The sequence below is a fragment of the Lepidothrix coronata genome, unplaced genomic scaffold, assembly GCF_001604755.1.
Source record: "Lepidothrix coronata isolate B3197 unplaced genomic scaffold, Lepidothrix_coronata-1.0 Scaffold11, whole genome shotgun sequence".
NCBI lineage: Eukaryota > Metazoa > Chordata > Aves > Passeriformes > Pipridae > Lepidothrix > Lepidothrix coronata.
The window spans coordinates 2,366,970-2,435,204 of record NW_016690191.1 but is presented as its reverse complement, the minus strand read 5'-3'; the positions used below and the strand labels follow the sequence as shown (position 1 = coordinate 2,435,204).

At 40.8% G+C, this 68,235-nt stretch overlaps 1 long non-coding RNA gene across 1 annotated transcript; it reads right to left on the bottom strand.

Annotated features, from left to right (window-relative positions):
• Nucleotides 1-21,399: 21,399 nt before the first annotated feature.
• LOC108492533 lies at nt 21,400-24,701 on the bottom strand. Its single transcript, XR_001873131.1, has 3 exons — nt 24,570-24,701; nt 23,333-23,538; nt 21,400-21,632 (listed from the first exon to the last, which is right to left on the bottom strand). It is a non-coding gene; the product is annotated as an uncharacterized LOC108492533 (long non-coding RNA).
• Nucleotides 24,702-68,235: the final 43,534 nt, after the last annotated feature.

Sequence of the window (68,235 nt, the reverse complement as noted above, 5' to 3'; positions counted from 1 at the left end):
TATAGGGCAACTCTATTATTTTTTGTTCTGGTTTTTAGGGGGATTGTCTCTTTTTTTTTTTTTTTTTTTTTAAATAGAGGTGAAAATAATTAATTACTTTCTTACACCAGACTATCTGTTGTATTGTTCAACACATTTTGTGAAAAACCTTCTTTGAATCAGGTAGTTCTTAATGATTGCTGGGCAAATAAATAGAAAAAACAACAGCCCTGGAAAGCAATTTATGGAAAGAAAGCATGAAGAGGAGGTGAAACCTAAAAAAAGTTACATCTGAAATGAGTTTTGAAGGAACATATGCTCTCATGCAGCAGATTTTTCAACCTCATAGGAAATATGGTGCTGAAATGAGAATAGGTTGATGAAAGGATGGATTTGTTTTCAATGCAATTTCCTGTACATTTACATGTGAGTATTTCCCCCCTTTCCCCTGTGAAAGGCTTTGACTTAATGCTTGTAGAGGTGTGGGAGCCAGGACACCTACATTCCCTTCCCGTTTTGGAAAGGATTCACATTTATACTGATGACTCCGTTTATCTTCCCGTGCCTCTGATGTTTGTGATAGGTACAATAATGACCATCTTTGCCTTAACAAGCCTGTGCTATGGCTCATCAGATGAGGATATTGTGATAAAATCCCTGAATTAATGCAAAGAGTGGTTATTATTTTGCAAGATGGATAGCCCACAAAATGCCACTTTGCTATTTCTAGTGACTGGCACTTGTTTAGCAACACAGAGCACAATTTAGAGGAGGCTTTCCAATTCCTACTGGATGGGATCAATTTGACAGAAGCATCAGTATCAGGAGATCCTCTGCTAGGAAAAGAACTATCGCTCTCCACTGTCTTTGCCATTTACAGGAAGGATTGGTGCCAGCAATTTGACTTTCATCAGCAATAAAACAGAGAAGGAAAAAAAAAATTAAAAAAAGAGTCGCAAATGATTCTATAATGTCCTTGAAATTAAATTAAAAATAGCCATCACTGCCAAAACTCAGAAAAGGACTCACAGCTTTTTTACAGTGCCTACTACAATGTGGATTTATGATTGCCGGAATACTGCTTACTGTATAACAAGTGTAGTATTAAGTGCCATATTGGACTACCATATGGCTACTAACCTCAGAGGTTGGTAGCAACTATCAGTGTAGAAATTAGTGTGCAGAATGAGCCTGAGGATAAAACCAGTTATCACTCAAGCATGCTATATAATTGGCTGTAGCAAGAAACTAAAAAATGTCTCGGAAACCAGATGGATTTGAAATGTTCCATTATTCATAAACACTTCTTTTTTTTTTTTTTTCTGCAGCAATACTTGTTCCTTTCCCAAATATTCTGTTGTTAAAAAGAATAATTACCATGCAGAAGCAAAAAGTAAGGAGGATAAAAGTCCTTGCTGCTGGGAGGAGGTGGCGTGTGCCTGTGTTTTGGCCTGGGCAGCCCCCCCGTGCCCACAGTGCCCGGGCTGGGGGCAGATGCTTTGTGCCAATTTCTGCAGGGACTTTGCTGCTCTCCTCCTGTGGAGAGAGACACTGGTGAGGGTGGTGTGGGTATGTGTGGTGATGTTATTAGCAGCCTTCCACAGCTGTGGAAACTCATCCTTTACGCAGTGTTTCCCTCCTTTTTGATCACACAAATGACAACCATTGTAATCTCCCTGACAGGAACTGCCTCCCCAGAGGACACCACGTCCCCCCACGCTCACACACTCCCTTCCTCTCCCTCCATTTCATCCCACTCCTCCCACCCCTTGCCTTTTCCCACTCCTTCCCCAGCTGGACCCACAGCTGAAGCAGGAAAAGAAAAGAAAAGAAAAGAAAGAAAATAATAATGAAAAAGACGCCTTTTTTGGTGTGTGTGTGGGCATGATCTCTGCATGTAATATCAAGGGGGAACAGAAAACAGAACTTCAATATGCAGGAGATGGACACAGCAAAATCCACCTAAACTCAGATCACGGCTGGAGAATTTCTATGTGGGGTGAAGAGCAATCCCTCCTGCTCTTGCCCCACAACCAGCCTCTTGCAAATAACTTTCCCTCTCCAGAATAAGAAAAGAGACAGTCAAGCTCTTATTTGTACGAAATAGAGGACACAGGGAACCTCCTCTTCCCATCATCCAGTTAGCATTCTTTGGATTTAATTCTAATAATCCAGCTATGCTTGGAAGGCCAGTTCCAGCTCAAGAAGTAAGCCAACACATAGCTTCATCTAACAAAGCAGGCTCAGTGTAGTAGAAAAAAAATCTCTTGGTTTGGCCTTTCTCTGAGCTGTATGCTAAGATCAAAGACTGAAAATAGGGATACTTTTAGGATTTGATTTATGGTACACATAGATTTGTGGTAAGGAGGAAAATAAAAATTTTTGAAGAATCTGAAATGCATTTCCATTGGAACCTCAGTAAAACTTTAAAGTTGAATGTTTTCCATGTTTGGGTTTTGGTTGTTTGTCTGGTTTTTTTGTTACTTTTGTATGGGAAAATACACTCTGGTTCAAGTGAAAACTATTGAGGAAGTGAAAATATTTTATTACCTTTTCAGATTTGAAAATTGTAAAATCAAAGTTATGACATAAAATGTAAGAAAAAAGCAAAATCATTGATAATAGAAAGAAATCACTAAATTGCAAATATTTCATTCTGAAGAGAGAGAGCATTACAACACTGTTAGACTTCTAATCCAAATCAGAGCCATTTCCTCTTCCAAAAGTATTCAATTCCAATAAAACTACAATTAGCCAAATATCTTTTTCCATCTATTCAGGAAAGAAGGAGGGAAAACCTCACCATGTAGTGGTTTGTATTTCTTGGTCAAAGGACCAATGGAGCACTGATTTAACTGCTGAGTACAAGGCAGTTATAAAGGATTGACTCAATTTACTATGTTGACCCACTATAGGTTGTGTTATTGTATCAATACTGATATACACTTTGGGCTGATAATGTATTGAATGCTTCCCATGAAAAAAATTGTAAGGATAAATGTGTGACTGTGTATAGTAGATTATCTGCAAGGACTGCTCAGACTTGGGAAGGATGGAAACCTGCTCTAGGAAGGTGATGATAGAAGTTAGGGTAGCTGAGATACCTGCAGGCTGTGCATACATCCTATCTTCAGGTATGTATATTGACCAAGAACAGTGAATGGAAAAAGTTTTTTCATAAAACTCGTCTCTGGAGGTGCAATACCTCCATCAGAGGCAAAATTATTCTCAGAATCAAAGCATGTCTATCCCCTTTGGCTCTATACTGGTTTTATTCCTTAGTAAATAATTTATTTTTTCTTCTTCCCTGAACAACAGTTTGGTAAAACTCACCCAAAATGAACAGAATTGCCTTATGTATTCCACTTGTCCATTGCCAAAGGCCTATTGCCTTTTTCTGCTTAAACTTGTTATGATTTAGACTCATTTTTACTTATAAGATCCAGGATAAAATGTTGAGAGATGAAGATCAAAATACTGAGGGATTTGGAAGATGAATGAATGGATGATAAACAGATACAAAGCTCAGGGATTCCATGGGGCTGTGGAAGTTTGCTGCATGTGTATCTGTGTAGATCTCTTGTCTGTTCACTGTCATTAAATATGTTTGGCCCAATAACACATTAAAAAACAACTACGAAACAACTTACAGTGGTAGGCCCTGTACAACCAAAGCAATATCTATCCATCTATTAAATCTGTAGATAGTGTTTTAGACTTAAGTTATGGTGTTGCACATACAGGACATTTATTTTATGCATTGGCAGCAATACTGCTCTAGCGTAAAACACTTATTTTATGGTGTACTGGTTTTGGTGGAAAGTTGCATGAATCTACTAATTCCAGGTCAGAAAGAGTTTAAAAGCTTCCATGATCAGTCTGTGTCTGACCTGAAATGTGCTTTTGTCAAGACAAGCTATCTAGAAAATTTAAAAGAGAAAGAAATGTGTCAAGGAAGCATCAAAAATTGGTGTGCAAAAAGGCACGTTGGAATGAAACACCTCTTACAGACACAGTCCTTCTAGTTTCAGACATCTCATACAATGGTTTTCAAGCGTAAAGCTGCCTCTGGCCCTGATATGGAAGGAACAGTCTTACGTTCAAAGTTTCCACTGAGAAAAGTAATTTCATATTAAACTATTTGTATTTGTTTCATCATTCACTTCTTTTAATATTTTTGTTTCCTGAAACCACTGGGGGAGTCTATTAGGAGAAATTTCCAAGAGAAGCAGCAGAGCTGAGGGCAGCAGACTCTGGTCAATCCATTGTTTATAGGATTTTAACTATCCCATCCATGTAAAAAGCTGATGTGTTAATTGACTTAACGAAATAGGACAGTAATTTTCCTGTTTACTTCTGAATGCTGGGAACTTTAATCTGAAATTTATTCTAATTAAAGAACGTGAATAAAGAAAGAGGAAAATATCAATAGGCAGGGACCTTCATCTCTGGATGTGGAGTGCCAATAACTGTAACAAATGTCTGGCATCCCAAAGTATGAGCGTGTTCAAGGGAGAACGAGTCAAGCCAACCTCTGTGGTGCGTGAAGGTGAAGGAGATGCCCAGGAGGTGAGGGCGAACAGATGGGAGCGAGAGTGCTTAGAGTTTGGGCAATAACTCTATTGTTTAGATCTACTTCTTCCCTGGCTCTCCTGGAGCCCTCTCTCACACGGTAGCACCGGCTGGCCTGTCACCTGAAATGTCATGGCTGCTGGCAAAGCCTGCCCGCTCTTCCGTGGATGTGCAACGGGGGACAAAAGCACACAAAAAGTGCTGGAAGGTGAAGAGCTCTCCAAGTCCACACAGTGTGTGCAGAGACCGTGACCTTCCACACCGTCATGGAGCAAGGAGCGGTGGTCTGTGAGCTCCTTCCTGAGGTATGTCCACTCTTCCTTCCTTCATGTCCACTCTTCCAAAATACGTAAGCTAAGAAGTTCAAATTCCTTGTTTATGCCTTCGTGAAGTGAGAAGGTTAGAAAGGTCAGCCTGAGATTTTTGGCACTAGAAAAATGTGTTGATATTAATTTGTTTTCAAGATAAGCACTGGTGGTGGTTTTTGGTTTTTTCCCTCTCAACAGACACTATAGAGCCATGGGATAAAATATCTCATCATTTTGAAAATCATGCATCAAAACAAGGATATTGAAATGTTTGCTATAAGACATCACAGATATAAGTGTCTCAAAATTAGTCTTACATTCTTGATCTCAAGGAAGAGACAAATTAAGTCCATTTGCTCTGTGGAGATCAAAGAATCATTGGATTAAAACACAGATCCCAAGGGCACATCTCAAGCCTGCCTCATGGCATGATGATTTTCAGGTGTACATGAGTCCTGGTGGATATTTGTGCAATCTGCATTTAAAAACCTGATGTCTGATCCCTTATACTGGTCCATATGCACAAACATTATTCCCTTCTCCCCTCATCCGGGAGTTCACAATCTGTCATGATAGAAGGTTTCTTTTACCTTTGGATGCATGGCCAGACTGTCTCTTCAATATAATATTCATCAGCTTATAGATTGCTGTGGAAAAAAAAAGGAAAAAAAAGTTGGTTTTTTGGCTTAAGGGGGGGAAAAAATTTAGGGGAAAAGGAAGGAAGGAAAAAAAAAGAAAGAATGGCATTCGGAAAAAAAGGACAACCCTGTCAAAACATGACAGCTGATCCACTGCCTGTTTTATGCTATTCATAGAAAATGCCAAATTCTGCAAATAGTAACCACATGTACATCGGCTTCGCAGACTCAATGTTCTGCTGCAAAATGAGACGTTCTGTATTTTAGTGTGTCATCAAAGGCAGTGAAAATATCACTCCAGCCTCCTAGGCTTAACCCTCTGGTCTCTCAACTGTTAAAAGTTTAATTCGATGGCGGTGGGAGAGAACAGCAACACATCCAGCTTTGTGAGCGGTGTTAACGGAGCTGCCTAATGTATGCCAGTTGCACATAAAGTCAATTAACAAATCTGTTACCGCGCCATTTTTATTCATAGCCATGAGACCATTAAAGCGACAAGACTGCATCTGACGTTTATGATCTTGTTCGCATTGCCAGAGGAAGGAGGGGTGGGGGTGGAAACAACTTTGTGGCTCTGTAGCATGAGAGAAATAGCACCATTCACAGACATAAGGGCTCTTGAGCAAATGCCGGAGCTTCTGAAGTCTTTTTCTCATCTCAGTCCCGTCCCTCGTCTGTGTCCCCCTCCTTTTTCCTGGTCCCTCCTCCCCCTACCCCATCGCTTGTGCCTTTTCAGGTTTCATTTCAATGCAGAAAGATTGGCTTTTTAGTTCAAAACTATAACGTAATTGTCCTTTTTTGTGGCTGGCTGATATTCCCTTTCACTAACATTTAAAAGAGTACTTATACTGAATTGAATATGGGATGGGAACAGCTCCTGGCGCTTTTGTGTGCAATGGGGATGGCTTTGAGAGGCGAGGCTTGAGCTTCGGTTGGCTGTGTCCTTCTCCGTGAATGCTTCCAAGATCTTCTGAGTGACCACTAGCTCTGAATAGAGTGTCCTGTCTAGTCTTCTCCTCCTCAATAAACAACCTCTGCAACAGCTATGGTAAATTGCTTTCAGCCTGGAGGACCCAAATCTTGGGAATTATACCATTTCTGCCTTGGATTTTCCAAAATTTTCCAAACTGCTGGCCTGTGTGCTCTTCTTACATTTTTTTCTGAATGCCAGGAGTGTGAAGATGAGGAACTGTCAGTAGAGCACTCTGACACATCAGTGTCCACACTTAGCTCAACTGTTAGAACACCTCCAATGTAATCTATATTCCCTGCTAACAAAACTAATTTCTACATATGTCTCCTGTGCTTCAGTTTGGTCCTTTTTAAACTGTGGTAAAAGAAAGAAGATGTAGAGATGCTGGGGACAAATTATTTGGTGAAAAATACTTAAGTCATGAAGTGTCCTTCCTTTAACTCAGCCTCACACTGCTAAGAATACAACTGATTGGAATAAGAAAGTTAATGGCCATTTTAGTGGTTTTGCAGGTAGGTAAATAGTTAAGTAAGGAGACCAACAGGTTTTATGGCTGAGTGAACTGATTATGATACAGAACTGATAAACTCTGAAATTATTTCTAGTGTGCAGACAGGAAGGTTGGAGGCCAGCTGTCTTGAGAATCTCAGATCACAATATTTGTCTGCTGCAGAGTGCCAAAATTCAGTGGCTGACATCCTGGCTCCATTAAAGTTGCTGGGTAAAACTCCAACAGATGTTTTACCATTAACTTTAGTTGGATCCGTTTCACCAAATAACTGCAGGGGCTGTGTGAGATGGCAGGATTCTCTCCAAGATTAGAGCAGTGGGAGACATCCTTGAGAATGTTTCACAGCGCTGGACCTCCGGAGGAATTTATCTCTTGGGGATGCTTGTTTGGGAAGAGGCAGGAAAGAGTGTTATTGGGGAGGAATATTGCATTTTAGTTTCTGCAAAATGACAAGGAATAAAAAAAACGTGAGGAAAAATCAGTTTCGTGCTCAGCTAAGACAAGGGAGCTGGAATGGCCAAGGTAGCAAGGCTCATACATTACAAGAAATAACTCTCATGCACCAGCAACACCTTCCAGTTAGATCAGAGCTGTGTTTGGCTTGAACATCACTTTTTCTTTTTTTTTCAAAGAGCAACAGAAATTCCTCTAAGTCCACAGGCAAAGCAGTAGAGGCAGCAGAAGCATTTATAACAGTTCAATATTAATTTCTTTAGGCATCTGTATTACAATAGATGTGAAGATACTTGTGCTAAAGACAGAAAGGCTGCCACTCATCTCACCCACAGAGCTTTCACTTGACCCTTTTGAATCACTGCATCAATAGTGCTCCCATTTAACAAGAGTTGAGCAAAGAAACATAAAGTATTCACTCCTGTGCTCATATATTTCTATTTTTTTTTTATTGTCTGAAGAAAAATGTAGTAAAAAAAAAGCTGAACTATCACCATAGTCTCACTGCTCCAATGCTTACTCTGGAGTGGTATCTTACTCCATAGGAGTCCCACTGAAGCCATTGGCCACTGATATGGCTAAAAACTGCTTGCATGAAGTATTATCTTACTTTGTGAGGGTGGTAAAGTGGATCCTAAGTGTCAGATCTAGCGCTTTTTTCATTGATGGAAGCTTTTCCACTCAATGATGTGTGTCAAGATGTTTTCCCAAAGGCTAAACCCATTATCCTGCAGTGTTAATGGAAGAACCCAGCCTTCAGCTGTCCACTCCTACCAAGTAGTCACTGGGCTGCTTTTCTTACCCAGAGACAGATAAGGTTGACCTTACCCATAAGACTTTAGAAACTTAAACAAAGTTCTTATGTTGTGGGTACCTAAATCCCTCTGAAAAGTACTTCTAAGGACCTAGGCCTTAACATTTGTCAAGCTTCGTACGAATGACCAATGAAAGGCAATAACAAAATTTCAGGGAAAGCCAAGAGAGGTAAGAAAGGAGCTGCAATTAAACTTGTTTAACCATTAGCAGTGGAAATAGCTGCAGAGAAAATGCTAAGGGCATTATCCCCATCTTATAGGAGCTGTGCATCCCTCTGCATGACCCACTGCTGCAGCGTCATGTCATGGGGGGAATGGGTGCTCTGGAAATCAGCCTCAAGCATCTGAGAGAGAATAAATCATAGCCCAGCGAGAGCAGGGAGCCTATGCCAACATTCCTGCACAGAGAAATGGGCAGCAGGCGAGATCCTGCAGCTGGTGTACACTGAGTACAGAACACCAAGGCCTTGAACTTTTTCCCCCTCCCGGGTCTCTTCCTGCACTCCCCCTCCCTTCTTGCCATCTTTCCCTTGAGCGCCCGGGAGAGGAAGCAAAATTTATACCGCTGTGCCCTTAAAATGCTGACTTTCCATGTTTACAGGGATTGTTTACACAGAAAATTAATCAGTTACGGTTTTAAATTTTAATTAAAGAATGCTTTCCACTGTTATTGCAAAACAGACAAAAGCCCATAAAATGTATATTTGACTGCCGTGCTGTGTTGTCTTTGGATCGGCGAGGCAGCCTTGAGATCAATCATGCGTGGTATTTTTTGAACTTTTTTTCCTAAACACAACACTCTTCACACAAGTTGTACTATTTTTTTGTTTGGTTTTTTTTTTTTTAAGAAATGCCCTTCAAAATAAAAGCCAGACTGAACAACAGTATGGAATTCTCCTTCATGCCTTTCTTTTTAAGACGAAAAATGAAATCCTTACTCTCAAGCTGACCGTGGGATATTTTGACCATTAAAAAACCACAAACAGAATCACAGCTCCCATAGTAAAGGCCTCAGACTTGCTTACTTCAAAGTCAATAGCAAAACTCCCAGAAACTTTGATTCAAGTGTTTATTACATGCTGTTTGTTCCCACAGCTGCAGTTCATGGTTTGAAAATAAAGGGGGGGCATTTCTTTCTGCAGATCTTATGACCATTAGTAGAGGTTCAGGATCACTCTGGAGTTAGCCATTCAACCCCTCTTTCCTAAAGTGTTTATCCATGATGTATAGATGTCTCCTGAAGGCCTATGGAAGAGCATGACTCTAAGAAATTGAATCTAGCCCCAAAATTTTATAGTCATGATAAAAAGCCAAATTAGCACTTTCTGTTCTCTTGAACAGATATAAATTCAGGTGAATAGATCAGCCATGCAAGTGCCTCTGACTTAAGCAAAATGGACTCTTGTTTCTCTAGCAATATTTTATTGGTAGAAGGTAAAGAAAATTTTTTTCTGACCTTTCTTCCCATTTATCCAAATATCCATGAAAATCTAAGAAAACCCTAGCAAAATGAAGTTTAACTGCATCACCGTAAATGCTTGATAATCCAATTCTCAAGAGAGTCAAATAGGCAGATGGGTATCACCAAGCTTTAAAAGCCACTGTGCTACCCACTAGTCATGGTGGGGACAAATTTGTTTCACACAAGAGACTCCCTGTTACACAGACCTTTCCTGCCCACTATGGCACAACGAGGAGAGACTTTCCTAACTCCATGTGGAAGATGACGTACATATTAGCATGGTATCTAATTTATTTCCAAAGATAAGAACACCCACAGGTCGAGCAGTGACATGAGCATCTGGACCACCAAATGTCAAGCAAAAGCTGCAGGTTGACTGTTGCACACTGACAGCAAGCACAGAAGAAAAAGGAATGAAAAAGCCCTCAATAGACAATCCAAGGGAAACAAGAAAGCATGTTAAAAATGATCAGTTAAGGTAAATGGTCAGTGAGAAACCTCTCTTTACACTGATGTCTCTGGCAGAAATTACTTTGGGTTTCTAGATTCCATGCAGTTCTGATGAAATGAGGGAAATAAGAAATTTTGCCTAAATGTTTTATCTGTTGCAACAACATAGATGACAAATCATCAAGAAGTTTGACTGTGTTCTAGCACTGACAAGCAGGCAAACATCTATGAATATTTTATCTGACCTATATCCAAATTATTTTAGCAGCTTTGGTCCATGAAGCTCCTCTGGAAACATTGCCAGAAAGATAACAAGTCATGGTATGAAGGTCACAGCAAGAACAGAACTTTGAAGGAAGGTGTTTGGACAAGAATAGAAACATCTGTTAGTAGAGATGCCCTAGAACGGTCACTGCAATGTATGGGGTATCAGCTTTCAGGTTGCAGCCTCTGAATGACAGATTCATGGAAGTTAAAAGCAAAAAGACCATTGCAGTTCTCTCTTCTGCTAACCTGCATACCAGAGGTCATAAAATTTCCTTGAATTCTTTTTTTGCTTCAAATCTCACTGCTGAGGCTAACCTAGGGTTAACATGAAAGGGAATGGGAGAGATTATTTTAATCTGAAAACTTCATTTAGTAATAGGCAATGAAAGCTATAACTGGAGTAAAAGTGATTATTCCACTTTAAAATTTAACTTCATTGCAAAAGTCTATAGACATATATACTTTCATACCATATACGTGTGTGTGTATATATATACACACATATATGTATCGTGTTTCTGGTCTAAATTTGTCTATCTTCACTCTCCAGCCAAAGTAGCAGTATTCAGTACTTGACAAAGTACTTACACCCACTCACTTTTGACTGAGATCAAGTCAATGCTTTATCTTGTCTCCAGCAGCTCCTTCAGAGGCTCTGTCTCAAAAATATTTTTCAATCTTTTCTTTATTCATGGGCTGTTCTCTAAACCACCATCACCCCCCCCCCCCATTTTTTCAGCACCTTCAGGGTGTATTTATGCTACTGGTTTTGTTCAGATCAGGATGACATTTTCGAAGGAAATCTCATGATTGTCCTTACTTAGGCTGCTTTAGTTTATACTGTCAGCTGTCTCAGGTGGAATTCTCTTTTGGATGAAACTAAGTGAGAAATAGCACTCTGATCCCAATGAGCCTCAAATACTAAGGGGACACTGGATGATCTGCATTCTTTTTGCACGGTACAGATCCTGCACAGATCCTCTCTGACTGCTGTAAACTAGTTTTTAATGTAGACACAACCTCAGCCATGGATGCCAAAATCTGGATGTGATATTTCAGGAGTGGCAGCAAAAGTGCCAAAGAGAGAGCTATTATAAACACACTTCTACTCTCTACTCCTTAATCTAGAGGTACACGAGTCTTTACAATCATAACCAATGAAGGAGGCAAGGCCACATGGGAAGAAAATATGTATATAAACAGCTCCCTGCTACTGCAAATTATATGGAGTACTGAGTCTGTATGAACAGAGACCTTCTGTTAGGCAGTTTCAAGTGGGAAGAGAGTTCCCAAAATGGGAAAATACTGTATCATCCCCAATGATTATTTTTTCTTTTCAAAATCTTGTGCTATTAGGCAGACCCTGGTTTGTTGAAAAGGTAAAATATTTGCTCTTCAGTTGTGTTTTTATAAGCTTCTGCTACCAAAAAGTTGCCAATGAATTATATGACTTCATGTGTAACGAAGTCACCTTTGGGATTCCAGGAGACCTAGGTTAACTTTCCTTGGAAATGTTTATTACTGGGCACTTACAGATATGTCTGATCCTCAATTAATATATGAAATATTGTCTGTTTCTTTTCTTAAATGTCTTCTAAGGCATTTCATGGACACATAAAATCTTTGGCTATTATTTTGAGGAGTACCCGTGATAGCAATTGAACTCACTCACTAAGTGCATTTTTGTGCTAATTAAATATTCCAAACTTCTATCAAGATTATTGTCACCTATTTAATGGTTCATTGAGTTTATGGGCCATGCAAGTCTCTCTTTTATATTTTCACCAGGATAGTTATAGCAACTATTCTAGTAATGACAAATTAGGGAACATGCAGAGGAGATGAAAGAACCTCAGTGCAGTAGGCCTAGTTTTTTCCTAACTTATGCCAATTTTATGATGTTGTAATGGCATTGACATTGATGGAATTATTCTTCATTTTCCCTCATGTCAGTGAGTAATAACTAGACCTGCTTAGTTGATATTGAAATATGGTAAACATGGTGCTCCATATATTTGACCATTTTGACCTTTTGACCCCTCTCCAAGAGCCTGTAGTAAAGGTGCCATCTTTGGACAGGTATTTGAATCAAGGATGGGAAGATTGGAATAACATTGTCCTTCATTTTATCAATAAGAGTTTTATCCTTTGGATTATTTAGCTGTTGGTCAGTGGGACAAGGCATCCTGCCAAGTTGCAGACAGAGAAGAGAGTAAGTGTAATTCTGTAGGCACAACCATGTAGTGGAATACTTAGGATGAGATGTAAATGTGTCATTACTGGAGAAAAACAGGGAATGGCTGATTCAAAAGATTTTTAGAGAAGTCTTGCCTTCACTAGGCATCTTTGAACCAAACTGAAAATAAAGTACAACTAAAGGACTTCCTATAAATTAATTGGTTTTGATTCTATACCCACAGGGCTCTGTTCAGATATCAGGAAAGTGTAATGGTGAAATGTTCTATAATAAATCCCTTCTTTTTGCTCTTTCTAGTTTTAACTTCCTGAGAGCAAATGCACTATTACTGCTAATAGCAATGCAGTTTGATATAATGAATAATAAGTAAAACATTGTGCTGATATTGTACCTCTCACCTCCAGGTGCAGGATACAGAATTTTCAGAAGAGCCTACATGATTTAGGGTCAGAAATCTAATTGAGTGACAAGCCCCTGCCTCACTTAGGGGCTAATGAATGTTGTATTGTGACTGTTTTTCTTAAAAAGTAACATCAAACTACTTTCTATTCATAATAAATTAACACATTTTAGAGACTTCTTAATATTTGCCTCCACAAAGCCATGATTTTTATCTGAACAGACCTGCAAGCACCTGTTGTAGCCAGTTTTAAAAATGAGGTCTTATAGCTTCCAGTTAATACCTCATAGAAATAGCAATGTGATTTCAGTGGCACTGATCTGATTTCTTCTGGTGCAAGACATTCACGTTTTCTCCAAATATCCCATGCATAATTCATATGGGGGCTCATATTTGATTATTTATAGACCTTTCTACGACACCCCCTCAGTGAATATTTGCACATCTCCAAGATAGCAGGGTGAAACTTTCTCCTGAAGAAAATTTCCAGCTAAAGTCTTAACACCACTTTGCTTTCCCTTAGGTCTCCAAACAGCTCTAAGTAGAACATACGTGTCATACACATTTCATGTTAGTACTCTGCACAGGAGAGTATTTCCACCCTTAGCTCCCTCATTCCTGAAGCAGAAGAGCCATTCCCCAAGCCAGGTGTGTGGAGAAGAAGGGTCGGCTTCTCACAAGGTGTGGGGAGAGTTTGTAAAAGTCAAGAAGGGAATCCAGGTCTTCCAATTCTCCAGCTCTTCACGGCAGGAGATTTCTTTCACCCATGATCAGAAATATAAAACCCTTCTGCCTAGTTAAGTGGATTCTCCACAGCAGGAGCATAGAAAGGAAGACTGAAAAGACACTCAGAGGATGTGTAACCCTGTTTCGGCCAGGGCTAATTATGCCTATATCCTTCACAAACATGTTTATGCAGATGTTTCTAAAAAGCTTGGAAACTGCACAACAATTTGATCTAGTGTTTGAAATATATTAATGATAATAAACTTCTTCCAACCTACATCTTCTATACAAAAATTCAAGCCTGTTATTTCTTTTTCTACTTGCAGCAAAAACAGAGAAATCTTTTATTGTTTGGCTCCCTCCAACAATTCTTATATATTAGAAGACCGTATTCAGGACATACTTAAGTCACTTCTTCTCCAGATTAAACCATCCCAGTCCCTTAAATCCATTCCTGCTCTAAGATCCACCCAAAGGTGACCATCTACTCAAAGAAGAGAGCTGTTCCCTATGAGGTAGGATAACGAACATAGGCTTATGGATAGTTGAGTGCTCCTTGGAGCTTTCTTTCCTAGACACTGCTTTCACGTTTCCCTCATCTTATGATCACAGAAGGGAGCAGCAGAAGTCTGTCTGTCTTGCAGCTTCATACAGGATCCATATGTCTGGTGCTCAGCATGCAGTTCTCTGTCTCTCCATTGAACGTCGGCTCTCCCTGCCCTAAAAGTCTCTTGCTTTCCTGTGTTCCTGTGAGCCTTTTCCCTCCTGTGAGATTTCGACGAAAGAGTTTAGAAGACAATACACATGATAAATGTATATGTGTGGGTTTTTTTAAAGAGAAAGTCATAGTTACTGATAGAAATGCTCTCAAAAGCCACAATGGAGAGAGTGATGGTGTGAGCCTGAGTTTTGTTCTCGTTCACAGGGATTTTATTCGCATATTTTACTGTCAGTTTCTTGACATTTTTGTCAGATTGGATCCGGAGGCCATAGTTGCCGCCAGCAGGTCCTACCACATTTTTATTCTCCATTGTATTTGCAGGGAATAAATAAAAACAGAACAAGAGTGAAAGCAAGAGAGAGACATGGCGAGAAGGAGTCAGAGGTTACTGGAAGAACTGCTTTATGCATTTTTTTTCCCTGCTAAAGAACATCCACCCAACAAAAAGCAGTCAAACGACCACAGAGCATTTTGCACTGAGAAATTTCTTGCCTCAGTTGCGCAATGCAGACTTCAGGCAACGTGGTTAATATGTTTGCATAACAAATCTCTCATTCCCTCTCACTCTTTGTCTGTCTTTTCCCTTCTTCTTGTGTTTTTTTTTACTTTTTTTCTTTTCTTTTTCCTTTTTTTTCCCTTTTCTTTTCTTTCCTGTGTGTTTCCAGGCTGCTGTGAGAATTTTCCTCTCAATACATCTATTGTTTCCCAGTCACATCACCGCTGGCTGTAATCAACTCTGATTTCTTTCTTTCTTTTTATTTCTTGCTGTAACCATGAGATTTATACATGCAACAAATAAACATAATCTACCATAAGGTTATAAACAAGTTGACTATAGAAGTGTTTATTCCTCAAGGCTTTAGATGTTGTGAACAAGAAGGAAGAACAAAGACCTTATTTTCACTTATGAACTTATAAATTAAAGTTTGATTCCCTGTACTTGGTTTCTGTTTCATTAAATCTCTGAATCACAGTGTCTAGAATTGACACTGTTTGTGCCTTTCTTGCATACGAGTCATAAGAAGACTGAATAGTAATGCCTCAGGTGTGTCCAAGGTTTAATGCAGTCTCAGATAAGTGAAAATTTCAGTCTGTTTGGATAGCCCAGCATCCAGGCTGATTTGATGCTCCTCTTTGCTGAGGTTTAGATGGATAGATAGATTTAAGCCAATGTCTTCACCATCACCTTTTGTAAGGCTAATACAAACTTGTCTCCAGCCTGCTCAGTCTTCTGTGCCATCTTTTTACCCCTGTGCACTACCTCTGGCATGGAGGGAAAATATAAATTTAAAAAAGAACCAGTCATAGGGGTAAGATAATCTTCTATCTCTGGGTTCTTCCAGGATTCAATATAGAGCCCATTGGTTATGAGAATGAATATCCCACCTTCTGCTGACTTTGGATAAGATTCCACGGTCTCAGCCTCCTGATTCAGACTTCCCCATAGCTGTGTCAGCTATTGCAGTGGTTCCTGACATCCACTCAGCCACTAACAATTGCATCAACACCATCTATTTCTTTTCACATATGCAACTTAGAAGCAGCCACAATGGTGTTCAGTCTCTTATGAAGTAGATCAGATCTAAAAATGGTGGCAGGGAGGTTGAAAGGCTCTTTAGTCATCAAGCTACTCAAGCAGGTGTTTTCTGAAGTAGAAAGAAAAGCCAAGTATTAAAAGTCAGTTGCAGAGTAAGTGCTGCATCTTACTTCAGACAAAGGGAGTTTTGTAGAGTCCCATCATCTACACAAGTGAATTGGGAATTGGATATTAAAGACGAAAAACAAAGAGATATCTGTCCTGTAGCTTGGGGCACCGATCAAAACACAGCGTGGGAGGGCAGCTGAGAGGTTAACCCTTCCTGTAGCCTTCAAACTGCACTAAAAATGGCCTTTGTACGACAGAGAATAAGCTTTACAAACCCCAAACTCATGGGTCATTGTGGTAGGAAAAGATGCCCATTGAAATGGGAAATGGACCATGTTTTTGTTTCTTGCATATAAAATTGTTTTCTGAGACTTTCAAATGACCTTCACATGGATACTGAACTTTCCATCATTTACCAACATTCAAATGTACAAATGGTTGCCCAAAGGGACTGCCACACATGGCAAAATAGTTTTCATCTATTAATTCTCTTCTCACTGAAACATTGAAAAAGGAACCAGAAAATGTGGGTGAACATCAAACATGTTTGAAATATTGTGAAGGTCTGAAAAACATATTATAAATTTTGGCTTAAATATCACTCTCTCTTGCCATTTTTACTGCTAGTTCCCACTGATGTCTAAGTGAACCCTTCCTTATTCCATTGGAAATTTTTAACAAGGACAGCTAGTGACAGGACAAGGGAGAATGACTTTAAACTGAAATGGGGTAGATTTAGATTAGATATAAGAAAGAAATGATTTATTGTGAGAGTGGCGAGGCACTGGCACAGGCTGCCCAGAGAAACCATGGATGCCCCATCCCTGGAAGTGTTCAACGCTGGGTTGGACAGGTCTTGGAACAACCTGGTGTAGTGGAAGGTGTCCCTGCCCATGGCAGGGGGTTGAAACAAGATGGTCTTTAAGGTCTCTTCCAACCCAAACCATTCTATGATTCTATGATTTAGCCCTTCAATATGTTGACATGAAAATAGAAACCAAGTCCTTAATTTGATGGAATTCAGATATCTCACTTAGCCTAATAACCAGTTACAGCTTCCTAATAGAACAGTAGAACAGACCCTACAAAACAGCTTCAGGATAGAATTGGGAGAGGACCCTGTACAGTTGCTCTGGCTAAATTTAACTCCAATTCCTGGGTCCGGAGTCCGTTCAGGTTTCATCTGAATGCCACACAGTATCAGACCTTGGAGCTGGATGGCTGAGGTGGAGGAAAAATGACATGTCAATGGGCTAAGATGGGCTGAAAAGTCAAGTTAAATCTTTCAGAACCAGGACAGGTCAATTTTCTTTTTTTATTTTTCATTTGTGATTCTTTCCATGCATATTTTTCTTCAGTTATTTATTGCTGTCTTTCCTACATAGGCCACAGAAGGCTGTCTTCAAGGTAACTTCTAGGTCCTACTTTTTAGCAATGCCCTTGGCTTGAAATCTGGTCTTCTATGAAGGCATCACTGGCTTGCAAGTACTAGAAAATAAGAAAATGAGCTCAATATTTCCTTTACCCGTTATTAAACACAGGTCCAAATCTCCAAACTAGGCACTGAGAGACCAATTACACCATGGTAGTGCTCCCAGTGCCCGCACTTTGCCTCAAGGTCCTTGAGAACATAAGTGTAGAGGTAAGTCCAGGTATGCAGGGCTCTGACAGCCCACTGGAAGCACCTGCCCATTGTCACCAATGCACCACCTGTGCACCTTGGCACGCCTGTGTGTTTGGAGTCACAAAACCCTCAGGGCTCTCCGTCAGTGTACGGTCAGCTGGCAGCTTTGGTGCAGATGGGGACAAGAGGCCACATTGTGCAGCTGGGCAATCTCTCCAGTATTTCACGTCAGTGCTGAACAATGTAATAAAAGTTTGCAGATGAAAATACTAAGCTGGCTGGAAGGCAATAATTCATGTTGGGTTTTATGACACTGGCCATTTAAGAGCTGTAGGAGTGTTCGACGCAGTAACACAGCCAGTTTTCTAGTCAGGGTCTAGCTCCAGCTCTACAAGAGCATTGTTTTCCACACACAAGAAGATTTTTGCCCAAGCCTGATAACTTGCCATTGCTGTCTTGGAGGCCTGTGTCTATCTCTGAAAGTTAATGATGGGCAAAGGAAGATGCCTGGAGGAGTGATGTAGCTCCATTATAATTGTGTGTGATTTCTGCCTACTGCAAAAACTTGTAGGAGGAAAAGTACACACATACATATGCATAAAGTATCCAGCGTATGAAAGGGTGAATTCATAAGGAGTTGTATCTGGGATAGAGTAAGATCTATTCTCCACTCAGTTAATAATAACAAGACTCAGAAGTCACAAGTGGGGAGGTCATAAAGGGGTTTATAAAAACATTTCATATACAAGTAAAATGAGGCACAACCCATTATGTAATATTATTTATATACAGTTGTTTTAATTTCTCTACCATATCTTTTGATTTAAATGGTTCCCCTCTAAGGTGGAAGCTGTTTACACATGTAGTTCTTTGGGAAACACGACTGCCTAGCTTTGCTGCTTTGTGATGGGATGGGCATTTTATGCTTAACATGTGTTCTAGTTCTGCAGAAAAAAATAGTCACATAGAATCTCTCTGATGTGTTTTTCTCCAGCAGGGTTTGGTGAATCAGTGTGGAGCTCACCTTGGAACCATGAAACCATTTTGCTGAATACACTGGTAGGGCCATAGGTATTATGGGCTGCTGAGTAACACTGTTCTTATGTTTCTGCCTGCTCTGACACTGGGGACCATGTCATTGAAAAGAGTCCAGGTCTGTTACAGGGTAAAAATTCAACCCAAACATGTCCACACTCTGTTGATGAAGGCCTAGTAAAAATGACCTTGAAGGAAGTGGATATTACATGTGAAAGAGTTTTGTGACTGCTTGGACAAGGGTATAAAATTTGACTGGCGTATTTGAGGCCACCCTCCAAAAAGCTTGCTTGGGATTTAGAAACCAGTTCATTACCTATTGATAAAAGCTCAAAAGCAATCTCTGTATGACTTTTTGCTCCAAACACACATGCATTTATATAATTGCAACATGTAAGGCACTGTATTCAGAGACAGGAATCACGTGGGGATAAGCATGTAAGGGATATGTAGGCGCACAGGCACACATGTGTTAAAATGTAGGAGTATGGTTTCTTGTTGGGATTGCAAGAATTCTGTAGTGAAATACAAGCAAAACTAATAATTGAAATAATAAAGGGAAAAAAGGCTCTTCCCCACAAAAATCAGACACATGCCAGTGGTACTTTCCCAACCTAACTGAGAGGAAAAGCCCTCTTGGCTAATTCATTGCAAAGCTAATGAAAACCAGACAAGGGATCGAAACCAAAAAAGCTTTATGTTACAGGGAAAACAAAGCTTTCCAATGGAAATTATTCATTAAAAAGAACTGGTTCACTGAAATTAACAAAAAAATATGTGAGAGAAACACCATACAGAATGTGTTTTTGGTGATAACAATCTTACATTTATATATAGCACATTTCAGCCAGATGGACTCCAAAGTGCCTCACAAGCTCTGGTACTTGTACAAACGAAATGTAAAGAATCACTTTTATTCCCCTCCATTGAAATGTATCTTTACTGGATGTATCACTTCAGTTGCATAAAAATACATTGTGTCACACAATAGTTTATTATATATGTAGGCGGACAAGTTGACAGAACTTAACTATCCAGATTTTTCCTCAGCCAGGGCTGGCCAAAAGGGTTAACACCTCTGGGGAAAAAAAATACAGCATATTATTAATGCCTAAAGTAGCCAGAGTGCATTTTCTTAAGATGTTTGCTCCCTAAGCAAACATGGAGAGATTGTCTCATTAACTGCCCAGTGGGAAGAACACCTTTTCCAGTCATCAATCACAACGCAGCACTTCAGGTTTTCATTAGAAATCTTCAAAATCACATTGTGTATAACACACAGGCCCGGATGTGTGTACCCACTGAAGGCATCCTGGCTGTAGCTGCTGTATGTTTAGGGAAAGCCACTCTGCTCTTGTCAAACTCCTTTGACAGCCCTGACACCTGAAGCACGGGGCGGTGCGGGCAGAAGCTTTCACATGGTGACCGGGAGCTCCATCTTGCAGATTTGCTTCCCCTCCCGTTCCTTTATGAAAATGGATTGTCAGAGCAGCTGGTGAGACAGAAGTGTCTGCCTGTATCTCAGTGTGGCTGGTACTGTGATCCACCACCAGTACATGCTGAACCAGGCTCCAAATGGGGAGGGGGAAGGGGGCAGTTTCATTTGCTGCCAAATCCCTTAAGCAGTTGCTTGTTTTGTCTCTCTGTCTGAGCAGATTTTTCTTTGCTTTTCTTCTTACTCCACCTGCAACATTTCCCCCCACTCTGTTTTCTCATAAAGGGGAGGGAGACAGGCAGACACTTATAGAGTGGTTTTATTTTTATTTATTTATTATTTTGGGTGCAGAAGATGCCTGCCAAGAGGAAGCCTGCAGCTACTGAGCTGCGCAGGAGGGCGGAGAGGTTGGCTGCTCTCGGAGGTTCTTGGCGCTCGGAGGCTGATTGGAAACACCATGCGTGACAGTGCACAAAAAAGACACTCGACAGATCACCCAAATTTCACAGTCCCACAGTCCCACCTCGGCACCTCCAGAAGAGCTCAGGGCATGTCCTGCCGAGGAGCTTCTTGCTCATTAGCCTGCTGTATTATTAGCAGATGTTTCCCAGCCTGTATACATATGTGCTGACCTGTATGTATGATCTGCCCCAAGAGAAGGTCAGGCAGTACTTGACCACAGCAGCCATTGAGCCTTTTCCCACTAATGGAGCATCCCTAAACAAGAAGTGCCAGGATTGCCTTCAACTCCCCAACCCAAAGATGTGCAAGGGAACAGCCTAAGACAAGTTCCCCCCATGCTCTGCAAGCTCAATATTAACAAGAGCCATGAGGATAATTATCCTTCATTTGCATTCACAAAACAGGACTGGGGCATCACTGTGTGAATCCAAACACAGCCATGTGAGCACGTGTGGCCAGGAGCAAGCACTCCATGACTTCTGCTGACAAGGTTTATGGCACAAACAGCCCCTTCCTCAGTGTGCTGTTAGGGGCTAATAGGCTGGCCCTATGTCAAATGGTAAAGTTAATAACTATGGTAATAAAAGACTAATGTAGGAGAGCAGTGAAAACACATGAAGGATTTTTCTCTCATTGACATGTAAACAAATTCATTGTTGTTAGTGTTTTCAGTGAAAAGAATGGCTTTCTATTGGGAAACAAACCCAGAAAGATTGAAAACTGCCAAAGCAGAGGAGTTTTCAGCCAGATCTATTATTTTTATATACTCACACACCTGTAGGCATGCACAGAACACAATACATTTTAAAAGAGAATTCCACATGGAGAAGTTATTATTAAATCATTTCCCAGTCAATCATCTTCGCTCCAAACTTAGAGATGCAGTTTATCTGATGTTCTGACTAGCAGATGAAAGCTTTGGGTCTTCCAGTGTTTCCAATGCATCATCCCTAGCACTCCTGAAAGAAATCAATAGTGGTAAAAAAAAAGACGTGAAAAATAGAGAATTTTCGTGGTATGGAGAGAATTAATAAATTCACTTTGTGAGATAAATGGGATGAAAAGGATAATACAGTGTTTCCAATCCATGAGGGTCTTGTACCAATTTAAATCATACAAGGTAGGATGCACTGGCACAAAGAGTGCTGATTTTAACACGTTAATGGACTTTTGTAGGGGTTTTGCTCTTTTGCTGAGATCTACAGCTGGAAGGTAGATCTGGTTGGTCTGGTCTGAGTTTGCAGAAGGGTACGTGTGGCCATGAAGGTACATTTAGCTTTGTACACTCTAAATGTGTGTTGTATGGATGACCATTTTAATTTGAGGGAAGATCTCATAAGGCAGTTGGGAGATAAACTGGCTTTATGTCTTGGATCTCCATGACTCGAGCATCTTTCTGGTTAAGTATCTTTTGTTGATTGTGTTGATGAGAAAATGTGACTATAAATCTACAGCACCAGATTCAACCTGTTTAAAATTAACTTTTGAAATGGGCTTTTACCTGAGCAACCAGGTATCTGTTTTCTTTTGATATCTCTACACTGGAGGGTAACTGCTCAATTACATATTAGCTGTCTCCACAGAACCCTGCCTAAGCTCCCAAGTATGTTTTCTGGTATCCATGGCCTGCATGAATTTTATACATCTCCTTCTCTGGGACTTTATAAGTCAGCCATAAAAGTTTGTGATGGGGTGGAGCATAGTGATGTCCACAATCTCAGTCTGGAAAAATGCTTTATATAAAGTGTCATTAAAATGGATTTGGCAATTTTTTATTTTTATTTTTTCAGCAGCAAACAAAAAAGAAAAGGGGGAAGGAAAAGAGGAAGCATTCAGCACTGGCTACATTTTTTTTTTACTTCTCTGATCAGTAAGGGAAAAGGGAAAGCTTTGATTTCTTTAAGTGTGCATAACTCTAGAAGTTGGGGGGGCTTAGCCCCTTTGGATAGAGCTGAACTGTTCGTGTATTCATATTATTAATGGCTTTTGGTAATGATTTTACTGCACAAATTGTTATGAGACTGTTACAATGCAAATGGGATACCAGTGAGATTTTCTATCTGAAGACCCCAACCACAGACCACAGATATAGCTGGAAATTCTCCTGTTTAATAGATTTTGGATCACTCTCTATGCTCATAACAATGCAGACTACTTATTACTTAGTGGCATTCATTTTGTACCAGGACTAGAGTAGATACTGATGTTGAAAAAGCCTTTTTTTCCCCCCTGTAACACTGTCTCCTCAAGAATTGCTGCCGAATGTCCTTGAAGACATAATAGCTTCATAAACCCAGGTATGATTTTTCACAGGTAGTTCACAGGGCTGTCAGTTCCTGTGCTTTTTAATTCATAGTTTGAGGAGTCTGCCTAAAAGCCCATGCACTGGGATGCATGTGATGACAGGAACCCCCCATAAAAGTCTCCAGACATTTCAGGCGAGGACAAAGGCTTGCAGGGATGACCTGGGGACATGCTGAAGGCTGGGGAAAAAAAGAGAAAGAAAAAGCAGCAGGCAAATAAAAAGAATATATTGCATATATTGTTGGGTTTTGCTGGAGAAAGGAGTACCTATGAGTAAGCCATACTCCAAACCATGGAGAATTCAGGGCAGCCAAATGCTTAGACTACATGCACTTTAGGCCAGGCTTAGAACAACCTTGCCATCCTGCAAAGGACATCTGGGAGTTTCCTCAGCATCACTTGCTCTCTGTGTGTAATAGTCCAGCACTGCAGTCACTGCACTGGGTGAAGGTATTAACACCGAATTTCCTCTTGAGGCACATCTGAGGCAGTGCTTGAAAGTCTCCAGAGCCTGACCCGCTGCAGAAACTTGGAGCAGTTCACCCATCCCAGAGTCAATCCCTGTAAAATCCCTGAGATTTAGCAACAGCTTTGAGAAAGGAGAAGAAGGAAGCAAATAGCTCTGCAGGTCACAAACTCTCTCAGCTCATTTTCAACCAGATACAATAAACTTGCTCACACAAATGAAAGGTCTAGTTTGTATATGCTCCCATCTGTGGTTATCCCTGCATGCTGCAGGTTTGCAGAGGTACAGGATGCGTTGGCAGCAAGTTTCACCACACAGGGCAGTCACTCCAGCGCTTGTGCCTGAAGAGAGCTTGAAAGAGTTAAAGGCAATAATGTGCTCAGGAATGGCTTGTTTGCAGCATGGGCTGATATTTTTTTTTTGTCAGCTTTGTGACCTGCAGGCACACACCTGGTCTCAGGGTCAAGTTACAACCAGGATCCCTGGCCCAGGGTCAGGACCTGGCTGATGATAAGAAAGGGAGGCCCTCCTTTGGCAAAAACCATCACTTAAAGAAACAAGAGAATATTAAGGAATATTAGATGTCACTCTGTCTTCCTTTAGGGTTCATTTCCCTTCCTTTAATTATCACAAAAGGTAAACACTAAATATTCCAGGGAGTCATGGTCAGGGGAAAATCCATGAACTGCACATTCATTATGGCCTTGTTGTGAATGCACTGGGAAAAAAAAACCAAAAGTTAGTGGGCTGCCCTTATTAAACTTCACTTAGCTACTGTTAATTATGGACCTAGATTGAGACTGAACAGCTCTAGATTGAACATTTCAGCTCTCCCCTACTGCAGCATCATTTAAAAACTGTAAGAAAATGTCAGTGAGAAGAGACCATCTGTTTTCTGAGTGGAAGCCCACAGAAGGAAGAAAGAAAAGAAAAAAGAAGAAACAATGCATGCATAAACCTTCAGCTAATGCTTATCTTTTGGGTAGCTGGTTTGTAGGGAGTTGGAGTGGATTTAGGGATGTTTATGCAAATCATAAATGATAGCTATGGACTATATATATTTTTAGCAATATTGTTTTACTTATTTCACAGACAGGTAAACGAAAGCACACAACAATTTAAATACCTAATTTGCAGTCATCAAATAACCAGATATTGAATCCTGATGCTCTTTCTCATGTTCTAACCACTAAACAAAACTGCCAGAGATGTCCCAGAGTGCTTAATAAATTGTGCCCAGGGGGTTATTTTCCTACGACTGAAATGCAGCTGGACTGAAAGGCTGCTGTCACTCTGCACAGACTTAGCTCTGTAAAATGGGGTGTTGCCAAAGGAACTCATAGGGGAAATTTTCGGTACAGTTGGCAAGGTGTGATTACAGGCTCTGGATTAGTGCCAGGATCTAATGCAGACCTAACACCCTCTTTCCTGGAAAAACTGTGGGCTCTTTAATAGCCCTTAGTTTTATGTTTCACCTGCACGTAAATGAGTGGCACCAATGGGAGATGGAGGCAGCTACAGTGCTGCGAGCACCATTAAATCTTCCTCAGAGCTGAAGCATTTCATAGTGATCAGTATTAGCCATTGACCTGATTTGTCAGCCTATCAAAAGGGAGTCACGTTCCTGGAATTACCCTTCTTCTCTCCTCATTCCCCGAAAATAGTTCATGGCAAGGGTTAGTCTGTAACACAGTGGTGCTCGAGTACCCTGGTGCAAATGGAGAAACTCCCACTGGGCATTGCACTTTGTCTTTATATTTAATTTGTGTGGGATTTTACTTTTTCACCTTTTTTGGTTTTTTTTGGTCATTGGGTCTGTCTTGGGTATCTGGGTTCAGAAAGTTCACCTTCTTAGAAGGCATGAGATGTGACACTATCTAGTTAAAACTGCCCACTTTGGAAAGACAATGTGACTTTAAATCTCTCTTGGCCCTTTGTAATAAATGTTATAGTTTAAGCAAGCAATGTCTTTCCATTAAAACTATAAACTTGACTAGAATAATTAAGACTGATTTAAAGTAAAATTAAGTTTGACATGTGGCAGGTGAAGTGGTGCTATTAATTTCAACTGCATATTTGGCGACAATAGATGAGGGAAAATGGGGGACATGGGTAAAAAGGGCAGAGCTGTAAGTCCTTCCAGGCTCTTGGTCAAGTTGAGGATGGAGAATGAAGCATATTTCAACTCTTTGTGGGTTGTCATTTGCCTTGGAAGTAGGAGACGAGAGCTTGTGTTTGTTCTTGACTATTATCTGCAATGGATCCAAGGGAAAAGGGAGAAAAGGGGAAATGAATATTTAGAAAGATGGCCCTCCTTTGGGCTTTTCTTTTTTACCCTTTATTTATAGCTTTTGTATATTTTTTCTTATTAATTTTATAATTTCTAAGCTGCTCACCATTGGAATTCCTGTGGAAGGAACTTATCTGCCTCTCATCATTTGAGGGGAGGCATTTTTCAGACTGTGATTTTAGATGCAGGTAAAGATGACAGAACTTCTTCAAAACTGTTTAGGGTAATGAAATTGCATCCTAAGGACCACTCTAGGATCCAATCCATTCTCAGGCTGATTTCTCATTTCATATAAAATCCAGCTGAAACCTAAACCTGAGTAAGACCAGCTTGATCTAGTGCCCAGATCTAGTAGAGACTGGTTTGGGTGTGAACCTACGTTGCATCCTCCACTGAGATTATCAAAAAGGTCTCGTTATTATAGTCATCAACCATCTCATTTCCTGCCAAAGATTATTGGCGTGAACTCTCTCCAGAGTCCATCAATGCCCTTGATCCTGAGAAATTACTGTTGAGAAATAGAAATAATTATGTTCTCCTCCTCCAACCCAGATATGGTATCCACATCTTGACAGCTTTTCCTGTCCAACGTCAGCCAAGGGAGTGAAACACTAGTACCCAGGGAAGGATTTCCTTTTTTGAAATCAATAAATTCTAATTGCCAATCATGCAAATAAATATGCCTTGCTGGAGCAATGTTATAGTCCACCAGGACCGAACCACATTAACTCATTGAGGAAACCTGATTGCAGATTGAAGTGAATGAAAATGTCTTTTAGGGGACCCTGCCACCCTGGTTCTGATGATTGGATTCTAATTACAAACATATTACTTTTACCGCGCTTATTAATGACAAACATATCAACCTTTCCACCGGAAAGTGAAGTAAAAATCCAATTTGAATAAAGAATTGCAAATGCCTCGTGTAAAAGACTGCACACAAAACAAACCAGATGTTTCAAGCTGCACTGAGAGAGCTTTACAGAGCAGCTGGGAGAATTTTTTTTTTCCATCAGCCATTGGTAAAAGATATACATTGCCAGCACGCAAACTGCTTCCATTTTTAATACTCATATAATTGGTTTACTCCTGTAACCAATGCAATATTAAGTCAAAAGGGGTGGGGGGAGGGTGAAAGAAAACAATGATACTGGTCAAAGTTTACAAAGGTTATGGGGTTTGTGGATGGAGAGGAGAGTGGAGGAGGATAGAGGTTATTTTTCCCCATAAAACTTTCTTATTTACTGCAAGGTTGTGAAATTTGGAAAAAAATACTAATAAAATTTATTGCCAGGGGTTGTAAGAAGATCATACCTTGGTTCTATTTTCAGCTCCAAACAGATTATAGGACAATGGAGCATAAATGGAAATTAAAACAGATTTAGAACAGACGTTAGGAAGCACTTTTTCACATCGAGGATAATAAATGTGTGGAATGGCCTATCAGGCAAGGTTGTAAAGGCAAAGACACTGGGATCATTCACGCAACAACTTGGGAAATAGCACACTAAAAGGGAATGAGTCTGGATGGTGAGACAGCCTCTGTTTAGATTTCTGGGATGCTTCAAGTCTGTGTGTTCCCTTCCTTTCCTTTCATTTTCAAATGGTAATTTAATCTATGATTTGTTGATGTTTCAGGCAGGTTTGTCAATCACTTTTCCTGTGAGGTGGAAGACAACTCTTTATTCCCATGTCACCTGCCTTGATTTCTTTGGGCAGGGAGTGTAGGAGAAGAGAACTTGCTCTGGGAAGCCAGTCCTGCCTCTTGCAAGATCCTGAACACAAAGTGAAGACATCTTTTCCCCTTTCACAGTGGATAGATCTACCAACACCTCACATTCTTGGAGGAGCACATTCCCACCAGATCTACCCTTCTCCATGAGGGTGACTCTCATGGCAATCCCAGTAGAGTAGCTCATCTCTGCTCATGCTGTGTATTCTTAGTTTAATTTCAAGATACTCCAGAAATCCCTTCATCTAATGGAGAACTTCTGAGAAAGATATCTAATCCCCAAGCACTTACATTGTTTCCAGCACAGCCTTTCTAACATGCACAGGTCTATCCTGTACTCATCTATACCTAAACCACATAATCTTAGGCTATAAGGACAGAGTGGCTTGCATGACTGCCTCATTTCAAAGTGTATCCCTGCTATACCTCACTATTCATGAGGTCACAGACCAATAAATGATTGGTCTGTGACTCAATATCTCTCATGTGGATGTGTGGGAAGGAGAAGAGAGATACTGAGTCACAGACCAATCATTTAGTGTGCAGCTTCCTGCTTTTTACTCCTTGTGCCACCTGCACATGTACCTGGGACAGATGGTACAGTAGCCAACACCAAATTTCACAGTGTTCACCTGCCTAGGTGACACCAAGCAAACCCTACTGCACTCAAAGACAAGAGGAGCTCTGTTCCACCAAGACGTCTTGAGTCTTCCTAAAGCTGAGCCTCTCTCTCTGCCTTTCTCAGGGAGACCCAAGATTTGACCAAGAATCAACAAAGTTCAAAACTTTGGGGGATTCATCTAAGACAATGATGGTGAAGTCTTTTGAGGACTGTGTATGTGCAGAGAGGTGAATTCTGGAGCTTAAAATTTGACCAATATCTACCAAAATTACTTCATAATCTTGCCGTTTTCCAGACATAAGTGGACACATCACCTGTGGACACATGTTCTGCAATGCTCTCAATCTGGGCAATAGATGGAACTCCTAATATAAAATTACAGCTCATAAACACAAACCGCCTGGGCCACCCTTCCTGCACAAACAGACTGAGACTTTGGGGCACTTGCCTTGACTGAAGATGTGGGAACCCAAAGCAAGGAACCTCTGAAAACTCCTGAAAGTTCACCAGACCTCACCAGGAAGAAGTCAGACAACAGATGTAGGTTTTAGTTTTAAAAGCCTCATTTTGAATGCCATGGTAAGTTAGTGTAGATGCAATCTCTGTGTGAATACCAGTGTTCTCCAGAAGCATCACAACAGATTATTGCAGTTTCCTTGGGCCAGATTATTAACCATATTTAAGATATTTCTGCAGGGATGAATCCAGACAGTGTGGCCTCAGAGGGCAGCACAAGGAACTCACCAAATATAAAGTGATGAACTGGTGAGTTGTAGTCTGGGACACTCATGTCCTTTATTGTGTGTATGTACTCTAATAGTATATTCTAGCCAAGGATTTCAACGTGCTTTAAAACATAAATTATCTTGACAAAGCTTCTCTGAAGGAGATAAAACTTGCACGAGAAGAAGGTCAGAGCCAGAGAGACTGAGGGATTTGCTCAGGGTCACAGCACTGGTGAGTCAGTCAGTTGTGGAGCAATTATAGGAATCTTCCTCTGCAGCCTGTGCACTAAACATCCTCATCACAAATAAGGTAGGAAAAAAATGCATTACTTCCCCACTGCATGCACTGCAATGTAATCATATGTGTGATATTATTTTATTTGTTTAGGACAGGGTATAGCATGAATCTGACTGAAGAAGTCATACTTCTGCAGAAGAACTTGAAAAAATACATATTGGCAGCCTCTCTACTCAAATAAGCAAGGATTCCACTAGAAATACAGAAAGGAATGAGCTTTCAGTAATGAAGGTAATCAAAGTGGAAAGTGTCTCTACCCATGGCAGGGAGGGTTGTAATTAGATGATCTCTAAGTTCCCTTCCAACTCAAATCAAACTATGATTCTATGATTCTATGAAAGGCCTATAAGAAAAAAATAGGGAGAAAATGCTCTAATGACAACTCAACTGCCCCAGAAGTATGACACCACCAAACTTTATTCAAAGGCACAGAGTGTGTTTATAAGAGATCTATGACAACATTGGAATCAGAAACAATTGTATTGATCACACCAGAACCAGAGAAATCGTATTGTTGTATTGATGACAGGTTTAAGAGAAATAGGCTGACTTACCTAACACCTGTATCTTGCTGGGAAAAGCTCTCTCTGATAAATCAAATCTTAGTATACACATCTTTTGCCAGCTTGATCGATAGAGTATTTACATGCATCACTAAAGCTCAAGGATTTTAGTCTCAAAATCATAATTTGTTTTACATGCAGGACTGGGATTCCAGAAAGTGGCAAATCACAGTATCCTGTGTCACTATTGTATTGCAAGAGGTTGCTCAAAGGGTAATCCCAGTAAGCACTTTCCTCATAAGTTTCTTATCTCAGGTAACAAGCAGAACTGTAACCAGCCAACATTCACCCAGCTCCAACTGCCAGCCTGCAACAGCCACAGGACTCGAGGGGCTCACTACCACATGAGAGCTGCCCATGCCACGCTCTTTTTGATCTGAGGTGTCAGGAACAGCATTCAAACCACCCAACTACTGAACAGAGACTGTGCCTGATCAAAATGCACAGTCAGTTGCCAGGGATGATGATGTCCCTTGTGTTGAAGGGACATTTGGCCTGAGTGAGCAAAACAAAGTGGGATGCTCAGAGCTGGTTACAAACCTGACTCCTCATGCCATGGTGGCAACAGGGCAAAACATCCTTTTCTTTTTTTTTCCCCCAAGAAATCAGGCCTAAAATAATCCCACATGTGTTTCTTGTTTTCAACCCCTACCCCGTAAAGCCAGATTTATTTTTTTTTTTCAATAAAGCCATCCCCTGGGTTTAATAGTAGCTATTCTAGAATCTGAAGTTAGATTAATCACATCCCACTAGCAGCATTTTAGCTGAATGCAAGGGAGGCCTTTTTGCAGAGCATCTCCTGTGCTGAGCCCAACTCCCCCTGTATCATTAGAGTCGGGGCCAGTGCCCCGTGTTTACGGCAGAGGAATGCCGATGAGGGGCTGGAAGTCCTCATTGTCAGCCTGCCACTGACTCTCTGTGTGACTTTGGAATTAAACACAATTTCCCCATGGCTCGCTGTGTCCCTTTTTGTCAAAGCTGAGCCACACTGACAGAGGGTGATGTGTGGGGGAGGTTTACACTACCACTGCAATTTCATGTGCCATCCGTATCCTGTGGACAAATAAATACATTCACTTCTAAGGACAGTCAGTCCGTGCCATCCATCATCACTATAGACACATAGAGGGGAAAAATGATTGTGAAATATGCCCAGAATTTGAGCTGGTTTTGATACCAGTGGATGAGATGCCATTTCTTGGTGCAAAAGAGCTGAATGAAAGGCTCAAAACTGTGTATAATAATTATAAGAGTAAAAAACAGGGTTTCTCTTTCAAGACCATTTACACAATTTACTGTGTTATCATTTCTAATTCATATTAATCAGAGGGTTCATGAACTTGTAACGGAGAGCCATTTGTAGCACAAATAACTTTATCTGGCCTCTAAAAATACACATATTAAATATGAAACAATAGGGTTAAATATAAGCAATATGTTTAGGTAATTAACCTGCTGTTTCCACAGATTAATTTAGTCTATACAGGTGGTAAAAGAGCACCCATCACTGTGGCATGAGAACACCATTCAGAATTTAGGAGGCCAAAGAAGAAAATGAAGCTCTATAAATCGTGTTTCTTTCCCTGCCTGGTAGGTAGTTATTAAAAAGGAATAACCTCTGGATAATTGCACTGCAATAGCATGGTAACTACAGCATATTTACAGTCAATCTCTAATAACAGATAACCCACATAGTTTTTCTCCCAGTGATTTGCCAAGTGGAAACAAACTCAATTTGAATCCTGCTTTTGCAGCTCGGTGCAGTCTCTTTGCCCCGTTATTACTCTGCTGCTAACAGCGGCCTCGGACTGTCAATATCTTCCCTGCCACGGTTTACACTGGTAGTTGTTATTATATCAGACCATGAAAATTGATGGTGATAACACTCTCTCTAGGAAGGCTCTATACATGTCAGTTATTCAAAATATGTCTCGTTAAATAAATATTTACAAGACTTTTGTTATTTAGCTTATAAACTGTTTGGACTGAGGCAGCTTTTGAGCGGTTGAAGAGCGTTCCAAAGAGTTACTGCAGATTAATCCATGTAAACCACACCAGTGTGCTAAAAATTGCTATAGTGGTTCCTAACTGCCAAGTCTATATCCTTCCAGTCTAAAGAAATACAGGACATATTTTCCTTTGTAATAAAATCTCTCGATAAAAGCAATAAAAAAATACTAGTCCAGAACATGTGATTATCCTGGAGGGGGGGTGAAGGGGAATCATACCCATGGGATGACTGGGAAGTTGGCTCATTCTTGCAGCTGGGAGAGTGGATAAGGGTTCGGATTATCTGAGCTACAGAAATAGGGAAACCTTAAAACAGAAAGAGGGAAGAGGAAAGCTATTCAGTTAATAGTTTAGTAATAATAGCTATTCTGTTAATAGCATAGCAATAATTCCAGAATAATCAGTCGTCCCCAAAGCAGGCTTAATTTTGTCCTGGACAAAGCCAAAGGACACTAACAACAAAGCAAAAGTAGGCAGGAAAAAAAGGAGCCTGTCCTGTGTCTTAGCTTCAGATGTCTCTGCCTTTTCAGGACCCCCAGATCAGTGCTGTACAAGGATTTCGAAATAGGCAAACTAATGAGGCTACATCAGGCAATAATAATGAGGCTCTGGGAGGGCAGACGCTTTTCACTCCTAAAGATTTCTGCTCAGCAAGCCAAGTTTCCTGGCGTAAAACCCAGAGAGCAGAGATGTTTTCCATGCTTGCAGGGTCAGGCTTGTGAGTGCCTGTGTGTGAGTGTCTCTGGGTTTCACACTGTGCCTCTAGCAGAGTCATCCAAGAAGCGGCAACGCTTTCCGCTGCACTGGATGGCTTTGGGATGCTGGTTTTCCACGAGAGGGAGCAACTCACCAGCACAAAAACCCCCTTTTCCCAGACCAACCACCAAATTCACTTGGAGCTCTCAATTTACACAGCTGACAGGAACCTTGATTTTTATCAGTTCTACTAGATTTGAGAATCATATACCCATTACTGATTTTTCATGCCTAAAGTCACACTGGCTACGTGTGTATTTATGCATATCAGGGGAGAGTTAAAATGGACATCACTCATTTAGAGAAGTGATCCTTTCAATAAAAAGGAAACATTCATGTTTCCAGATTTGCAACAGCTGCTGGGCTAATTATTAGGATGCAAAAATGATGGATTTACCAAAGCAATCAACTGAAGGCTTATTCTCCTGGTGCTGAGTGAGGGGGCCTCAGCCTGTTGGGGAATTGAAGCCAAGAGAGAGGTAATTCTAGATTTGCCTGAAGTGTGCTACCCGTGGAAGGTACTGGCTGCTATTCAAGCTTCCTTTCCCTGCAGCCACCCCTTTTCATCCCTAACAGGAGACGGGAAGCAAAAACAGCTGTCAAAAAGAGTTCAATGTTATTGATAAGCCCTTTGTGTCAACTGAAGCCCCTCCACTGGCAAGTCCAAACAAAACAGCTTAAAATCTGCGTATCAGTGGAAAAACATGTTGGGCTGCATGTGGAATACAGCAACAAGAAAAAAGTGTGAGTGTAACAGTCAGAGTCAATTTTTACAAATGACTGTGCAATCCATGGGGGAAATCCCTGGAGGGACTCAAAGTTGTAGTCCTGATCCCTTCCCCTCCCCACGCCCCCTCCTCCCTCTTCCAGCAGCCACTGCAGCTCCTCTCCCGTTTAAAACTCAGCTCTGCCAGAGCTGGCTTTTCCAGCATCTCCCCTGTTTTTTTCTGTCCTTGCATGAGGAAAGATATTTTACTGACTTCTTTCTGACTGTTGCACTTTGAACATGCACATTGAACTGCAGGAGAAAGAGAAACAGTTCCTTCCCCACTGCCCATTTCCTGTTTACAGCGCACTGGGCATAGCTGGAGTAAGGTTTGGTCCCAAGTGTTGATTTTTGTGAAGAGTTTCATTCCCCTTCCTGGCCTGATGGGCTCAGGTTTGGGAGTCACAGATAAGCCCTGTGCTGGATTCCAGAAACCTGGCTTGCCTTTGCACCTCTGCTGTTTACTTTTTATCAGAGAGATGATTACCTTGTTCCTCCTGTGGCTTTCTGTTGTCTTGTCTCCAGGGTAGGAAAGGGCTGAAGTGACACAGAGCCAAGCAAAAGCTGATTTCTTGTATAGGGAGAAATGGACCAGTTAATAGCACCACTGAGCTTGGGACTTTATGCATAGGACATATCCAGCACAAATGCATTTGGTACAGGCTTCTACGAATCCAGTCTTTCTCCCTAAAATGACTGGAAGCTGCACTGAGTTGGAAAAGGTAACTTTCTCCTGCAAGCAATATGCATTTTTATATAATCTCACCCTGACCCAACCTGTAGTCAATGCAAATGTCAAAATACATAAGAAAGTGTATTAGAACATTTGCTTAAAGAAGAATACCTCTGTTGTCTCCCAAGAAACACTGGAACTGGGAAACTCTTGGTCCTGTTTTGCATATGATATTCTCTCAAACTGTTGCTTTTGGGGAAGAAGAGTTGTGATGTTTAAGCCAACACCCAAACTATGTGTTAATTTGAAATTTATTTTACATCCTTTGGACTTAATAGCTACCTTTCACCATTCCTAATTCCAGGCTGGAAAGTCCTAACAGGCATCTGGGGACAACCCCAGCCCTGTGTGCATGTCTGTGCATTAGGGGTCACAAGCCATGTCCAATACATTAGGACCGTGACTGTTACAGCCCAGCTATGTAGGTGTGACTCTAGTTCAAACTACAACAACAGCAGTTCTGGAAGTCTGGAGTTTAATCACTGGTGTGTCAGCCAGGATGGCAGATGTCACCTTGCCAGCAGTGGAAATCATGTGTCCCTTTATTCTGTCGCTTATTTTTGTCCTTCTTTCAGCATTGCAGTATATGGCAGCACAGTACATTTGCAGCGCAAATTCTGGTCTGTGGTGAGCAGACTAATGCAATCCAAATGCATTTGACACCTTTTATCCTGCACAGTGTCAAGTCCCAATGAGATTTGTCACATGCAAAGCAATTTATGAATCTTCCTTTTTAATTTATATATCAAGAACCATTCATAAGAGTTATGCTACTCTATGAGCTTAACTGGGTTCCCCCAGCATGAATCAGGATCTGAAATAAGTGATGGAAATGTCTGGTTTTTGGCTTGTGTGGAGAAGAAATGGCTCAACCAGGAATTTTTTTTAATAGTAGCAATTCCCGTTCAAAACCAGAGACCCCCAAAGAAGGGCCAGAAGAAGAGAACATGCATGTTGAAATTTACAAATAGAAGTGCTGGGCCCTTTAATGTAGAAAATTTAATTTGAGAGGTTGGACACTTGGTCAGTGATCTGTGACAGGAGCTCTACCAAGGCTCTTCTAAGACCTAAAGAACCTAAGTACTGTAGGAGTAGTCCATAAGCTGGAGTAGCTGAAACTACTCTTGTTGCCTGGTTCACCGTCGTTCACACCGAGGACTGCTACAAGAACCGTCATAGGAAACTATGCTTGGCTCTCACGTCATAGAAGTCATCCTGGTTGTTTCAGGGAGAAAAGAGTGGAAAGCTGAGGGGACCACGTCTGAAAAATTATTCAGTGTCAAAAAACCACCAATACATTCTGTAAGTATAAGGAGTCAACTGCTGAAATATTTGCAACAACCACAGCTCCGGTTTCCTCATGAGGGTGATGTACACCCCACTGTCAGCAACAAAGCAACTTCCAGGGCAAGCACTGTAATCTTCCAGACCTCATCACTTGCTCTTGGAGATCAGCAAGCACAGTTTGCCCATTTCACAGACAATGCTAGCACGTGACTTGTTCACAGCCACAGAGGACGTCAATACTAAGATGAGACTCCAGCTTATGGACTACTCCTACAGTACTTAAGTCCTTTAGGTCTTAGAAGAGCCTCGGTGAAGCTCCTGTCATAGTTCCTTGATCAAGTGTCCAACCTCTCAAATTAAATTTTCTACATTAAAGGGCCCAGCACTTCTATTCATCATAGGTGAAGCTGATTCTGTTGAGTCTTCAAAAGTAGCCACAGCATCTGCTCCAACAAGAAGAAAAAATTGACTCTTCTTTATCTTATGAAATGCGAAGGTCATCTGGAAAAACCCTGAATTTACCCTCAGGAAGGAGCAACCATCACAAATCTGGCCAGACACTGTGAGATGCTGATAGAAGAAAAGGATTTATTTTTCTTTGTCTCACTCCACAGTTCTTACCTACTCCAAGCCCCATGAGTGCCCTGCTCCCAGCCCAAGTCTACAGCCAATATAAACTAATACTAAAATGGCTGCAGAGATTAGGTTGATGATCCATCTCAGGAAAAGGCACAGCCTTAAGAAATGCCTGAAACAAACTAGTGACATGATAACCTATTTTCACATGTGGGCTTGCCCCATTTTTGTAGTGTTTCCAACAATCACTGTCAAACACAAGATACTGGACACATGATCTTACTTATAGAGCTCTTCTTAGACTATTAGGAATTTTATAGAAAAGGAGTGGCCTTATTTTTTGCTCTAAACTAATTTTTTAAATTTTTGAAAATTCATCTAGGAAAAAACCAAAAGCAATAGGAGATATTCTGGGCTATTTGTAGTGCCAAGTAAAAAAAAAAACCCTTCCTTTTTTTTTTTTCCCCCTTTCTCACTTTCTCTCCAGTGAAAAGTAGAATATGCTTTAGCTCTATATTGTGCACTGGGTGTAAGTGCTATATCAGAGCTTTCTGGATTTGAAAATAAATGTGCTGAAATCAATAATGATAATAATAACTCAAATGCAGTGTTACTCAATAATGTTATCTAGCTCAGAGAGAATAAGGCCATTCATTCCCTGGTAAGCGTAAAGGAATAGCTGGTTGTATGCATATACTTATGGGTACCTGACACATTATCCCAGAAATGTAATAAGAACAAACTCATTCAGGAGTTATATTCTAAGTTAAGTTTGCACATTTGTAATGTGTGATGTTTATGCACACATGTCTACTCTGGAAAAGCTGATCCATATTGCCCAGTTTAGGAAAAAAATAAAAGCAAAATATGACCTTGAGTATAAGGAAATTGCTAATTTTTAATGTTTGGGGATGTTCCTACTTAAAGAAGAGTAAAAAAAAGACTAACAGAATGTGCTAACAGCTGACATTACCTAAAGGTTGAAATTATTAAACTGACAAAGGAATGGGTAGTTATCGCAAAGGTCAGAATAATGTATTTAGCGTAATTAATCTCCCCATGTCTTGATAGAGCCAGGGCAGGGGCCCTAAATCAATGTTATGTTTGAGGTGTGATGTAACGCAAGGTACAAAACGTTAAGGATGGAATGTCAGCCTTAACTTTAAACATCCTTTTATTTGTTGGACTGTATAACACAACACAAACTTTACTTAAACATTGTATTTGGTGTGTTACATAAAACCGTGGTGTGTAAAAGAAGGTAACCGAGTAACATTCAATCAGCCACACAAACAAAGACGACTTTCTTGCAGTCTTTGAAAGGGCTTTTGGACATGGCTTTGTTAAATACCAGTAGCAAGGATCAAGATTGGTCTACCTGTATTAATTAATTCCCCGCGCCCAGACCTCTCCGCTGCCAGCCTGATTACATTTCGGATAAGCAACTGCTGTCCTCAGTTGTGGTTCAAAAACCTTACGGATTTCTCAGCCTTCAGAAGCTGCTTGTAGCAATAATGTTTAATAGAGTTCCCTTTTCACACAATCTAGGAAGAAGGAAAGGACAGGTCCCAGCAGCCCTTTTCGCAGCCTCATTTGCATGTTGGGTTAGGCTACTTAATAGTCTCATTAGCACCATCTGTTGGGAACCTGCAAATAATGCACTTCACCAGGTAACTGGAGATGTGAGAAATCACGAGGATAGTCCAGTAACATGTTTATTTCCAGGCCAGTAATTGTCCAGACAGCACTGGTTTGACTGTACAGTGGCCTTCCAGCTCCACGACCAGTTACAGTTCAAAGCGCTTTACTGGTTCTGCTCTCAAGAAGGTACCCGAACCTGCCACAGGACTTTGATTCACCAAATCCACGGCAAGACAGAAAACTGCCCCATGCCTTAGAGGAGCTGCCCAGCACCTCATGACATGGTTTTTGGAAGAATAATCTTGGACTGGGAATGCGTTAAAAGAAACCTCATGATGTGGAGCAGCTTCCCAAACATGGTGGCTCCTCACAGCACATGTGTGGGTGTCTTCTGGAGCCATTACCTCACACACACAGCACCAGTGCTGGCACATGGTTTAGCAGACTGGAAGGGTAAAAGAGCTGGGGATCTTTCAGTGAGTAAAACTAAGCATCTCTTACAATAACGGCAAATATATAATCTGGGAGACCTCTGAAAAGGCGGACTTTGCCAAATTATTGTTGGATTCCAAGTAAAAATGCAACTGCTTGGTTTGTTTTTACAGTTGGCCAACCTCAGGACTGAGATTTAAATGCCAAAGGCAAGGCTGGCTCCTCAGCCTGATGTAAACTGGACTTTACCCACCGACAGCTGAGGCAGTGGAGAGTGCCCCCCACCAGAGCACACATTGTGCTAGTGAAGCTCACCAGGGTGGTTTTGCTCTTCACTCTTCCAATTCCAGCTCTCTTTGAGCCCTATACCCTACCCAATTCCATATTCTACAGTATTAAGTTACATAGAAGAATTGCTGAAAATATTTCACATTCATTCTTTCAATACAGGTGGTTATAATATTAAATGGAAATTAATACAAATTAATATGAAGCAGATGATTTCCTTCCTTTCATTCTGGATTCTTTCCCTCTTCTCCCACCTCATGCCTCCTATATTTCTATTATTTTTAGATATTGTGCTTGTAGGTAAATTTGGAACCCAAAACCTACCCCTGGAGTATTTATTTTTCTGGATCAGTTTCATTTTCCACTAAATAATATACCAGCTCCATTTCTGCTTGCACAACCAGCCTGAGCTAAGGTGTGTCAGGAGTGGGAGCCTGAACTTCTGCTTCCAGTGCTGGATTTAAAACACACATATTATTGCCTAATAAAAAAATGTGTGGGTTGGTTTTTTTTTTTTTTTTTTTTTTTTTTTTTTTTTTTTTTTTTTTTAAATGTTTAGTGGTTTCTAAATTAATCTGAGCATGATGTTCAGTTCCAGGGCCCATTGTTGACTTCTTTCCCAGCCTCTCTTTTTCTGGAATTCTCCTTTTTAGGCGAGAACAGCTGTGCTCTTATATCTCTGCAATGTGGCCGTGTTACAAAGGTGAATACTTGTGCATTTGTTCCATCACTTTCTGTTTAATTCAAAGCTAATTGCTGATACATTTTTTTGTAGGGCTTCTGGGGCTTAGAAATTATGGGATGAGGTTAGCACAGTAGTTCTGTTTTGTTCATAAAAGAATGTAGAATGGATTTGTTTAAAAAGTTATCTGAATTACAGAAGGTTCAGTACAGGCTATTTAAGGCCTCCATCCTTTAATAGGATTCATTTGCATTATGGCAAGGACTAAACAGTTCTAATCTAGACTGATGCCCCTCTCTTCATATCCCTGTGCAAAGAGATAAAAAGATATTCCCTGTCATGCAGCTTTTTCGGTCTAAATATATGACAGAAGTAGAAGAAACTGAGACACAGAGGGGTGAAATGCCTGGTGCAGCAAGTTAATGGAAGTTGTGCTGCTTGCTGGTTTGTGATGTTGTCCGTGGATTAGCTTGGATCAGAGGAGAAGGTTATGTGCTCAGTGGTACCTTTGTGATGCTTCTTGGGAGGAGGAAACAAGAAGGCACTGTAATCCTTCATATGCCCTGCAAGTGATGTTGCCCCTCTTGGAGAAAGCTGTCTTGGTTGTCCAAAAGGAGGAAGCAAATCCAAAGGTTCCCAGTGTTGTGGCCAAAGTTCCACGGCCCACAGTTGTTATTTCTTTGAATTCAAAGAAATGTGAAGCAAAATAGATTTCCATGAGGACTATATGTGTGTGTGAATTACAGGTCCTTTCACTGAGTGGAAAACCTGAAAACGAAGGGCAAATTCCATTTTTGGTCAAAATAAGGGGAAAATGTTATTCAGAAAATCTGAATCAGTGATCAAAAGCATTTTCAGAAGGGAATGGTGAAAGGAGTATAGATGGAAAAGGACTTAAATAAACTTTCTCAACTTTTTTTCTCCATCTCTCTCCCTATACATACATATGCCTGACTTTTTCCCATAAGCATGGGAAAATGGACACATACTCAAATATTTTATCTCTAGATATACAAAACTACTTTAACTTTTTTAATTCTCCCTTTCCCAATTTTTTCTCAGCCAAAATCATTCAAGAAATATGCCCTGAACTTGCTTTTAGCTTCAGTGTCTCTGGAACTTAATTATCCACTGAAAACTCCTTGCCCCACTTGACGTCCCTTGGCAAATTCCAAGCCAACTTCCACAGAGGAGGAAGGATTCTGAAATAAATTTTTGTTCTCTTCATGGAACGAAACATATTTTTTTTTTTTTACATTTAATGTGCCTTACCACTTAATAACATATTTATAAGAGCTCCCCTACCTGTCTCTTTCTGGAACTATAAAACACGCGTACCCACCTGCATTCTGCCATACTGATATTTACAAGCTTATATAGGGATTGCAATATTTTCCCTACAAGTTTGTTCTGTATTTTTCATTTCCAGCTGCTAATGGCTCATAGAAAGTAGAAGATCTGGAGGTAAAGGTGTGACTTAATCACCTACCATAAAACGCTGAAAGTCCCCACTGTACTTTAATGCAAAGGAAATTCACTTTTCCCCAGGCACTTTCGTTTATTGTATCTGCATATGCTCTAGAGCTCTGGTGACTCTGTTTAGGTGACAAAATAGAGTTAGTGACACTGTTAGAAACTGTTGGAATCAGATGCTGCATGTTACCCATCAACGTAATACACCCTTGAATGTCTTCGAACAATACGTTTTCTGCCCGTTTCTTTTTCCTTGATTTTTGGAAGTGTCCACTTAAACTAATTATTTAGTATTAAATGAGCAAAAAGAAAGTGCTTGACTGAATAAAAAGATAGTGGAGAGTGAGGAACAGGCAGATCTTTCCCCAGAAATGAAAGTCGATAGGATGGATTTCTCTGCTGAAAATTTGTAAAATTTTACTCAACTCTGAAAGGGATAACTCATTAGCAGAATACAGCACAGGGATTTATCTATTCCATCAATATGGGACAGACCAGCAGTTTTGTTTCATATTTCTAGCATAATTAAGTTGATGAACTTCAGCAGAGAAGTTTCATTGGATTTTTTGTCAAAATTTAAAAAAAAATTTCAAAAATTTCTCATGATGAGTTTTCAGAGAAAGCTCTTAAGCAAACCAGATTTGTCCTACATGATGTAGCAGCCATTCCTTTCCCTGTGAGTTTTATTAGTCAGGAAGCCAGGACAGGCTCTGCCACATCCCAGGTCTGATCGCTGCTCTTGTCCTGGTGAGTCCATCCATGAGAGACTCCAACAATCTCCATTTCACTCTGACATGGAATATGAACTCCTTTTTTAATCACAAATGTAATTGCCTGAAAGGAAGATTGTATTCATTACTGCTCTGTTTGGGAAATATTACCCTGAATAAAATGAGTAGAAGTTAGTGCAGTATAATGAAAGAAAGCCTGCCTGAACTCTGTAATTTAAGGATATAAAATTTTCAGGAGAACCATTGCTAGACATTTAGGCAAAACATTTAAGCACTTCAACTTAAGCATATTCTTCATATTCCTAGAAAGAATATGTTCCTTGAACATCAGAGAAATCTCATTAAAAGAAATTTCTCATTAAGGAAAAAAAATCCTCCTAATTCCCATGATGCGTTTAAGCATCTATATGTGTTTTAAAGGGGGATGTATATATATATATATTTAAGTATAAGAACAAATACCGGTTGATAAAACAGTGACTTCAAGATAGAATGAACCTGTTCTGCTGCATATTAAAAAGAAAAAAGAGGGCTGCTCTCATTTCTGCAGGTGTGTATCTTGGGGAGCTCAGATGGCTTCCAGGAGAGCAGAGATTCCAATTCTCTCTGTATTTTATGTGTTCTAGTTTCACTGGTCCTTCATAATTCGTATTAGAGCAGGTCATTATCACCCCCTTCTAATGCTTCAACGTTTTCATGTGTTTCACATGATTTATGGTGTCAAGGTTTTTTTTCCTTTCTTATGTCCCAAAAGTTTCTAGTTTAGTAGGTGGTATTTTTGTGCCCTTTTTAGATGATCCCATTTCCACTTTAATTTCCAATAAATTTTCCAGTTCTCTTGATCATATTTTCAACCTTTTTTTCCTCATGTTAGGGGATAGGATGTAGTAGACCTCACAGATTTTTTTTCTTTGGGCATGTATAATACAGTATTTATATATTATTTAGTCCATCTGACTCTTCAACAGAATTCCTTCTAAAGGCAGTCATAGATCTTTTTCTAGGTCATGGCGACATGCAACCATCAATGATGGTTCAGAATTTTTTTCAGATCCTTGCTATTCTATAGAAGCTATAGTAATGCTGTTTCCTCTCATCACACTTTTTACTATATTTTTTTCCTTTTAATACTGAACCTTCTTAAAATTGGATTGGATCTGTTCTAAGTTTTTCTTTAGATATGCTTTTGTACATTAAAATCAATGTATTGCACCTTTTTTCATGCACTTAAAAAGTCCAGTTCTTGCTGATAGCCTCAGGTCTATAAAAATGGAATGTCCTTTCTGATAAGGTTAATTAACAGCTCTGCTTGAGTGGCTTAATTGAGTATAAATTTCCTATTATTCTTACACAGCTCCAAAGGATTCAATTTCTTATTCTTTTTTTCTGGGGGGGAAGCGTTGTCTTACATTTTTGTCTTTTTTTTTTTTTTCGTTTTTCTTTTTCATTTTGTCCTTCCCAATTTGTTTGAAATCTAACTTAAGGAATAGGGCAACAGCTCAAACTCCTTCTAGCATGGGTCTACAGAATGGTTGCCCATTGATACCATACAGGATAAATCTACATTTTAGGTGTGAACTCTGAAATACCAAGCACTGTTGTGCTTGATTAAAAAATATATAATTTGGTTCATTGGTACCATATTTGGACCAACACTAGACCTACATATTTTATTCCTACTGTGACCATCATGGTCATAATGAGATTTATGTGAAGAGAGCCAAGATGGGTCCACATCTAGTAGGTTCAAATATCAGTTCAACTCCTTCATATTCTCAGAAACTCAGTTTTGGTTCTGATGGTATTGCTCAAATGACTGGTTGATGGCATAAGAGTGGAATTCCATTCCTTTTTTTTTTTTACCATCATCTATAGGCATCTTCTTTCTGGTTATTTACAGCTCTTCTGGGGTTTGCCTTGCAAAACGTGGCTTCTTGTCTCATGTGATATAATCTGAGGTGGAACTGTGTTAATATTTTGTGTTCAAAGACAGGTAACTAAAGGGCTCACTCAGGCTTGCTTTACATCCAAATGCAAACCTGTCACAAGCTGAGCCAGAACTGATCTTGTGGATTACCACCACCACTTCAGATGGACATGATCTGAGACAGAAGGATGGCTGCTTCTGAAAACAAACTTCACCATCCGCTGTTCAAGAGACAGAAATGTAATCACCCATGCAGTCTTGGAACAACCCTCAAAATACCTCTTCACGTAGCCAAGGATTTTAAACCCATGTACTTGCTTGTAGCTATCTCAACTTCCAGTGATGCCTTTGAGCTTAGATGGCCTTAGCAGGGTTACAAGGAAGCAAATAGCAGCTCAGAGAATTAACTTTCAGGTTAACAGTTTTAATTCTGAGCCATCTTTTTGCTTTATCCTTTCCTCACAATGTGTGGAACCAAGCTCTAGTCTAAAGCAGGATCAGACACAGTCACTCCCCTAAAGCTGTTTTCTCCGTGCATGTACCAGACTAAAGAAAAATGCACCCAACTGGTACAGAAGCAGCATTTTTCTTCGGGGTTTCTTGGTGCAAGTATCAGGTACAAGAATGAAGCTGAAACAGTTTTCACATGTCACCCGACTCAGAGATGAAAGCGCATCCTTATCAATATGCACAGTTTGGGTGTATTTTATTTTTCATGATGTGGCAGTGTAAACAAAAAGCCCACAAACATGCAGCAGTAATGTCAATTGGAACATTTGTATTCACTGATTTTCATAACTGACTTGCTTTCAGGAGGCATTTGTATTAATATATGTTTGATGTTTAGCAAATCTTCCTCTCTGTTCTTCTGATGAAATATTAAATCTGGGTTCTTTTGAAGACATTTTATCTGCAGTCTACTGTCTGGCATTCTTTGCAAGCATTTGCAGCCCAAAGCAGAATATATAGACAATATCAGTTCTAGTGTTGCTCCAGGAAAAAGGGCAGCAAAACTCCCTTCTACTCCATGAGAGCAGGACCTGGGTCTTACAGGGAAATGTATTCAGCATATACACTCTTCTGCTTCTCTCAGCTCTTTGCAAAAGATGTGAGTTAGGTTCTGCAAATTCACAGAGGCATTTAACTCATGAGGGAATAGTTCCACTGCAAAACATTGGAATTATTGGCCTGGGTAGCAGGTATAACCCAAATAATTTTATTAAAATTTTCAGCTGATCCTGAAGATACATCAGTTTACAGGAGGAACAGATCTGATATAGTTTTGTTTAATTCAACTTCATACTGTGGAAAGAACCAATATATAAAGTTGAAAGGAGTTCTGTCACTGCCACAGACTAAGGGAGCTTTGAGAAAAGAAAAAAAAAAACAAAATGCTGAAAAAAATTTGAGTTGGTCCAGAAAATAAGCCCAGAAGACCTGGCATCAACCCTGACTGGAGTAAAATCCACGGAGCACAATGGCCTAAAATCAGCCCAGAAACAATAATCGTGACCTAAGCCAGCAGTAGATTTCATCGGGCATGACATTCTAGCAAAGGGGTAAGTGGATTTAGATCATGTCTCTGACCCAAACTTTCCAAATTAGTAACCATGGGGATTTAGTTTATTTCCTTGCTGTTTTGCATTGCTGAGAATTTGCACTTCATTTTCTGAACAAATCTATAGTTTAACCAGAGCCCCATCTTTAGCTTATTATAGAAAGAGGGTTGTGTTCTCAAAAGAGAAAATTAAGTTGAAAAGACAGACCAGAAAGGCTGCTCTGCACACATGAACATTTTTCACTCCTGAACAGCAGCTCTCAGTCCTGGTGGCCTGGCTTCAGTTAAGTCAAATATTAAACTACACTTGTTAGTTTAATAACTGGAGATTTGTCTCCTTAGCATCTTTCTCTCCTTTTTTATTTTTTTTAATTGTTGTTACTCTGCTTTGCCTGAAAGCTGCAGCATCTCACTGTTTATTATTCCCACTTCAGTCAAACCCTGTCCAAAATTAACACGTTGCATTCTGCAGCTGCTTTCCAGATCCAGTTATGCCAAAATGCAAGGAAATGTAAAATAAACACATGGAAGCTCTTTCAATTAGCACAGAATTTGATCCTGCAAAAGAAATTAAGCAGATAGGCAGTTTTACCCTGATAAGTAAGTCCAACTGAACATTTATGAAGTTAATCATCTATTTAAAGTGAGTGCAGGATCAGGTCCGAGGCAAAAATGAAAAAGCTGCAGTAACAAGTGTATTTATGTTCTGTATTCCTTCTGGACTTTTATTAAGATCAAAGAGCTCTCTGAAAAGCAGAAAAGCAAATAGGTTGCAGATGAACGAACAAAAAAGTTTCTAAGCAATTACTGATTTAAAGCATCATTTTTCTTTAAAACTGCAAGTTCATGGCTGGCACAAACAAATAACAGCATAAAACTCAACTCTCCCTCCTAATTCCTCAAAATTCGTAATAAAAATGAATCAGTAATTGAAAGTCAATGGGAGTTAGGCACCTTTTGTGCCTCTGAAAATCTCCCCCAAAGCCTTTTCATCTATGCCTTGCTGTTCTCTGCCTGGGTTTTATGAGGGTTTATTAAGAAGTAGCCATTTGAGACTCTGAACACAAAGCAAAAAAAAAAAAAAAAAAAAAAAAAAAGCAAAGAAAAGGCAAAAGTCAATAAAACCAGAAAACTAGTTGGTCTGATCAGTGTCAAGTTACCTTGTTTTCAACTTGAATTAACTGTAGCCATCAATAAAACTATAGAAATGGGGAAGTTGCTGTTATAAATTAATGATTATTTGCAGTGAGCTTTAACGGGGCTGTGTGTGCCACATTTTATTGTGATGGTTTATTCTTATTTGGTACAACAGTAATTGGGTCTTAAACATGATAAAGCATCCTAAAGGCTGCATTGGTAGCAGAGCTGTCTGCAGCAGGTTTTTAACTCTACTTAAAGAAGGTTAATCAAAGCTAATGAATCTGTTTTATCCATTGCCACAAGTATATCAAAAAAATGTACCACCAGGTGAAGGAGCTAAAATATGAATTGTTCGACTGTGAACATACATTTTCAGCATGGTAATTCTGCCAGCCCCTTGTTATATATTGGATATCTTAATAGTTTGCTGCACTTCTACATTTGCCACTGGCAGAGGAGGGAAGAGGGCTGACACTTGCAGAGAGACAGCGAGAGCTCTCTTGCAGCCTTCACTGTTAGAACTGCAGTGAAACTGTTGATTTCCCATGCTCAGAGCAGCCTGTTGGTTTATATGACAGTTATAAGGAGGCCTAAAAGAAGCCCAGCTCATTTGACCACACTCTCGTTACAAAGCCCATGGTCCCCAGCCATATACAGCAAGTGATGGAAGGTGCCTCTGCTACCACTGCAGTGTGAAAACCCTGTTCGCTTTCTCCTCTCACTCCCTTTCCTCCTTTCCCTCTCCCCAGGCATGTCTTAGCATTTCTTGTAGTTTTCCAAATCTGGGGAAGGAGTCAAGAAGAAAAGGGCCAGGACAGCAGATTTGTGTATCAGTATGTTTGCATGCACGGAGAAAGGAAAGATTTTTGTACTAGCCACAGTACAAGACTAGAGAAAATTAATTAGAGCAAGATTGCTACCATCCCACCCTTTAAAGATATCCTTCCCCTCTTAGTAGTCCCATCGATTTCATGCATAAGCTAAGGCAGCAAAGTCTGGCCCTTAGTGATGCTGAGTCATTGCACTGAGGGGAGGAATTTTCCCCGTGCCCTCCAGGCCACCTTTGCCAGGGTGCAAATATTGCTGCCTGAATTTTGAAGCCAGCAGCAAAAGACAAGCAGCCCAGTCCCAGCCAACCCCTTGTTTTTCCTGAGATTCCTTCACAGTAGTAGACCGGGAAAGAAGCACCCAGCACAGACACACAGAGCCTGGTCTGGTACCGAGGCACCAAGTGGTGGAAGCAGGAGGCGTTCGCCCTGCCTCTGGATTCCTGTAATCTCTACAACTGACACAGCACATTGCAATCCTTGCTTTTTTGCTTTTCCTTCTTTTTTCTTTTTCCTTTGAATGAATTTTCACCTCAGAATGGGACAAATGGTCGAAGTCACTCAGCCAGGTCAGGCGCACTGGGTGTTGAGCTGATGGAGCCTAATTAAAAGGAAAAAAAAATAATAAAAAAAAACAAAACAAAACTAAACTAAGAAAAAGGCAGATTCCTCCATTGTCATCTGTCTCTGACCAGTATCTTCCCAGTTTCAAGATCTGAGGGTGAGGGAGAAGTTGAGAAAGGGCGGCTGATATAAAGGAAGGGGCAGCCCGCTGGAAACATTGAGGGAGGAGAGGCCCGAGGACTAATTGCAGCCTTGATGAGGTAGAGGTCCAGCATAGGTTTCAGCATAACACCCCTCTGAACAACCCCCCTCACTCTGACAAGCTACAGCACCTCATCTCCCCATGTTTGATTTAAAGGGAGAAAAAAAAAAAGAGGGAGGAAAAAAACCCAAACAAACCCCCCAAAATTAGTTGCAAAATTCAGGGCCTGTTAGGCTTCAGCTAATTAGAAAAAATGGGTTTCTTCCCCCACCCCATCCTGCTCCCCCTCTTCCCTTTCTTTCTTCAGCACCTTTTCTTTCAAACATTTAGTCTCAGGAGGGGGAATCCAGCCTCTTGGCTGGGCTGTTTTCAAAACACGCCTTTGAATGCTTCTCCCTAATTCACGTCTTTTGTTTTTCCTCTTTTGTGTTTGCCAGTTTGACCATATAACGTTATACATCTGGTGTATAGCTTGTTGGGGGCTTTCTTTCTCCCAGGGATCCTATGCATTCCCTATAGGACCCTCCTGGGCTTCCATTCGAGCTATCGTGTAACATAAAGGGGGATAAAGCAGGGCCAAGGGGATGAAAGCGGGGAGGAGGGGAGAGAGGGGGGGACGGCCAGTGAAGAGTGCGCCCGACACACACCACACACACAAAATAAAATAAGGCGGGGGGGTGTTGGAGGGGGGGGAGAGGAATAAAAAGAGCTGAAAAGAATTCTTTCGCTCTTTCCTTTTCTTCTCGCGCTGTTTCGGCCGGACCCTGCGTCAGGCAGGCACTGGCCCTCTGTGGGAAAGTGAGGCGGCCACAGAATAGATAACTCATTTGAATTCCAGCGACATATTCGTAAATAAAGCAAAAGTGGCGAAGGGGAGAGGGGCTGGAGCCGGGGGAGTGGGGAGGGAGGGACAGGGAGCCGGAGGCTGTGCCTGGTGAGAGATGCGAAGCTGCCCCACTGCCCGTGGCTTGGGACCCCTGTCCCATCCTGTCCCGTCCCCCAAGCCCTCAGATCAGCAGCCCCGACTCAAGCCTGGCCTTTCCCATCCTGTCTGTTTCTGCTGAGGAAACAAGAGTTGGCTGAGCAAGTTGGATTCTTGCTGGTTTTTGGCGACATCCTCTATCGCAGCCGCTGCAGCTGCTTGTGTTTATTGTTGTGGCTGATGCTCCTCATGGAGATGGTCATGGTGGGGTGCAGGAGCATGGCCAGCCCACAGCTACCCTCTTCACTGCACCAGCCCATCCCCTCCCCTGCAGGGATGACAAAGGGGGAGCATGGCAGCCCTCCAGGACCTCCAGATATTCACCCTTCAGGAGCTCTGCTGCTGTTCCTGTGCCCATTTCAGGGATGGGGAATCTGAAGACTGAGTGAGGTTAAATAGCTCAGCCAAAGTCTCATCCCAGAGACGCTGTGTTGAGCTCCAAGTGACAGGCAGGGCTTCCTCCCAGCAAGGTGTCCATATCTTCTTAAAAAAAAAAAAAAAAGAGAGAGAGAGAAAAGGTGAACTTTTGTGCTAAAGGAACTTAAAATCTGGGGTGCAGCTCAGCTTTCCTTTGTGCCCTCTTTAAACAATTGTCTTTGATCCTGGTGGAAAGTGGGGTATATTGTGTTAAAATCTGAAGTGTATGCAGTTCTTATATACTCTTTATTTATTATATACATATCAGATGGTTGCAATTTATGGGGCATTTTAGAATTCAATTGCATACATAATTGCCTATAATAAATTTATAGGCAGCTGGACAGGTGCAACCAGTCATACTGTAAACAATAATTGTGTATATAAATATATACATGCACACTTGTAAATATGCATGTGTGCACATACATACATATATAAAGCTAAATTATGGATCAAGCATGTTTTTCTCATCTTCTGCACTGTGGCTGTTGTGACTTGTGTAAGAAGTTTTAGATAGCATTTATTTTCCTATGCATTGACCAGGCATACACAGGACAGAAGCATATGTTCACCTCCACACTGACACTGGGATTCCTTCAAAAATCCTAATTAGGTAATCAAGAATAAAAGTTCTAGCTATGTACTTCAAAACCAAAGTATTTTCAAAAAATTTTTTCCTAGATTTCTTTATTTTCCCCTCTTCTTTTCAAATAATTTTAGACAATGAAAAAGTCACCCTGACATAAAGCATCTGTAAACTGCACGGAGACTGGATAGATTACAGAAATTACAGTGGGGACAGCTTTCTTCCAAAATGAAGTCTGCTTCTGTCACATCACTGTGCGAAACCACAGCACTCCGAAATGGAAATTAGCAGAGATTTAGAGAGATTCCCCTAAGCCAGCATCACTGATGTTCATAAGGGTAGGGTTTGGCCCTGAGTGAAAAATCTGATTTATTGAGTCATTGTGACTAAGGAACTTGCAAGCAACCGAAAAACGCTTTTCTTTAGGGACCACAAACCCAGGCCTCCTTTCTCCTTCCACCACTGCATTAACAACAGTTTCAAAGGCCCTTTTCCTTCCCTAAAATTTTGTGAGCATTCCAGATTAAATACAGCCCATTCAAACAAGCCTCCAGCAGCCTCAGGAGAGGGCTCCCATCCTGCCTGCGTGGGCAGGGGCAGCAGCTCCTCTCTCGGGGGCACAGAGGTCCCCTCAGCAGGAGATCCACAGCCTCCACCTCCTCCAAACATTTGCAGCTCTCAGGAGCAGCAGCAGCAGGTGAGAACATGGTGGCTGCTTAGAAAAATAGCGCTTTGCCAATTGAACAACACCCTTTAAAATTTCAGCTATTAACAAGTCTTTACAGAAACAGGAACTGCCAGTAACAAACTTGATTTCTAATGTCCCCTAGGTAATAATAACTCTCTAATTTGACTGTGTCCCAACTGGCCTTGTACTTCAGTTATTGCTTGAAGGGTTTGGAAGGAATTTTTTTTGTGTTGCTGCCTTTTTATTTTTTTCCTTCTTATTTTTTCTTTCTTTTTTTTTTTTTAGTTGTGTTTTGTTTTCCAGAAAAGCAATGATTTTTATTTTTTTTTTTAAAAAAAAAGGAAGGGAAGGGAGAGAAGGAGAGAATGGAGGGCAGCAGGGGGGGACACACATGTGCAAATTTAATATGAGAGCTGCTGGTTGGAATGAAGATGTTGGGTTTGGCATGAAGATTGCAATCAGCTGGTTGCTTTGACACTGCTCGAGCCTTTCAGTGACTAAGACAAGCCCGAAGGATTAGGATGTCAAGCCTGTCCTGTCATCTTCGGGGAGCAGAGGAATGGAAGGAGTTGCCTTTTTTGGTTACGTCTTCACAAGGCCCAGAGGACAGAAACCTCGCTGGTTAATTAAGGCCAACCTCAGCCCGTCACTGATCAACAAAGTCCTGCTTTTTAAGACAAGCAGTGCAGCGGGGGCTCCGCAGCTAATCACCCTGCACGGGGATGGATTTATCTCCGGAGGCTCTCCTGTGCCGCCCCCCGCGCCAGCCGAACGGATGGCTGCACACTTTGGGAAAGTCAGTGGCCTCCTCCCAGGCAGCTGTCAGGCAAAGCAAAAGGACCTGGAATAAGCTGACTTAAGCAAACCATATTTAAAGGGCTAAAGGTAACGCCGGGCGTGCGTTTCTCCGGCGTTGCTGGAGATGGCAGGAAATATTGATGCTTATCAAGCAACAGTTCTGCTGGTAAAAAGGTGATGTGGGTTTTGTGTGTGTCTTCGCATCCATCACTGATTGAGGGTGTTGTGTTCCCAAGTGCCAGGTAAAGCCTAATCAGATAATGGCAACAGGATCCCAGTGTTTTGGTTATGTTTTGAGACACTCTGATGCATCAGAAGTTTGAAAATTAAGAACTGCTGCTACAACCAGATGTAAATAGCTTTGACCAGGCTTATTTGTTTAAAAAAAAAATTAAAATTAGGCACACGTGCTGCAAATTGGCTCTAAGGAAATCCAAGAGTGCAACCTGCAACCCTTGCTCACAGACAACCAACATCCATGTGATGTGTCCACACTGAATCATTTCCATTTCCCAAATGAATGACCTTTGTCAGGAGGATATAACACAATTTCCCAGAGAACAGGCTCACATGCAAAAAAGCTGTTCCTGAGTGGGAACACAAATACTAGGACAAGAGTGAACTTTACATAAACACTGAGAGTAAAACTTTGCTGGTCTGAACAGCCAGGAAAAAGAAGGCAGTGGTAGAAAATGAGATTCACTGGAGTAATTTGTATGAATATTCAGTGAGCCTTCCCACATACAGATTTCTTCCACCTTCCTTCATAGTAAACTTAATATCTAAATAATCCAATCTTGTCAATTCTTAAAATAGCTCCTAAAGTCCCAGCTCTTGGAATTGTGTGATTATGTGGGAAATTATCCTTCATTTATTAAAAAAAATACATCTCTAAACCTTACAAATCCAGAGGAAAGATGGGAGCATGTTTTCCAAGGGTTCAAAATGCAAAACGTAGATTAAAAGGATTTCAGTGCCTGCAGCCTCATAAAAATAATGTAATATTCAAAACTTTACTACTCAAGTGTTACAACACAGCTCAGAAGGTGGCATCATGCAACATATGGAAACTTTTTCATCTTATTTATTTTAAGGCTTAAATTTGACAGCAGAAAGGCCACTGTAGTATGTCTCACCTTTGATTGTACTGGGGAAAAAAACCCAACAACAAAAAACCTGTTCTCACCCTTCCTATTTTTTTTTTGTTACCATTACCTAGGTGCCTGAGGTAATCCCTAAAAACAATCAAAGATAGAAGTGGTATTATTTTGCACACCTTCCTGTTGGTGTTACAGCAAATATTCTTTTTCTTCAGTTTCTGTTGCCCTTATTTCTACATATTAGATCTCACTGTGTCACAAAAAAGAGAAAGCCAAATGTGTAGCCTTGCAACAAATGAGGTGAACTACAGAAGCCTCCTGTTCAGGAATGGAAATCGCTTCCAGTTAAACAAAGAAATTTAAGGTCTTCTCCTTTTCATGAAAATACCATACATATGGCCTTTGAAATTTGTCACTGAAGAGTGTTTAGCTCTACAGGAGAATTCAGCACTTTATAGCATTTCAGCTGCAAGACTCTTGCTTTTTTTTTTTTTTTCTCTCTCTCTCCTTTTTTTTGGCCTGCAGCCCAATGTGAATGTATGATCACTAGCACAATAGTTAAACATCTGAGTCGTTTTGAAGTGCCTTCAACATTGCAGTGATGTGATAGGGTTTTTTTTTCCCGTCAACTAGGCAATTTATGGAAGAAAATCCAGTCTCCCCCCTAGTGGTGGCAAGGAAAATCCAGCAGGAGCTGCCTGATCAATCCCTAAAAAGCTGCTTTACTGCAAATGTAGTGCCTGGAGATACCTGTCTCTGCAATGATTCCTGGTCGTTGCAAAGAATTGGGAGGTTTGTGGTACCTTTTTTTTTTATTATTGTGTGAATAATTTATTTAAATAACTTTTTCATAAAGACAAAGATAAAAAGAAATAAATAGATAAATAAAAATGGAACAATAAAAAAATAAATAAATAAGATTAACTAGCCCATTAAAAAAAAAAAAAAGGCAAAACATCAGTAAAGAGGAAAAAGGCTCAAACCACCACACTCAGACCAGGTTGTGATGAGACCCTGTGCCCCCACATAGTGAATGGTTTCTGACTGTAGCCATTCACGTGTGGATTTTCAGATGGTAAAGGGCTCAGGGGCACAAAGATCCATCCTGCATGTCAGCCTAGTCCACAAATATTTCTGCTGCAAATGGATGATGGGCAGTAGTGTGTTTCCTTGGGACTGCAGCACCTCCAGCACAAGACAGAGATCAGATGCATTTCAGACAGTAAATGACAGAACCACCCTGAAATCACAAACCACCCAGGCACTGAGAAGCAAACCTTCAGCAGAACGAGGCAAGCAAATGGCTTCCACGAAAGGCACCTGGATTTTGGGTGGGTGTCTTGACCCCTCACCTCAACTCTCATCTCGCCTTCCCTGTTCACTCATTAAAAACCTCTAAAAGCCTCTTGATTCTTCCCAGCCCAGAACAGGAAAATACTGGAATTGCTAACATTTTCATGGGCTGAGAGAGATGTTTCCCACTGAACTCCACCCAGATGTGCAGCCCTTTGCTCTGCTGGGCTGACTAAGGCTCAGCGAAGCCACTAGGAAGATTCCCACTGGCTGCAAATGGCTTTGCCCTCCCCAAAATGTGGCACCATTTTTATTTATCATCGGCTGCATCCTTTTGTAATTATCTTTGTGAGAGGCGTAACCTATACCCCAGAGGGCAGGACGGAAAAGCCAGTCATTCCTCAAGCAGCAGGACCTAATGAAGCCTGGCCTCAGGGACATTCCTCTGCCCTGATTCTCTGATGTCTAATAGAGTTTGTGCTCACGAGACAACCCTCTCCTCCACTAGCAGCACTTCTGTCCTGTGCCTAGTGACTTATCCTCACAGTGGTTGTAGCTTGGAGGCCACTTCTACACCCTGCCAGATACAACTGAAGGCAGACAGAGGTTTCAGAAATTATTGGAGAGGTTTAAAATAGAAAGGCAGCGATGAAAACACCCGAAAGAGTATGGACACACAGATGCCCATTCCCAGGAAAGGAGACTAAATAAAGGGGAAGAACGATTTTTCCCCTTAAGCTGTGGTCTGAATTTTTAATTCTTTTGCTGTCAGCCAGCCTTTCAGCACCTAAAAAAGGCTGGTGGAAGGATGGATAAATGTACTAAATCCTGTGGTCCTGAGCCTCTGGGTGAAATGTCCCTTCACGTTGGGACAAAGGGATCACAGCCTCTGTCCTTGGTGAACCAAACCTGAGTGGGAAGGGTTGCCTCTGGCTGTCCTCATGCTGCAGGAGACGGAGCAGATGAAAAAGAGCCTCCTCCAGCTCGTAGGATAATACCAAACTTTTCTGCTTTGTGAAGTTCAGTCCTGCTGCTGCCAGCTGGACCGTGCTACCGTGCGGCTCCGCTCTACAGATTGAAAACATGTTTGCAGGAAAGGCTGCGGTAAACACGAGGGCCATATGCAGAGTGTCAGATCGTTCCTCTGTCACTGTGGTGGTGATGATGTTTGGAGGCAACTGGAGCTGGGTCGGAGCCCTACAAAATCCACCTGCCTCACTGTCGTAAGTTGTGAGGAGAAATGTGAAGTTTTCTTAGGCTCACTTTTGATACCCAGTCTTTGTTATGTGTTTGTCTAAGTCCTGCTGGTGTGGCATGGAAGACGTGGTGGAGTATTTTTCCCTCTGTAATTTCTGTCTGGATTCAAGGCTCACTGGGTGCTATCAGCACTACTTGAAGCTTTCAGCTTCCTTTATCTTTTTATGTAAATAAAACCCCTATTCCATATACATGTATACACACACACACATATATATACACACATATACTCCAGATCCAAAGGTAGGCTAGCAATAAATACAACTATATTTTTTTTAAAAAAGGTATTTTATATGCGTGTGTATAAATATATATACACACACATATACATATATATACTTCAGATCAAAAAGGTATGAGCTGGTAATAAATACTGCTATGTTTTTCAAAGAAGGTATATTAAATTGATTTGATTACAATAGAGCTGACACATACTGTGCAAAAAGAACAAGCATTGGGAAAATTCATTTACTAGCTATTATAAATGAATTTCCCCGCCTGTTGTTCTTTTTGTGCAGTATGTGTCAGCTCTATGGTAATCAAATCAATTTAAAATATCATCTTTAAAAAACATATAGCGTACATAAGACTTATGTTCTCCATAAGCCAAGAAAAATACCCCGGCCTTAATCAGAGCTCTTCCTTTTTTGTCCAGCTGTCTTTCAACTGCTCTGTCTCACAAAATTACCTGACTAGTTTCAAGGTTGGAAAGGACCCTCTTTGGCGATAGAGCCAAAGGGGAGGTGCAGACCTTTTTCACCCATATTTCATTCCAGAGGTTCTTCCTCCCATAAGTGCTTCAACATGACATTACATTTGCCATCTCACAGAGCTTGACACAGGGGATGGAGCTAAATGACACCAGCAAGTTCAGCCAAAGCCTGACATGCAGAAGACTGGAAAAATGGATCTGAACAGAACCTTGATCAACACTCCCTGCTGATGGAGTTGAATAAAGCAACTTCTGGCCCACAATATTAGGTGGCCTGCAGCTCAAAATTTTCCCTTTCCTATAGAATCTGGTCTGTGTTAGTTATTCAGAGAAACTCATGGGTGACCTGTGGAATCCACACAATAATTCCCCCCACGTCTCCTCCAAGGTGGTGCAAAGTAGGGTTAATATTTCAGTAACCCTCCTTGGATTGCAGTTGAACATACAGCATATTAATCCTAGATGTTATCACTTCTTCCTCCTCGTTAATTTCTTATCTTCTTCCTTTCTTTTTTCTGGTCTTTGTCTTTTCAGATGATTTTATAGTTTGTTTGAAGCTTTTAAGTCTGCTTAGTATGTCATGAGTCATCCAAAGGAGTGTTTCTAGCAATACATTTCACATGTTAAATATAACCAGAAGGGATGATCTGGTGATTAAAGAATAAAAAGTCTGGCTTCTTTTCTTAGCACTATCATTAGACTAATTGTCTGTGATCTCAGGCAGGTCATTTCACCTCCCTGCTTTAGTTTTTCCACCTTTAAAATGGCAGCAAACTCGTATGCAGCATTTTTGTCATATTTAATCTGTTCAGGTTTAGCTTTTCAAGTCAGAAGCTTTGGGTTTGTTTTTTTGGGGGTTTCTGCCTTCTGAAAGACATTTAGTCTACTGGAAAGTAGGGAGGGTTTTTATATTTTAATTTGTTTGTTTAGTTGGTTGGTTTTATGAGAATACAGCCTGGAATCAGCTGCAGAAAGGAGCAAATGAGATTAATATCTTGCAGTCCTACAGTTCCACAAATGGTCTAACAAAAACCAAAACTAACTACCAAGATTCTTTCAATGCCCATTTCTACAAACAGAAATGTAAAGGGCAAATGTCTTTGCTCCTTGCCATGATGTTTCAGTACAGCTCATGTGTTACTGTGTAATGAAAGAATTCCTGAAAATAATGCTTCAGAATAGCCACTCATATTCCCATGGCATGGATAATCAAGATAATACTGTTGCAAGAGATGATTAACCACTGTAAATCTCTTTGGCAACCCTTTCTCAGAAACCCCTTTCTGATATATGTTTGGTGAAAAATGACACCATGGACTGTCCTCCTGTCCATCTAATCAATTAGCTCAGGAGAGAGGTATTTTTATTTATTCTGTTGCCCATTGTTTCATGGCTGGAATCTGATGCCAGAGTTTTCATGGTTTAAAAACACCCGTCTTATAACTTCCTGCTTCTCAGCCATATTCCCCATTTTTTCCCCTCTATGCATTGTTCTCTAGGTAGACAGCATTCCCTTTGCCTACATCCTTCACCTGATTAACTACCTCCATCTGCTGCAGATCCCTGTTATTAGCCATGTGTCTTTGCCTTCTTTTTTTCACCCTTCGGGCAGACGATTTCCGATTTCCATGTATAGGACAACATATGTTCCTTAGCTTTGCTACCTCTTGTCAGCCATGGTCACTGCCAAGAATGCCTGATGTGCCCTTCTCCAACTTCTTCATTGCTTATTCAGCCTAGAGAGATACTGTGCCAGAGCTGGATATAAGACTGTTAACATGTGTTTACAGGGCCATTAAAGAGCCATTCCACACTGTTATAAACCCCCAGTGTATTTGACCTGGAAAAAGTGACTGCCATGCATTTAGCTGTTTCCAGCTGAATGAAGCTTTATCTCAATGACCAAGAAAACAAAGAGGGGATGGGAGAAATGAGGAGTGAGGCAGGGAAGAGGAACACACACGCATTCACACAGGCACTCACCCCTCTATTTGTACCGTTTAACTGCAGAGGAAGAAATGCAGAAAACACCTCTCAAGTCAGGAGAATACTCCAGCCAGCCAGGGTGTTATAAATTAGAGCCTGTCAGTATTACAATGTATATTAATAGTCACACCTCTTTTTAATGAGTTTGGCATTGGCAGCTGAGAGGAAATACAAGTCATCATGGCTCTGCTCATGCACACCCCGACAAAGGAATCCGTAATAAATCTTCCTAGAACAGCACTCACCATAAATATGTATCACATAAGGCATCTGTTTTACATTCTGCATATAAATCAGCATAGCGCTGAATAGCAATGAATCAGCTTCTCAATGCCTGATTTGATAACAAATCGACTTGGATCTTAGGAGAGAGAATTTACAGCCCTCACCCTGAAGACAGATAGTCAATACTTAAGACGAGTGCCAAGTTAACTTCTCTTCAGCAAGCAAGTTTACACAATGAGACGCTTTGGCATTGAGGGGGAGGGGAAGGGTGTGAGCAAGGGGGTGAGAGCAAGATATTTTTGAAGGTTTTTTAATTAGTGCTTGAAGGACATTGCAGGCTCCGTGTCTGTGCGTTAGGCACAAGCTGATGCTTTGTTCCATGCTCTGCCCTCTAAATCCTGCAGGTACCACTTCCAGAAAGCTCTGCTTCATGAGGTTGAGCTCCTTGGTGCTCACCAGTGAACGTGGGATGGAAAATCCAGAGGACAAGAAGAGATGTCCCTCACCTGCCTGCTGTTGCCTGGCGAGGCTCTCCAGCGCCGGCGAGGAAACAAGGATCTGACCCCTTTTCTCAGAGTCATTGATAATAACTTCCTGGAAAGGCCTTTCATTCCAGGTCTGCAAACCTGCTTTGAGTATTTATGGCGCATTTCCAGTATTGCATCGCTGATGGGATCAGGTCACAAGGGGAAAAAAGGAATAACTGAGGTTTTCCTTGTCAAAGCAATGGCTCACATGGAAATGTCCCCAGTCACAGGAATAAACATTTCAGGATCCTATTTGTAGTAAGCTGCAATGTCTGCACTCAGCTGAAGAGGACTCTAAGTCAGCTCCACTGTTTTTCAAAGCTGGTTGAAATTCCTCAAAAGAAATATTTTCTCAGCAAAATGTAAGTTTTCCAGGGAAAAAGGAAATCAACCTTTTTACATCTTTTTAATGGGAAAATGTCAAAACTGGATGAAAATTTCTAATTTTCTGATGGGAAAATTCAAAAGGAAATGTTTTATTTTCAACTGACATTTTGACATTTCTACTTTTGGAAGTGTTGAAAAATCTCTAAAATGTCGACATTTTGAAATGTCCGAAATGTCGACATTTTGAAAAGAAGCATTATGTTTTCTTATTTGACATTTCCAGGCAAAGAGTTTAGTTTTGATTGAAAATGTCAAAAACATTCGTATCCTGGCTACATTTTCCTCCTTGAAGACTTTTTTTCCTTCATATTTCAACTTTTCATCCCATTTTAGAATAAAAACAAACATCCTGACTTCCCATGGAATTGAGATTGCATTTTTCAAACAAATGGTCATATGTACTCTGAAATCAGCTCTCCACTGACAGGATTGCTTAGCTCAAGGCTGGATTATTTTTTGGGGAATTTTTTTGAGGGCAGTGGGTGAGGAGTAATGAGACTGCAGTAGGTGGTTTTCGCTTGTCTTCTCCATAGACTTATATTTCAATTACATTATGCTTCCTACAAGATTATTTAGATCAACAAACAATCATTTGTCTCACTGCCCAGAGAAATCATGGCAAATAGGGTGAGAAGAGACCTCCAGAGGTCACCTAGTACATCCTTCTGCTAAAAGAGCAATCAACTGTATTTATATCATTCCTTACACGTTCTTGTCCAACCCCTTCTTAAAGACCTCCATCGATGGAGATTCCACAATCTCTCTGGAAAATTTATTCTTTTGCTTTATTGTTCTTACTGTGAGAAGTCTTTTCTGGTGTAAATTCAATCTACAACACTATACCATGATATAATTCTCCTGTGCTCCTTTCTCTTTAGAGCTGTCTTGTATGTGTTTGAAGATGCTTTTTCTAGGCAAGGGCTTCTTCCAGTTCTTTCTCATAAGTTTTTGTTGCTTTTCACTCAACATTATTTATTTCTCCTCGTGACACAGCCATACCTACTTACCGATGTAATTTTTTTCTTTCCTTGGGTCACACTATGTAGAACAATTTGCTTTCAGAATCAGATTACTGCATTAAATGAGCTATTAGTCTCTTCTAGACCTTCCACTAGTTGACAGCATTCAGTGGTGATTAGTCCTATCTGGCTGGTAACGGCGGAATCCTACTCAGGCCTCAGTAAGGACAGAAAATGCTCAGAAATGTAAATCACACATTGGGACACTCAGGATGTGTGACCCAAAGTGTCACTTTCACCTCTAAGTGTGCAGCTGGAAAGATCAGCTGGAGTTTATGTATATTTGAACACAACAGCCTTACCCACAAGACACAGACAACCTAATAAGGAGCAATGGAGGAACAGTGTTTGTGAGACAGCCTTCATGGCAGAGCAGCTTTTCCAGGATGCAAAAATTACATGTACCACGACACCTTTATCTGACCCTCACTGGGGCTGGGACTTGCAATCCTGCAGGAAGAGCTGCACACATGAAGTGAAGGACTGATTCTCATCCCTTACCTGCCCCAAAAATGCTCCAGCAGGTATGATGGGGCAGGTATGATGTCCCAGGTGGATACTGAGCTAACACAGCTGAGCTGCTCTGGGAACTAGAGCCTGCTTGGACTTTTCTCCTCATTACTGCAATGCCTGGATGTATCCCTTCTGTCCCTGTGACCTGGCACAGGAGGAGTGTATAAAGCACTTGGACAGCAGCTACCCTACCGTGGAGCATGCAGCTACCTGAATATCTGAAGGCACTGTTGAGACTGTAAAATATCTATGAGAAAAGCAGGAAGAAGATTGCAGAGAGATCCAAGGCAGAGTTTCTTAATATATCACTATTATTGTCTGCCAAAGCTGGGGCGTCTCTGTTCAAGCCTGGAGATATGATTTGTTACCTCTCCAAGAGAAAAAAAATAAAAATAATAATTACGAGAATTGCAGCAGACAAATGTAACACCAAACTTTAAAACAGAGTAAAGAAAAAAAAAACCACCCAACAACAATAATAATAATAATGGTCAATCATAAACTGATATAGTGCCGGCTTTCCCTCCCTTTTCGCCACCTTACAGGATATCCCGTCTAGCAGCAGGAACAAAACGTGGAAATGAATCAGTCAACAGAGCATTTTCTCCCATTAAAGCTGTTGGCAATTTTGACCCGTGCAGGGGAAGTTGCACATTAAGATGGATATTCCTAATCTGTAGGGACAACTGTCCTCACTGTGGGATGTAGCCTTTTTTTTTTTTCTCTCTCTTTTTTTTTTCTTTTTTTTTTGCCAAAGGATGTCATAGGTGAATGCATTTCTGCTGTGCACAGTGCGAACACACACACAGCAGAAAGGCCTGAAAATTGTTAACCCCTTCTTATTTTATATGCCTTTGCTCTTTTTCTTTCTCTTTTCCCCTCTTTTTTTTTTTTCATTCAGTGTGCAAGAATCTACTACTTCTCTGGCCTACTGCTATTTACCTTAATAATGTTCTGTAAATCTATTATTTTCCAGCCTTGGGAAACTTTGGCTTTTATTTTCTCTTATAATCCTATAGCTGATACTCTGCGACAGCAGGAGAATATTAAGGTGCTGGAAGAGATTCACTTTCCTTATTAACATTCACAGGCCTTCTACATTTGCAAGGTGGGAGAAAGTGAGTTTTGTGTCTAAAAACGGACCAGGAACCAGAATTGAGGTTTTTATTTTTTGCTCTAATAGTGACTGGGAATAGAGATAGGTCATCACTCTCATCTGTGCCTCCATTTCCTTGTATCACCCCTATAAGTGTTACATAGTAAAATAGCCATGTCATGTCACCCAACCCCTAAAATGAAAAAAAAACCCAAACCCACAGTCCCTGTTTGTGAATAAGAAAAAAAAAAATCTTGTATTCTCTTTCTGGGGACTAAAGCAATGAGAAATTCAGTGGTTTCCCCATGGTCATAGAGAAAATCTGTGGAAGAGTAAGGCCCTGAGACCAGCGCTGCCTGGTATCCCACTTACATTTTATACCCTGGTTGATTTTTCATTACTGCAGTAGTTACCTCCTAATCTAATGACAGTTACTCCGCTCACCAGGGGCGTGTAAAGACCAATTCATTCCAGATTGGAAAGTTCTTTGAGAAACCGTGAATGGAAGGTGCTATAGAAGTGCAATGTGTTATTAATAATCTCTCCTATCTGCATAAATCTCCATTGAATCCTCCCGGTATCATTAAAAGTAAAATAATCCCTCAGCACAGCTGAAGAGCTCCAACCTTCTTTTCCCTTTGTAGGTGTCTGGCTGTTTGCTAAATGGAAAAAAAAAGGCCACACAAAACGCTGACATCTTTTTGTGACCCTCGCAGAGCTACGTAGAGCTAATGAGTTTGTTTTCACTTTTGTAGATGAAATTTCCAGGGGCGGAGGGAATCCGGGGTGGTGCTGGGAAACCGCGGCGCAGCTCCCCGGGAACTTGGCTGAGACCACCATACTTGTTTCATGTGTGGCCTCCCTTTTTGCCTCATTGGACCAGAATTATTTAATGAGCCTTCTGAGAAACCCGGCTCTGGTCCCTTAAGATGGAAAAGGATCGTGTGGAGCTTCGCTACCAGGCCACACAGTTTTCAGACTCCGTTCTTTGCGAGAGGCTGCAACAGCTCCTTTCCTTTCAGCAGCTGATGGTGAAAGTGGGGAGAAAGAGAACAATAACAAAACAAAATTGCTTCCCACAGCTGAGAAAATCACCCTCCCTTTATTATTTTTTTTCCCCTTTAGGAAAGAAATAAATAAAAGGGAAAGAACCCAAATGGGATCTCTCCCTCTTCAAACATACAAATGATCTTATGTTAGCAGTTGGGATTAAACATCTGTCTGGTGGTTATGTGATCATAACAGATGCTGTGTGCAAACGTTTCCTGCTAGCTTTGTTTTGGTTAATATTGTTTGTGTAGCGCATTGGGTTGTATTCAGCTGAAGGGATACAGAATCTGTTTTTGTTTCCCCCCCCCAAACTTCTGCTGAACTTCAAGCAGCTTCATCATCTTTTTAAAAAGAAAATTGAGGCGGGGGTGGAGAGGAAGAGGGTCATTGACTGATGTCATGTGGAAAGTGATGTCACACAGCACTGATGAAATGGCAATCCACCCGGGTTTTTAGCTGCTTTGATGTTATGTTAGGCCTTTTTCCTCTCTGTTAGGTTGCCCTTGGGTCCACTTGGCCATGCAGCTGGAAATAAATACAGGGATATCGTAATGAGTTTTGCTGTGCAACTGGAGGACCCCAGAGCTCAACTGCTCGGGATTTCCATTGTTCTTTCTGAGAAGCCGTGTTTCCAAATGGGGCCAGATGGATGCTGACACTGCACTCTTTGAAGGCATTAAGGCTTTTCTTTCTTCAGGGTATTTTTTTTACTCCTTCTACAGCTGGGGAAACTGAGGCACTGAAAGGTGTCTTGAACTGCCCTGGTCAGTGAGAACATCTGGAGCAGGACAAGGAGCTACAAGTTTCTCATCCCTTGTGTTAACCTCTGCCCCATTAAGTCTTACATATAGGCATGAGACTGACCCACTTTTCTCTTCCTGGGTGAGGAACAGACGCTGTGTTTCTACAGTTCTGTCTTATCCCTTTCCTACAGTGTAATACAGGTGGACAATCTTCCTCTGCAAAGTTCCCTCAGCTGGTCTGAGACACAGCTGTGGCTCAGCACAAAGACCCTCCTTCTGCAAGGTGATGCACCTCACTGCCCAGACGCCACCCACAGCAGCACCCTCCTGCTGAAACACTCCACCTCGGCCTATAAAAGAAGCAATCTCAGGAAGTGTGTATGCTTCAGCCAAAAAGAATCACCATTAATTCATGTCACTGAGAATAAATGTCCCTTTTCCCCTATCACCATAACCTTGCAAGGCCCTGCTGAAGCAGTGGCACTGGGCAGCCACAGTTAAGTGTCCGAGAACAGGGGTTGTGGGAGCTCTTGCTGATGTGCAAGGGGAAAGGACCTACATTGAAAGGACTACTTCATCTTGCAAGTGGATGGGCTTGTAGTTGGTGGCAGGTAGGGCAGATGAGTGGATATTCAAACCAGCTCAGCCTGAGGACTGGCATCTATTGCTTGGGCTCTATCCTTTTCCCAACTGTTTCATTTTATCATCTCTCCAATTGTCCGGTTGTGGTTGTTTCTGTGTTAACATTTACCAATCATTTCTAGCCAAAAAAAAAAAAGAGAGATTAAAATGATTCATGTTAAATAGCTTCTGGGCAGCGTTTTGCAACAGTGAAGGATTTGGGGTCTTTTCGCTATAATTACTTTGAAATGTGACTTCCTTTTCCTGGAAAGGAGGGCTGGTCCAGTGAATGAAATACCCAGCTGGAAGCTGTAAAAGTTTTTGTTCAGTGACTGTTTCAACCACAAACCATTCCATATAAAATCAAGAAATTTATTTTAATTCCCTTGTGCCTCAGTTTCCCCAGCCCTAATTGTTCATTATTGCCTTTTTTAATAAATAGTTTTGATGAAACAACATTCCTCAGTGGAAATTGTTCATTTAAACATCCTTCTTTCACCTCTTTGGAGCACTCACAGAATGGTACTGTACTTCATGCTCTTTTTTTAGGAGAAGTGATTCAATTAATCACAATGAGTTACTCAAATATCATAGTGATGGGGGTCACTTGAGGGTAGGTAGCTCTATATTAGAACCAATTTTGTTCTTGGGGAGGGCAGTAGCCTTCCAGGGACTAAATTTAAGAGTGAGAAGTTTTTCGAATGAGAGAGTACAAAGAGTCCCATAGCCACCTTTTAGTACTAAATAAGACAATAAATTGTATGAATGCTACATTTATGAGCTCCAGCTTATCTCATGTGTGATGGGAGTCAGTTGGAAATTAAAATTCATCCAACTGACTGTGACCACACACATAGTCCATTGGAGAGAAAAAGTATGTTTGTGCAATTGTGTTTCCATCTTCAAAACAGCCTTAGCCTTGTGGGGCCGCCAAGGTCAAGAGTATCCACAGGCGTCTCCTTCTGGTAGGTGGGGAAGGAGGTGGAGGCTCTCAGGGATCTCCCATACTGCTAAATTTGCCTCCCCACTTCCAGCACGTTGCAACTCAAATAAGGAGGCACAACACTGAGACCAGAGTGGGGACTGGGCTGTGTTTTTTTGTGCAGTGGTGGCTGTATTAGAGAGAGAGAAAACACCTTGGTGGAGAAGAATGAGGGTAAATTGCCCCTCCAGGACTAAAGACTGCAGATCTGTGACCAACCAGTGACCCCCCTGCATCAAGAGCAGTGCCTTGACCAGTGTTAAATCTACTGAGAAATGGTTTTAGCTAAGTCACCTGCAATAACATACCAGCCAGGATATCCTCACAAATGGCTATTTCTTGTGTCACCAAGCATATAAAATTATTCCACATGTTGGCATCCACTAATTCAATAATCTAGTAATATAAATTTAGATAATAGACATTAATACTACGTTTCAAAATACACCCACAACATTTGTTTCTCTCTCAAGAAAGAAAAAAAAAGAAGCACACATAGAGAGGGCTCTCCTGATGAAATAATAAAACCCATTCTCATCTAGAAAAAAGAATCATTATAGGAGGATGGTAATTTACTTTATATGACCTTCAATTGATTATTCTGGGCCTGCTACACAAATATCACAGGAGCTATTGATCGTAAAACCTACCAAATAGATCTCTAATAGCTTTTACTGGGGAAAAATAATTATGCCAGCGCTGTGGTCAAACACACATAAACCAATGTGGAGGTATTAATGTATAGTATTATTACCCATCTGTCTGAGAAGTATGGGGAAGACGCTTCGCAGTAACATGCTCTGTCTAAGCACCATGAAGGCTCAATATCTGGCTAACAATTACAGCCAGTTATACTGAAAAATTGATTACTGTAAGTAAAAGCTAAAACTGGAAAGCAGAGGCTGGGGCTTGCTTAATAAAAGTAAAATAATAACAACCATCCTCCTAATTGTGGGGGAGTTCTGCCATCTCATATAGTTGGAGTTGAAAACTGAATTCTCCTCTGGTGCCTGTGGCAGGGCATCATTTCCAAAGCAAAGGTGTCCACCTTGGCTGGCCCCGGGATGGGCAATCGATGCCTGTAACAGGCCAGGTTGTCTCAGCCAAGAACAGACCATCTGAAAGGGAAAACAGCACAAAGAGCCAGGAACTCACCACCCCTGCCTCCAACCCCCACATCAGGAGCTGCACCTCTGTGCAAGTTTGGGGGTCTGGCAGGGAGGAGTGTTGTGGTGGGTGCAGATTGCGACGGGGCTTGTTGCTGCTGTTACTTCTAAAGGAGCCGATTCCCTCATGGGAATCTGGCGGCAGTTTTGCAACTGATTTCATTGGCAGAAGGATCAAAACCTAAATGCTGTCTCTGTGCCATGATGAAAACTTTAGATTTTCTCTCTCTCTTTTGCCATATGTATAGATTTTAAGGCATGTCAACTTAAAAATTAGATTGATTTTATATAAATCTTATTAAAATGTAAGTAAAGTTATTGTAACTCAAGGGAATTAGAAGGAAAAGTATATTTTGCTCTATTTTTTGAAGTTTGGTTCCCTTGTGTTTTATATAGCTCAATCTACTGTTTCAGTTACAGCAACTTAGTTCTACTTTCCCTTACTTCTCTGGGACTCCTTTCTCAGCATAGGGAATTTAAACAAAAAAACCCACAAAACCACCATAGAAATTTCAGAAATTTTTTTTTCCTAATAGGGTAATGAAAATGCAAATTTTTGAATAAGGCTTTATGATTTGGTGTTTTATGTACAGTGCTTTTAATGTATTAAAAATTACCCAATTTTGAGTTGGCAATGTCCCTTAGAAAGTACTATTAAATAATATTCTACTATTCAGAGGTAATGCCTGAAAGACAATTTATAATCAGACCACTAAAGCAATTGATCAAATATTTATTTATCTGGGAAGCCAGTAATAATTAGTGGAAGGCTAGCATCGAAAGCCCATTCCCTTTTTTAATAAAGAAATGCCCATGCAATCAAAAATGTAGAATGCAGGGATGCTAAACTCAAGGGATCCATACCAAAGAAGAAAAAAATGCTAATTGAAAGAAGTGCTGAGAGAGAGACAGAGAGGAATGTTTCTCCTTTCCAATTTTGGTTGAAAAGCAGACAGATTACATAGTATCATCCTCCGAGCAGGGCTCTGAGACTGAACTGGGGGACCAGAGTTCACCAGTACCTCATCCTGCGCCAGGACTGACATCACGAAGGCACAGCCAAGGCTCGGAAGGGCTCTCCCAGCCCTTCAGAAACAATATGGTTCAAATGTTAATTTCTTTTCCTTTTGGTTTGTACCAGTTTGTGCTGTTAACAAAGTAACACTCAAAGGCTGGAGTCACTACTATCTTTGTGAATGATTTATGATTTGCGCTCTAGAGATAAGCAATTTCCATGCCAAAAAAGGGATTTTTTTTTTTTATTTTCCTCCCCCCCCCCTTTTTTTTTTTTCTTAGAAGCAGACTGTCATTGCTATAGGGAGGGAAGAAAATCATTAGTGAGACCTCTGCCTCTTATTGGGGCTGTTTCCCTTTTGCTTTTGCCTGGACGCAGGTGAAGGAGGGTTGATGTGCTCAACTCTCTGGATTTACATCAGTAATGATTTTGGGCCAGAGTGCACGTACATCCCAGTCCTGGAGAGCATCGTCTAGACCTTCTTTGACCTTGAAACTACTATTGATTTAAAATCAATAGCATAGCTTAGGTAAGCTGGTGCTCACCAAAAGGAGTAGGTCCTCTGCAGGGACACAAATGTCATCATTTCAGTCAGACAAGGAGTGCTTTCAGCTTATTCCCTTCTCCCCCTCCTCAAAAATCTGTTTTTGTCAAGTTTTTTTGTACACTGCCCAAATTCTGCCTAAAAGAACGGCCACTTCTTGGGTATGATTAGAGATAAGGAATACAGTCAGCTGTCTTTCCTGGAAAGGAAGGTGCAGAACAATGTAGTTTATCTGCACTCAAGACATACTTTTCTCCTATCTCCAAGATGTTTTCTTGGTTTTGGACTATTTTTGTCCCAAAGAATACAAAAGCAATGGAGCTAGAAATCTCAGTTGCACCTCATAGTTGTGTATGTTCTTTCTCCAAAAGACTTGGACAGTTTTTTAAACTAATAAATTATTCAGTAGATGAATATTAAAGGTACATATATTTGAAGTTTCACTGGAAAACTAATTACTAGTCAACTGGCAGCATATATCTCAGTCACTGACTTTTTTTGCTTCAAAATGCCTTGAAGAATTGCAACATACCATGTAACAAAAACATCTCTAGTATGATAATTAATTTTTTTAAAAAGAAATAATTTGCAATTTACATATGCACAAAATGGCTCTTTTTGCCACTGTATTAATTAAAACCAGCTAAGATTGTTCAAAACTTGAATGCAGCTCCAAACATAACCATGTCCTGTCCTGGCACATCACAATCTGCAGAACACTTAATGACAAAATCACAGATGCTCTTCGTACACTGCAGCTGAAGGGCAAGCCTCATCAGGAGCTGTAAATAGCAACTTTAAAAAAAATCTCCTAAAAAAAAATACCTGTCATGTTTAGAAGGAAAAGACAAGACTCTTCAGGAAAGCTCGACCAAGAAGTTATACTTGTGGAGAATTAATATTCCGGATATCATTAACAATTGACTTTTGCGGCTTTTATTGAGCTATTTTCAATGGTCCCTATAATTTAAAAAGAGGAATGAGGCACCTTAGGTAGCAAATTTATGGGCTTAACCCTGAGCTCAGTGCGTCGATGGGTGTCTTTCCATTGACTTCCTATTTCTCCCTGACCGCAAGCGTGGCTGCTACAGGAAAAAACAATGTCAGTGTCCTGCCACACATGGGCTAAATGGACAGGCACCAAAATAAAATGGCAGCATTGAAGTTAAGTCCAGTTAAGACTGAGAGAAGGGGATGATTCAACCATGAAAGTAGAGCAGGGATGAGAGGGAAGAAGACAGGTATTAGGTAGGGACAAG